The sequence below is a fragment of the Leucopleurus acutus genome (genome assembly GCF_964270905.1).
Source record: "Leucopleurus acutus genome assembly, chromosome: 5".
In the NCBI taxonomy this organism is placed as follows: Eukaryota; Metazoa; Chordata; class Mammalia; order Artiodactyla; family Delphinidae; genus Leucopleurus; species Leucopleurus acutus.
The window spans coordinates 20,227,306-20,299,394 of NC_139147.1; the positions used below are offsets into that span (position 1 = coordinate 20,227,306).

The following is a 72,089-nucleotide window of genomic DNA, read 5'->3' on the forward strand; positions in this document are numbered from 1 at the left end:
TGTAGATTTTTTCTAAATTAAAATGTTAACATTCATAACAGTTAAGCTTTATTGTTTTATTTGAAAGTGAATTTTAAAAATCCCCAAATATTGAAAAACAGCTATAATAAGAACCTAATTTATTTTTAAAATGTTTATTCAAAAATTTTTTTCTTCTATGCTAAATTCTCAAAAGCTAACCTAGCTATACAGCACAAGTAAGATCCTGGTAAATACTTTTCAATGAAATTAAGCCAGATAACTTTCAGGTTTTCACAAAATTAAACAAATGAATAATAGATGAAAATTCTGGTTTGGGATTTGCAAATTAGTCCCAAAAGATTTTGCCCAATGACACCTCCTCTACTGTGCACATGCTCTGTACCTAGTTCAAGACCCAAAGCTTACTTTTTCCTCATGTCGAATATGGACCATCTTTGTGGCTGCCTTGGACCGCTGGACCGTATTACAAGTGAAAATTTGGGATTTCTGAGCTCAGGCACTGAGAGTGTAGCAAGCTTCATTCCTGCCATGTGGAATCAAGTTGCCATGCTGTACGAAGCCCACATAGCGATAGTGGAGAAACCACCTAGCGAAGAACTGAGCAGATGTTGAGAAAGGTTCCGGAAATATGGCCTAAATCAAAGCATTCCATCTAGACTCAAGGCCTTCCAGTCACCCAATCTAATACACTAGGCACATGAGGGAAGTCATATTGAATGTTGTAGCCAAGCAGACACTTGGCTACAAGAGGTGAGCTGTCACCACTGGACCCACAGAATTGTAAGACATAATAAAATGGTGGTGTTCTAAGCTACTGAATTTTGGAGTAGCTTATTCTGAAGCAATTGACAACTGAAGAGTGAAACACCAACAATTGCAGCCTTATCCAAAGATTAAGCTTTTATACTCTACTTTTCTTGTGTGTGATATAAGTGAGGAACTTGTAAACCTTGGAAAGCATTGACTGAAATCAATCCCCTTTCTCCAAAATGAAACTTTCAGCAAATAACTTATTAGCATCTACCAACATACACTGCAATCTAGTAAGAGAGATGAGAAAGAATTTGAATAACTTCTGTTTATCCTGCCCCAATGGTTGCCTGAAAGCTACGAGTTTTAATAAATTATCATGAACACCTGGGAGATGTAGAGCACTGAATAGTACTTGAATAATAAACTTGAGAGATGTAAAGTTATTTTTGCTTAACTTTGTTTCAGCAGGAAATAGTCATATTTACTAAACCGAGAAGAATATATTTTTTAATAATTTAATAAGTAAATCATCAATCATTTAAAATATTATATTTATACAATCAATGTTATTTCCATTCTACTAACATTTCTTATGTGGAGACCACATTTGTTTCATTTCTATTATGTCACCATGTAAAAACTACAGATACAACCACTGCTAACATGGTTGGATAAAACAGACTTCATCTGTTTTTTTTTTTTTTCTTGTAATAGTTTAGTCTTTATTTGCCCTTATATGTCATTCAAAATATTGCATTAGTTGGTCGCATATGAAGTATCAGACATGAATTACTTAGCCTTATAAACAACAGCACAAGAAATTTACATAAGCTAAACGCAATAAGTAACATTTTATGACACCTTTCATAAAGCGATATTAGAATTGTGTTTCATCAATATAACTAGGGAGAGGAGCTTCAAGATGGCAGAAGAGCAAGACGTGGAGATCACCTTCCTTCCCACAAATACACCAGAAATACATCTACATGTGGAAAAATTTCTACAGAACACCTACTGAACACTGGCAGAAGACCTCAGATTTCCCTAAAGGCAAGAAACTCCCCCACATACCTGGGTAAGGCAAAAGAAAAAAGAAAAAAAAAGAGACAAAGAATAGGGACGGGACCTGCACCTCTGGGAGGGAGCTGTGAAAGAGGAAAGGTTTCCACACACTAGAAGCCCCTTCGTGGGCGGAGACTGCTAGTGGCGGAGGGGGGAGCTTCGGGACCACGGAGGAGAGCGCAGCCACAGGGGTGTGGAGGGCAAAGCAGATCGATTCCTGCACAGGGGATCGGTGCCAACCAGCACTCACCAGCCCGAGAGGCTTGTCTGCTCACCCGCCGGGGCGGGCGGGGGCTGGGAGCTGAGGCTCGGGCTTCGGAGGTCGGATCCCAGGGAGAGGACTGGGGTTGGCGGTGTGAACACGGCCTGAAGGGGGCTAGGGCGCCATGGCTAGCCGGGAAGGAGTCCGGGAAAAGTCTGGAACTGCCTAAGAGACAACAGACTTTTTCTTGCCTCTTTGTTTCCTGGTGCGCAAGGAGAGGGGATTCAGAGCGCTGCTTAAAGGAGCTCCAGAGACGGGCACGAGCCGCGGCTAACAGCATGGACCCTAGAGACGGGCATAAAACGCTAAGGCTGCTGCTGCCGCCACCAAGAAGCCTGTGTGCAAGCACATGTCACTATCCACACACCCTGCTTCCGGGGAGCCTGTGCAGCCCACCACAGCTAGGGTCCTGTGATCCAGAGACTTTCCGAGGAAACACACTGCGCACCTCAGTCTTTTGCAATGTCACGCTGGCCTCTGCTGCCGCAGGCTCACCCCGCATCTGTACCCCTCCCTCCCCCCGGCCTGAGTGAGCCAGAGCCCCCAAATCAGCTGCGCCTTTAACCCCGTCCTGTCTGAGTGAAGAAAAGATGCCCTCAGGCGACCTACAGGCCGAGGCGTGTACAAATCCAAAGCTGAACCCCGGGAGCTGTGCGAACAAGGAAGAGAAAGGGAAATCTCTCCCAGCAGCCTCAGGAGCAGAGGATTAAATCTCCACAATCAACCTGATGTACCTGCATCTGTGGAATACCTGAATAGACAACAAATCATCCCAAATTGAGGATGTGGACTTTGGGAGCAATGATATATGGGGGTTTTTTTTTTCCCCTTTTTCTCTATTTGTGAGTATGTATGTGCATGCTTCTGTGTGTGATTTTGTCTGTATAGCTTTGCTTTAACCATTTGTCCTAGGGTTCTGTCTGTCCGTTTTTTTTTTGTTTGTTTGTTTTTGTTTCAGTTTTTTTTTAATTAAAAAATTTTGTTTTCTATACTTACCTGGCAGGGGAGATACCATGATCACAAAGGTGTTTTTCCAAGGGAGGGGCTTATCCATTGCACTCCAGATGTGCTGACCCCTGCGAATTCCCCAAATGTGGGAAACTCGACTGCATAATTTGTGGTAGTGGGGGACTGCGTTCACGCTTTCCCCTGAAAAAAGAAAAAAAATGTTTTCTTAATAACTATTATTTATGTTTTATTTTAGTAACTTTATTTTCTTTTATTTTACTTTATTTTATTTTATTCTATCTTCTTCTTTCTTTCTTTTTTTTTTTCCTCCTTTTTATTCTGAGCTTGTCTGTGTGGAGGACAGGCTGTTGGTGCTCCAGCCAGGCATCAGGGCTGTGCCACTGAGGTGGGAGAGCCAAGTTCAGGACACTGGTCCACAAGAAACCTCCCAACTCCACATAATATCAAATGGTGAAAATCTCCTAGAGATCTCCATCTCAACGGCAAGACCCAGCTCCACTCAACGACCAGCAAGCTACCGTGCAGGACACCGTATACCAAACAACTATCAAGACAGGAACACAACCCCATCCATTAGCACAGAGGCTGCCTAAAATCATAATAAGGCCACAGACACCCCAATACACACCACCAGACGTAGACCTGCCCACCATAAAGACAAGAAACAGCCTCATCCACCAGAACACAGGCACTAGTTCCCTCCACCAGGAGGCCTACACAACCCACTGAACAAACTTTTGCCACTGGGGACAGACACCAAAAACAATGGGAACTACGAACCTGCAGCCTGTGAAAAGGAGACTCCAAACACAGTAAGTTAAGCAAAATGAGAAGACAGGGAAACACACAGCAGATGAAGGAGCAAGGGAAAAACCCACCAGACCTAACAAATGAAGAGGAAATAGGCAGTCTACATGAAAAAGAATTCAGAATAATGATAGTAAAGATGAAATCTTGGGAATACAATGGAGAATATACAAGAAACATTTAACAAGGGCTTAGAAGAACTAAACAGCAAACAAACAGAGATGAACAACACAATAAATGAAATTAAAAATTCTCTAGAAGGGATCAATAACAGAATAACTGAGGCAGAAGAACGGATAAGTGACCTGGAGGATAAAATAGTGGAAATAACTACTGCCAAGCAGAATAAAGAAAAAAGAATGAAAATAATTGAGGACAGTCTCAGAGACTTCTGGGACAACATTAAACACACCAACATTAGAACTATAGGGGTCCCAGAAGAACAAGAGAAAAAGAAAGGGACTGAGAAAATATTTGAAGAGATTATAGTTGAAAATTTCCCTAACGTGGGAAAGGAAATAGTAAATCAAATCCAGGAAGCACAGAGAGTCCTATACAGGATAAATCCAAGGGGAAACATGCCAAGACACATATTAATCAAACTGTCAAAAATTAAATACAAAGAACAAATATTAAACACAGCAAGGGAAAAACAAAAAGTAACACATAAGTGAATCCCCATAAGGTTAACGGCTGATCTTTCATCAAAAACTCTGCAAGCCAGAAGGGAGTGGCAGGACATATTTAAAATGATGAAAGAGAAAAACCTACAACCAAGATTACTTTGCCCAGCAAGGATCTCATTCAGATTTGACAGATAAATTAAAAGCTTTACAGACAAGCAAAAGCTAAGAGAATTCAGCACCACCAAACCAGCTTTACAACAAATGCTAAAGGAACTTCTTTAGGCAGGAAACACAAGAGAAGGAAAAGACCTACAATAATAAACCCAAAACAATTAAGAAAATGGTAATAGGAACATACATATCCATAATTACCTTAAATGTAAATGGATTAAATGCTCCAACCAAAAGACATAGACTGGCTGAATGGATACAAAAACAAGACCTGTATACATGCAGTGTAGAAGAGACCCACTTCAGACCTAAGGACACATACAGACTGAAAGTAAGGGGATGGAAAAAGATATTCCATGCAAATGGAAATCAAAAGAAAGCTGGAGTAGCAATTCTCATATCAGACAATATAGACTTTAAAACAGACTATTACGAGAGACAAAGAAGGACACTACATAATGATCAAGGGATCAATCCAAGAAGAAGATATAACAATTGTAAATATTTATGCACCCAACAGAGGAGCACCTCAATACATAAGGCAAATGCTAACAACCATAAAAGTGGAAATCGACAGCAACACAATCATAGTAGGGGACTTTAACACCACACTTTTCACCAATGGACAGATCATCCAAAATGAAAATAAATAAGGAAACACAAGCTTTAAATGATACATTAAACAAGATGGACTTAATTGATATTTATAGGACATTCCATCCAAAAACAACAGAATACACTTTCTTCTCAAGTGCTTATGGAACATTCTCCAGGATAGAGCATATCTTGGGTCACAAATCAAGCCTTGGTAAATTTAAGAAAGTTGAAATTGTATCAAGTATCTTTTCCAACCACAACACTGTGAGACTAGATATCAATTACAGGAAAAACTGTGTAAGAAATACAAACACATGGAGGCTAAACAACACATTACTTAATAACCAAGAGATCACTGAAGAAATCAAAGAGGAAATCAAAAAATACCTTGAAACAAATGACAATGAAAACATAATGACCAAAAACCTATGGGATGCAGCAAAAGCAGTTCTAAGAGGGAAGTTTATAGCTATACAAGCCTACCTTAAGAAACCAGAAACATCTCAAATAAACAACCTAACCTTACACCAAATGTATCTCATTCTCTTTCTCCAGGATATTTTAGTTGGCACATCAATAACTGATAATTTGACAAAGAGTTAGTGGGTACATTTTGTAGCATCACCTTTCTAGGTCATATATTTGCTATTAAATTCTTGAATCTATCTCTAGTTAGAAAAGTGTAATAGATAAAAATAATTTGTGGTTTTTAATTGTTCTTCACCTGCATTTGCCACCAACAGTGAAAATAGAAAATGGATTGACTGTATTTCCTTTCCTACCACTTATTTACAATGTGCTAAATATCTAAGGCTATTAGATATAAACATAAGCAAATGCAATTATTTGACTATTATGAGCATATAATCTCTAAGTGATACCAGATATTGATTAGCTGTATACTTATTTAAAGCAAAGGATCCTTTAGTCTTAGAACAGTAGTGGCTAATACTTTCTAGAATGCTGTGTTCAACACTGTTCTAATGAATTAATATAATGAAACCTTCATTAGTTAAAACTAAGATACTTAGAATTATCCTATGAAGAGACTATTATACACCCATTTTAAAGATGAAGAAATGGAGACAAGGGGTTTAAAATAACTTTTCCAAAATCAAATCAGTGAAAAGTAAGTGGTATAGACAGGGTTCAAACCAAAAGTTGCCTTTGCACTATTTATAAGAAATTATGAAACGTAAATAGGAGATAATCATAAATCAGGAATTGCAATACTAAATCTCCCATGATTATCTATATGACTTTGGTGACTTTAGATGGGTGTGTTTTGAGAATATTTTTGAAAAGTTTTTGGGTTTCATAAATATTCTCAAAACACACCCATCTAAAGCCTCAAATTTCTACTCAATAGAGAATATTTGTCTACTCAAGATAGTTTTCTCAGTGGCCATTAGACATCATGTCTTCAAATATGTTATGGCTTTCATCCAAATAATAATAGTTGTCACAATCATTGTGAATGAATAACAAGTAATAAAGAATGCAAATTCAGCATAATTCTTTGCCAGAGTGAACCCTTAATAAATCATAACTAATATTACCACTACTACCTTTATCATTAATAGTCCCATCCCTAATACTATTATTGCTAGTATTCATAAAACTACAACTAAAATTAAACTCTGACATTTTAAAAGAGCAATTAATATTAAGATTTTGATAAAATATTGTATTGTGATTTAAAGATTAGTAGGGAACTTAAAATACCTAAAATTCTATAATCCTGAAAACAACATGGTTTATGCAAAGATACCAAAGAAGTGATGAGATAGCACCAAGAGGATGAGGTGAGTGTGTTACACTGTCTGGCTGTCATCCCCACAAATTTTCTCTCCACCTCATTTATTCAGCCAGTACTATTAACTTCTTTCATTTTATTTTACCCACTCCTACCCCCCAATGGTAAAATATCCCTCAGCCCAGGTGGAACATGAGGAAGTCTGGGAAATTAATTAGGTTATTAATTACATATCAAACTGGAAAAAAACAATTTGGAATTTTAAGAATTTCTTTATGCAACAAATTATATTGACTTCTAGAGAAGAATTAGAGAAAATAATCTTACCCAGGGTTATACATCAGGACTATATATTTTTTAATATCATAAAGTAAAGAATTGTGAATATTGCAGTAGTTATTAATGATTATTTATTACTAGTGTTATTTGTACATTTTACTTCTTTTTTAAAATAATAATGATGATAAGAAGAGTAAAAAAACAGTATTGGGATTTAGTACTTAGTTGAAATTTAATAATATTTCTGAAAAGAGCTTCAGTATTAATCCACATATTGTTTAGTTAGCTTTTAAATTGTTTCATTATTTTATAGAGGCAAATCAACAAGAAAATGGAAGGGAAGTCCTTAGAGTGCTAGCTTTTTACAAGTAAAACTCAAGTCTCTCATTCTTCATTGTGTTCTAGTCCTGGGCACCATGATTGACACATAATTGGTGCCTACCACATGCAGGTTGAATCAATTCAGGAGCATTTTATTTGAAATCACATAATGTTTGTTACATGTATTTAATGTCTATTTAAGTGCAGTTGATCTTTGAACAACATAAGTTTGAACTACACGGGTGCACTTACACTTGTTTTTTGTTTTGTTTTGTTTTGTTTTAAATACTACAGCACTACATGATCTGCAGTTGGTTGAATCCACAGATGTGGAACTGTGGGTTGCGAGGGCCAACTATGGGACTTGAGCATCCTAAAATTTTGGTATCTGAGGAGGGTCTTGGAACCAGTCCCCAGGGAATAGCAAACGACAACTCCATTTGCAATTAAATAAGTCACTTCAAATAAGTTAATTTGTGTTAATAATCAGTTTTCCTATAATTAATTCAAAATCAAATATTAAGGGAGATTTTCATTTTCCACAGACTCTTTAATGTAAGAGCTTTCTGATTTACTAGTTCATGAAATATTCACCATTAATAGCAAATTCAGAGACCATTCTAGAAGGTTAAACACTTCATTTGATTATTAGTAGCAGTCAGTACAGCAAGCATTAAGTTAAGCCTGGGTTCAACATCATTACTTTTATTTCCACAACATTAAAGAGTCAATTATTGAAAATACCTTGAAAATAATGTTACTTGTGGATAAAAATTCCTCATTGAATAGGCAAAGGACTTTGAAAGAGAAACTCTAAAAGCCAGGTATGCAACTATAATTTAAATTTAATTGAAAGAATATGCTAGTGCAGTCCTAGATGATATAGAATGTCTCATTATGTTTGAACCAAATATGAAACCCAGCTGGGGAAGAAAGTGAATGGGGGAAGTTAAAGTGTGAATCACCTACAAGCAGGCCTGATGTTTTTTTAGACAACCTGTATCTTTTCCTAGATATCCCTTCTATCTGCTGACAGGTTTCTGTCTTGCTAAATCTGAGACGTAAACTGGGTTTCCTATTAACAGAGTTTTTCCAAGACATTATTCTATCATGAAATAGTAATGAATATGGTGTTTAGGAAATCTATTAGTAGGACATGCAAATAGAGTAGATATTTTCTTGTTTATATAGCTAATAATTTAGGAAAGAAACTGAAATTTGTATACAAATTTCACCCTGTTATTTTCCTAATTCCCTACCTTGCTCTTTTACATTTGTAAAGAGCCAGTCAGTGAGTTGATTTGCAGTGTGATGGCATCGTAGTGTTCTCCTGTGTTTGAAGGTGGCAGTCTTGCATCAAGTTTGAAGCACACTTTGATCTCATTAGCGATAGGATTTTTGTAGCCTTGTTGGAAATATTAATAAAAACTGCACAGATTGCTTAAAGTTAATTGTTGAAACACTTCAAAATGCTGTGCCGTCTCTATAGAATGACTAGATCAAACTTGGAAAGCCAAAATTGGAACTTTCAATTCACTCTAACGGAGTCTAGCTATATATGTATTCTGACTTCAGAATTCATTGCAAACTGATTTTTCAAATGTCTTAAAAATACTGTCCAACTTAGGTCCCTTTTTGTTACCTCTTTATGTATATTTTCACCAAAAGCCTTGCAAATGCTTTCAAAAACTCACAGAAGTGCCTGGATAAAAAATAACTTTATTTTCAGCTCAGTTACTCATTTTTATTGGGCACATTTCCACTTCCAACTTATCTCTAAGCACTATCTACCTGAGGATTCAACTACTTCACCTCAGACAAAAAAACAAAAATACCCTTGATAAGAAACTAAAGCATACAAGAAAACTAATTCATTCAATCTAGCCAACAAATTTGCAATGAGAACCTGTCCTGTAATAGGCCCTGTATGTGAGCCAAGGATGCGGGAATGAACAGAGGAGAGAAATTACTTGCTCCTGCGGAGTTGTCTTGTTTTTTCAGTTCAATCATCTGAGTTGGAAGTGATCTCAATAGGGGCAGGTGTGAGAAACTGCTACCCATTAAAAAAAAAATCCATGGGGAAGATCCAATTTAAAAGATAAAATTGTTCATTTTTCCACTCTTCCTTTAATTTAAGTTCATATTACTTCTGTGAAATAATCCATTTTCATTAATTCAAAGAGTAACACAGAGATCATCTAATTAATATGAATTATTAATTGCATGTGATTTATATTTATATATGAATATATAATGTAAATATGTATGCTATGTAATATAAATATGCTTTTTACTATATATAATAAAATATATATTATGTACTATTTATATTTAATATTTATACAATATGTTTATAATATATTATGTAGTTATTATATATTTAATATATACTATTTACAATATAAATATATATGCATATTTATTTATATGTTTTATATTTAGACTCTGCTTTGCCTCAGGGGTCAAGCCAAGAAGACAATTAGACAAATGTTCTAAGATACAAATGCAACAATTTTTGAAATTTAGCTATTTCACAGATTCTTGAAACACAGGAAGTGAATACTTGTTCAAAACAAACATGTGGAACAAACTATCTACCATATTTAAAGTAGGATGGCTTGTAGATGACAACAAATAGGAAAAGATCAGCTTTGGGGCTAAACCTGCCAATTCAGATTCTTCTAGAGTTTGTAAAATGTATTTCCCTATAAGCATTGCCTGTTCTATCAAATACTCCAAAGATAGTGCTGTAATGATTAAAAATTAAAAAGCAATCTACCAACTTCAGTGTATTTATTCAAAAGAATTAAAGTCAGGATCTCGAAGAGGTATCTGCACTCCCATGTTCATTGCAGCATTATTTACAATAGCCAAAACGTGAAAACAATCCAGATGTCCATCAACAGATAAATGGATTTTTAAAAGGTGGTTATACATACAGTGGAATATTATTCAGTCTTAAAATAAAAAGAAAAAAATCCTGTGCTACATGACAACATGAATGAACCTAGAGGATACTACCCTAAGCGATATAAGCCAGTCACAGAAGAACAAACACTGCTAAGTGGAAGGTGGAATGGTGGTTGTCAGGGCCTGGAGGAATGGGGGATATGAGGACATGTTGTTCAATGGGTAAAAAAAATCCTGTAATGCAGGATGAATAAGTTCTAGAGACCAGCTAAACAACGTAGCGCCTGTAGTTAACAGTACTGTATTGTGAACTTACAAATTTAAGAGGATACATCTCATGCTGTACTCTTACCACTACATCAGTCAAAGGGTCACAAGGAAACTTTTAGAGGTGTTACCTCTGGCTATCACTTTGTAGTAATGGTTTTACTGGCATTTACTTGTTTATATGTCTAAACTCATCAAATGGTGAATATTAAATGTGCAGTTTTTAATATATCAATTATACCTCAATAAAGCTCTTCAAATTTTTAAAGGAAAAATAGGTAATCTTCACTAAGGTTTTAATAATGAATCACTTTACATATATTTGTAATGAACAACAAAGCAACACATCCTGTGCTCATTTTAATAGAGAGCATGAATATCAATTTATTAAAAAAAACAAAAATTCTGTTAGAAATGTCATGCTTATTTTAGCCTGAGACTAGGAACTCAACTCAATGTGAACAAATCTAGCTATAGACCCATGGCTGCTGTCAGCCAGCACAGCAGTGTTGTCTCTCCTTGACCCTGAGTAGCATAATCAGTCACCCACTCAAATGGACAAGCTCAAAAATCAACAGATGCTCTATCCAAAAAGTCAAGATCACACTAGGATTCAGCCTGTTGTTCTTCTTTTTTCTGATGCTTAGGGGAATTAAAAAAAAAAAAACAATGAAAAAGAAAACAAGAAAAGGAAAGAAAATCTAAGTGAACAGTATCTAGTACCATTTATTCTCTGCAATTTACTCAAGTTTGGAAACAACTGCAGGCTTCTAACTTTGTTAGTGTTAACTGTATTTCACAGTTTCACTACTCATTTATTGTCTACTTGCCCCTTTGGAATTAACAAATTTTCTACTTCCTTTAAAAAAGCCCAATGTATTATTGATGGGGTACTCTCTCTCTAATGTGGTAAAAAATACCCCAGACACAAAGATATATTTAACAGTATATTTACTCTCATGGGGAAGACAATTATTTTGATTTTGTATTCATTGCATACATTTTCCAACTAAATCTAAAAGGCTGTATAGCTTTTCTACACAAGCAGTATCTAAAGTTCTTCTAAAGCTACGTGTGTTTCAATGTTGAAACTTTTTTGCAGAATATTCACATTTCAAAGGGCAAATGTGAGTTCTATCCTATTAGGTTTAAATACTGGTAGTTGTGGTGGAGTCCCACTACACACTAGTTACTATGCTCTTGGGGTCAGGAATCTATAAAACTCTTCAATGCCACATGCAACTTGAATGATCTTAGGCAAGTCTTTAATTTATCTAAGCTTCAGTTATATAATGTATAAAATGATTTTAAATTCTTGGTGTTAGCTCGCTAAAGTTGCTGCCAGTAAAGTCTAAGCAAAGTGCCATATAATTAATAAACATTAGCTAACATTCTTTATTCACTGCTATTATTATTCCACTTTTTGTGGTGATAACTTGTTCTTTGGTTTGAAATAAAATTTAAATAGGATTGCTCCCTGGTGAATATGTAAATTTAACATTTTATTCTCCATTAAGGAAATAGCTAAGTAACTTCCTGCCTTCACATTTCTACAAATAAGTGGCAAAAGACGATATTGGAAGTTGGTGGTGTTCTTTTTGGTAACTGTAGATTTATGAGCAAAGATCTCTACTCTTTCTTTCTAGAAGCATCCCCTTCTGGTTCCCTCCATTCCTCCTCTCTATGTAGAGGTTGTCTAAGATCTTGGTCCTGACAGGCTTAGACACTTCTCATAGAGTCTCTGAAAGAAAATAAGATAAGCCTGTAAAAGCTGACCTAAGAAAAAACATACACTGACCTTCTCTTGATGTAGTTTGCTTTATTTCCTGCACATAAAAAAAATTGAAAAGAGCATTTGTAACTCATTGTGAATTAAAATTTTCTAATAGTTTCTGTGACATTGTTCAGTTTTTATATAGCAATTACATCATAACATGGCAATAAAATATTTAATGGTATATAATATGAAGAAAATATTTAATAAATGTTAAAAAGAGCAACATAGGACCTAATCTATTTAAGGGTAGTATAACAAAGGACTTTATAGAATAGTGAGGTTTCTGACACCACAATTACAAAACAAGATGTTTTGTTGTTGTTTCATGACTTAGTCAGAAATGACATTCAGATATCTGTCAGTGACTGAAAAGGATGAATGAAAATAAAATTTTAATTGTGTTTTTTTAAATTCTAATTTTTATTTTATTGTGGTAGGAACACTTGAGATGAGATCTCTACCCTCTTAACAAAGTTTTAAATGTACAAAGCAAGATTGTTAACTACAGGCCCAATGTTGTACAGCAGAGTTTCACATTTATCTTGCATTAAAGAAATTTATAACCAGTGAGCAACACCCTCCCCTTCCCCTAATTCCTGCTCCTGGCAACCACAGTTCTGCTCTCTGCTTCTAAAAACTTGACTATTTTAGATACCTTATATCAGTGAAATCAAACAGGATCTGTCCTTCTGTGACTGGCTTATTTCACTTAGGATAATGTCTTCCGGGTTCATCCATGTTGTCATATTTCACAGGATTTTCTTCTTTATATAAGCCTTAAAAATATTTCATTGTATGTATATACCACATTTTCTTTTCTTTTTTTTTTTTAAAGAAGATGTTGGAGGTAGGAGTTTATTAATTAATTTATTTATTTTTGCTGTGTTGAGTCTTCGTTTCTGTGCGAGGGCTTTCTCTAGTTGTGGCAAGCGGGAGCCACTCTTCATGGTGGTGCGCGGGCCTCTCACTATCGCGGCCTCTCTTGTTGCGGAGCACAGGCTCCAGACGCGCAGGCTCAGTAGTTGTGGCTCATGGGCCTAGTTGTTCCGCGGCATGTGGGATCCTCCCAGACCAGGGCTTGAACCCGTGTCCCCTGCATTATCAGGCAGATTCTCAACCACTATGCCACCAGGGAAGCTCTACCACCTTTTCTTTATCCCTTCATCTGTTGATGGACATTTTAGTTGTTTCCATGGCTTGGTTATTGTGAACAGTGCAGAAATAACCACAGAAGTGCAGATATTTCTTCAAGATCTTGATTTCAATTCTTCTGGACAAATACCCAGAAGCTAGATTGCTGGATCATATAATAGTTGTATTTGGAATTTACTGAGGAACTTCCATATTGTATTCTGTAGCAGGTGCACCATTTTGCATTCTGAACCAACAGTAAGCAAGGGTTCCAATTGCTCCACCTTGCCAGAAACTTGTTCTCTCTCTCTTTTTCTCTTTTTTTTATATATGGAGATTTTGTTAAAAACAAGAATTTCATATGAGACAGAGAGAGAGAGAAAGAAAGAAGGAAGGAAAGAAAAAGAAAGAAAGAAAGGAAGAAAGAAAGAAAGAGAAAGAAAGAAAAAAGAAAGAAAGAAAGAAAGAAAGAAAGAAAAAGAAAGAAAGAAAGAAAGAAAGAAAGAAAGAAAGAAAGAAAGAAGAAAAAAGGAAGAAAGAAATCCAAATTCAGTCTGTGGTGGTATACCTGGGGGCACTAAGTTAGAGTTCTGTCACCAAGTGATGAAAGGGGGTGAAGTCGTGAGTGACTTCTCCATCGCTACCACTTATTATTCTGTAAAAATAGCTTGAACATCTGAGTTTAACTGTAAAACAATAGCCTCCAAAATCCTAGTTGTTCAAGCAGACAAAAATGTTTTTAATTACACTTTATACCATTCCCCTTCAGACTTAATCAATATGCATTCTGACATAAATATGTTATTCTCCTTATATAAAGTAATATATTTTTATTAAATTAATATATTTTGTATACATTATACATGACGTTACGATGTCACTTGTGTATCACAAACCAGTGACAGAGCAATGAATGTTTCTGCTGAACACAACTCTGTAAAAGAGATAAAAACACAATAATCTTTCTGTATCAAGGCAAATTAGCACTGTTGAGGCAAAGAAAATTGGAGGAGGTAAATGAAAAGAAAAAGCAAATCCCATGGACCTGTGAGCTAATATTTTTATGTATATTTTCCTTCAGGGCCTTGGCTGATTCTAGACTCAGGACAAGTATCTGAGGATCAGGTCAGTGACGGAATAGTAAGAAACTACTAGTGAGATACCCAAACTCTGTCGGATTGCGTCAAGACATCTGCTGAATTCTGAACCTGCACAAGCCAGAAGGCTAATTATCCAAGCAATTAGGAGTTTTGGGCAACTGTATGCTACTGAGAAGATAAAGATTAAGATTTTGGAACAGCCAAGAGGAGAGGCCATGGTGAACACTTAAAACTCTGGTTGAGCATCCCTGCAGGACAGTGCCCTCAGAGCATAATGGTGGAACTGCAAACCAGCTGCTCTTCTGCCCCATTGCTAATTGGTTTTAAGTAATCAGGTCCCCCTCTATCAGTTTACTAAAGGAAAGTGTAAGTCTTCTGTGATAGTTCTCAATTGCTTCATAACAAATTACCACGCATTTACTGTTTTGAAACATTATCATAGTTCTGTTCTGTAGATCAAAAGTCTGAAATGGCATGGCTGGGCTCTCTGCTTGTGTCAAAAGCCTGAAGGCATAGTGTCAACCTGCCTGAGTTCTTTTCTGGAGGCTCATTCTTATTGGCAGAATTTAGTTCCTTACATTTTTAAGACCGAGATGTCAGTTTTCCAGTTTTCTTACTGGCTGACCACCAGGGTCCACTCTCATCTGCGAGAGGCCAGGTTCATGGTACTTGTCCCACTTCGTTCAAGTCAACAATGGTATATTTAGTCCTTCTTATGCTTTGAAAGTCTGACTTTCTTATCTGCAACCAGCCTGGTAAATTCTGTTTTTAAAGGGTTCATGTGATTATGTCAGACTTACCTAGAGAATCTCCCTGTCTTAAGGTCAATTATGCCATCTAACAAAATCTAATGAATGGAAGTAAAATCCATTATATCTATTGTTCCAAGGATTATGCAAGGCATGTACACCAGGAACATGGATCTTGAAGACATCTTAGAATTCTGCCTAACACAGGCCACATTCTGGCCTGCAATGATACTTGTCCCTCCCAAATGCAAAATACTTTTACCACAAAACCCCTTCCTATTATAACAATAGTTCAAAGTCCTAAATCTTTTCATCTCAACAGTCTAAAATTTCATCATCTAAATCACTTAAATCAGAGTACATCAGACTTCAGGGTAGAATCCATTGTGTATAACTCTTGGGACACAAGTCTTCTCCATCTATGTATCTATGAAACTAAACAGACAACTTATCTGTCCCCTGGCATCTTCTCTCTGAAGAGAAATCTCATGCAAAATTTTTCTATGCTTTTTGTACAGGGTTGCAACATTTCATCAAAAATAATCTGTTATGATAAGAAAAAGGATCATATGATCAAAAACCAGTCCTCAGATGATCAAATATGAGTTATCTGGCAAGAACTTTGAAATATTTATAATATATGTTATGTATAATGCATAATCATATATATGCCAAATGAGAGAAAATGGTTAAAATAAACAAAACATGGGAAATTTTCATCAGAGAATTGAAATATACTTGACAAATCAAATGAAATAATAGTAATGTAATGAATAAAATATTGGGAATTCAGATCTCAATAGATGAGTTTAACAATGAGCTAAAGTCATCACAACAGAGAATTTTTCGATTGGAAATAGCAATTGAAAATATTCAGATAGAATCACAAAGATCTGTGTATTTGAACAGTTTCTGCTTAGTGACTATTAGGAATGGTTCTGCACATGCTTTTTTGGAACTATGTGCACATCTCTGTTGACTACAGAGACGTTAGTGGAATTTCTCGATCAGGCTTAGAAAATATTGCCAACAGTTTTGCAAGGTAGTTGTACAAGTTGACACGCTCATTAGGAAGGTATGGAAGCTCCATTTACTCCATATCCTCTCCCTCACTTGACATTGTCAGGCTCTCCCCAGTCAGACACATGCCAATATTTTCTTTCTCTCTCTCTCTTTCTTCCTTCCTTTCTCTCTCTCTCTCTCTTTCTCTTTCTTTCTTTCTTTCTTTCTTTCTTTCTTTCTTTCTTTCTTTCTTTCTTTCTTTCTTTCTTTCTTTCTTTCTTTTTCTTTCTTTCATTTTGACAGTGGTGTGGCCTTGTACTTTTATCCCATTGTGAATTTAATTAGAATTTCTTTGATGAGTCATGACCTTACCTTTCACATAATTATGAAAATGTTCATTTCTTATAACTTTTTAAGAAATAGAATCCCTTTATCACATTGAGAAAGTTCTTTTCTCTTCGTATTTTACCTGTCTTTAAGCAACAGTGCTGTTAACTGTTAGTTTTTTCATCATAAAAATGATTTTCTCCTTTATTATGTGAATGCAGTGAATGACATTGACTTTTGAATGTCAAACCACCCTTACTTTCATGATATATTTTCTTAACTCCACATATATGTGTATTTGAAATATTATGTACATTATATATGTATATGATATCATATGTATACATGTATATCATATTTATATATGATGTAGGCACACACATATGTACGGGTTAGATTTGCTAATATTTTTAGGATTTTCATACCGAAGTTAAACACATTATTTAGATTTACGGAGGAAATTGTCAGAAGAACTACAGCCAGAAAGGGTTAAAATATCTTCTGGGCATGGCGGGATTGAAATGAGGGGAAGCTGCTAGTTTCCATGACAAATACTTATAAAGTCCTTTATAAAATAAATGTTAACACCTATTAGAAACATTTTTGAATAAGCTTTAATCAAATCACATATTTAAACTTTTGCCTGGATTCAAATGCACAGTTAGGTAATATCTTCTTGATTAACTAAGAGTCTTCTTGATTCTTAAACTGAAATTAAGAATGATCAGAGTTATAAGCTGCTTGGTTTTTACTGTGTAAAAGCCAATTATATAGTGCATTTTCTATTAAAATTTCTAATAAAATTAATACATTTTAAACCCAATGTTTTTGCTACAGAAAGAAAAAGAGTGTTTCCAAGAACAATAGACCTTCATGACTCCATGCTGTATTGGAAAGTATACTGGATTAATATTCTATGTCCCGAATCTGGTACTTATTATCTGTAAGTTGTTTTGGAAATAACAACATTCCAGATCCTCAGTCCACCTAAAAAATAAAACAGTAATGCTTTGCCTACTTATCTTTATAGTTCAGTTGACAATAAGTTAAACACAACATCTGGCATATAATATAGATTCAATAATTACTTATATTTGAAAACAATCAGTGAACGAAGAGGTGATTTAAATGAAAGTAACCAGGTTAACAGTAAAATGTTATAAAAGGTTAAGATATTTCTAATGTCAGCTATGAAGTAACAAAAGTTATTTACATATTAGTAAATGATCAGCCATATTTTTTTCTCAACAAATGGAATAAAAAGATAAATATATATAAATCCAACCTTCAATATTTTGAGACTAGAGCTAAAATGTATTCACATATAAAATTCAACCAACAAATATTTCTTTAAAATTTTGGTTACAGTGTTTCTAACTTTAGAAAAGAAAATCAAATCTGTTGTTTATTTATAAATGAGCTTTCATGCATAGATAAAAACAAATTCAATATTAAAATACTTGGGGAGAAAAAAATAGCATAAGTTAAGCTATGTATTTTCTAAATACTTCCATATACCTATAACTGGAATTTATTCTTATAACAGTCCCATGATATAAAGTCAGTGAATTATGTTTTAAATTTTATAATGGGTCAGGTGAGAAAATAAATGAAGTTATCTCACTAATTGGTACTGAGATCAGCTAGGCTGACTACTTCCTAAAGTGTGAAGGTGTAACAAAAAATAATAATAATAATTGACACCTTAGAGTGTTTTAGAGCTCCCAGTCTTTTTCAAGTGTGTTATTCCATTTATATAAATATAATGACTAGTTAATCTGCTGGGTTTTTTAGCAGAGAAATCATTTAACCATCAATTCTATATTGTGTAAAGGAAAAATTGGGTCAAAATAAACTCAGTGGGAAGTGGGTACTATTAGTCTAAATAAGTCCCCCATTAATGGATATGATTCTTATAAACTCTCACACACTGAGTAGTATCAATACATTATACCTTTCAAATTATTAAAGGAAACATGTTTAAAAAGTGTGTTACACTGTCATAAGCTCTCATGCTTAGAAACAAAGACAACATCTTGCATGAATGCCAGGCAAAACTCAGATAACCTAAGAAATTTTGATTTGAAAATAATCATATAGCCTAGGGGGAAAAATATTGAATGGGAGGAGGAAGTTGGGGAACTTCACCAGTCTCAGTTATGATAAACTCCCAGAATCAATTAAATTAACTTCTGTGACTTGTGATCTATTGACTTCTCTTGGAACAAATGTCATTAATTTCAAGTCATTTCTTTCAGGCTTGGAAATATAAACATTTTCTGTGTTGTTTTATGAAGGGCAGAGTATGTCTTTCCTATTTGGCAGAATTTTTTAAAATTTTCACAAAATAGCAAATTGTCGCAAAATAGCAAAATCATGAAGAAACAGGCCAAAAGAAACAAGTTTTGCATATGTAATGACAAAATTAAGAGGGCAGAAATATATTTGCCAAGACATTTCAATCAAGGCCTTTCAGACAATTTTTATTTAAAATATGCATGCATGCTTCATTTATGCATGTATGGCATGGAGAAATGACCATCTCTTGATTTTCTTTCATCATACTTAAGCCTTTTAAGAACTAAACAGATTCATAAATATTATGTTAAGTGAGAGAATGCTAAGAGTGAGCATGACTGCCAACTCTTTGTCACCAATGATGATAGATTTAATTTAGTTATGATCGGTAAGTTCTAGATCATTTTAGCATGATAGTTCCTTTCCTCTTACTGCTTGAAAATTCTTTTTCCTGTGTTTGAGCCAATTCCCTAGTTTTGAACAGAGTGAAGATATTTGCTAGAATCAGCCATGCTCATGGACTCTAATTGTACTACTTACTCATCAGTTACTAAAACCTTAATTTTGAATTGTTTAATGTCATCACCTGAAACTTGGATTTTCTGTTAAATTTTATGCTTTTGAAAAAACACTTTAAATACTTCAAGCTATGTTTGATTAATTACATTTTGATATGAAGAAATAAAAATTTTGTGCTTAATAAACTATATATTTTGGTTCATCAAGATCTGAAATCATCACCAATACTTCCTTTACTATTATCAGTTACAGATATGTAAACCACTGCTAATACAATGTGTGTATAGATTGCCATGTATATTCAACTTTGTGAAAAATGTGAATTAATAGCATTATTAATATATAAAATAATCCACTTAGTTAAAATTAATAATAAGATATTTCAGAGGCGAGTTCCAGGATTTAATAATATGATGTCTCTCTAGGAAAAAAATTACTCATTTTGTACATAAAAATAAGTGACTGAAATATATACATAACTAACAATATCTTTTTTAGTTGTATTAGGCTGAGTTTCCTTTTGTATCCAGTTTATTAGTTACCTCTCTCACAACACTGGTAACTACACTGAAGGAATTTGTAAGGATCTTAAAATTTCTCAGAGAAAGTTTCTCAGAATGATATGTTAGACACTGTCTAAAGGAAGGTAATTTATTAGTTCTTTCAGACTTAAAGCATTTATTATTATTGTCCTTTTTATCTGTAGTTAGTTTTTATCTATTATTCTAAATGAGTAGGGTTTCTTCCTATTTCTTTTTAATAATAGAACTGAAAATTGACTATATAATATGTTTAGCACTATCAGAATAAATGGCAGGATAAATGGAGAGCTATAGAGATGGATGGATGGATGGATTGATGGATGGATGGATGTAATAGGGACAGAGTAAAGGGACAAAGTAAGTGATTAAATAGATAATCCCACTAAGGGACTGTAAGTAAAGAAAAAAATATGGGAGACCACTGTAAGTTAATGATCACTCAAGAAAGCAAGTTTGCTTAACCACAAAACCAAGCAAGCTTGCTTACCAATAAAAGCATGCAATAGAAGCATGAGACATGATCCAAAACAATAAAAAAGAAATCATGGAACAAGACCCACATCCTGCCTTTTGAGTTCAGTAAGTTAATGATTCCTAGGACATGCTCCTCTGCACACACTAAAAATAAAAAATATATATATAGGGAAAAGATAATATTATACTAAGTTTACCATTTTTAGCATATGTTGCTGCCTTTTTGCTCGTTTCCATTGCACTATGAAAGTCCAGGCTTGACCATGTAGGGACAAGAAAACTCCTCCACCTGACATGGAGGAAGACGTGATAATGGAAGCTTGACATGTACTCAAGAATGAGGAAGAAGATGGTCTTCTCCTCCTCCCTATTTTTCCTTTGATTATAAAACTGTAGCCCACTAAGCACTCTCAGCATGGCATCCTCTCACCCACCTGTTTATAAACCTCACAAGCATCATATTCTAATAAATCACTTCTTATCTATCACCTTGCCTCTCGCTGCATTTTTTCTGTGCTGAGACAAAAAGAACCAGAGCTTCTTGGAGCCCCTCAAGATGCATTTCTGCAGTTTCAGATGGATGGAGGGAATGAGAAAGAGACCTTTCTAGGGAGGGAGAGAGAGATAGAGAAAGAAAGAATTAATAAAGGAGTTTCCATAATACCCATAATTTTCTCTTTTGCAGATTAAAGTGTATTTAATTATTTTTCCTCATAAAACCTCTGTTGTTTTGTAACTTTGGGAGATTCCCAGGTGAAATCTGAAACTGGCCCTCATAAGAAGACTACAGAAAGAGACCAAAGAAGGAGACAGACCACTCCAGATTGGTAGGTGGCAGTTTTACTAAGCAAGAGATTTCACACATGAGCCTTGTCTTGGGGGACTGCAAGAGGATTAGATCTCTGCACCCATCCTCTAAAATTAAAAAAAAAATTATAGAGACCTTTATGAGGATTATATTCTGCGCAGCCCAGATGGCCTCAACAACACCTTGCTCTCTCAAGGCTACACAACTTTGGAACCGCTCCGGCTACAGGAAGGTGGGCAAACATACACCCGAAGAACAGGGGAGTAGGTGAGGAGTCTCTGATTGCCCAGGTCAACTGGTGGTCATGATCATATACTCCCTGATGACCTCTTCCAACACCATCCTTATGGTATTTTTTTAAGATACTTTTGAAAACCTATTTGGAAATTGTGGCTAAAGTACAAGGGTAGAAATTATTTTTAAAAGGTTTTAAGCTAAGCAAAGTTACAAATGAAAGCTACAAACAAAGTCCCTTCTGTCTCTAGCAATGCCCAAATTTCCTATGCCAGGATGGACCTGAGGATAACAAATAAAATACCAATATCAGACAGCATCTCTTCAGGCCTTATTCCATGGAGAAGTTCTCGGGGGGCCTCAAAAATTATTGGGGTTTAATTTTAAATGTAGCCAGATCAGGCTACACTTAGCAGGATCTTCCACACTAGATGCAGTGCTGACCTCTGTATGGAGTGCAGTACTGCTGTTATTTCTCACTGTAACTTGACCCCATGGATCTCATTCTGTTTGATCATCTGAACTTTCTGAGCAACTCCATACCTGTCTCCACCGGATATGAACTCTGCCATAGCTAGACCTGGAATTTCCATTCTTTTCTTCTCTGGGTCTTAATCTGTTTACAGAAATCAGAGAGAAGAAGATATAAATAGAGGTAAAAAGGCACACACATAAAAAAATTTTAAGGGTAGAAGTGTTTCCAAACACAAGTCCATGTGCCTGACACACAGTGAGCTAAACCAAAGAAGAAACATTGGAGTTTGGAGCAGAGAAAGGGCCATGCACGGAGATATGGGTGGCTTGTGCTCAAAAAAAACAGAACTCCTTGAAGGGTTTCAGTAAAGTATTTTTAATGGTCAGGTGAGGGAGGAGGTCACAGGGTATGTGACCAGCTCCTGCATAATTCTCTGATTGGTTGATGGTGAGGTAACAGGGTGGTTAACATCTTAGGTGCCAGAAGTTCTGGGGGCTACATGTTCATGATCATCATGTAGTTAATTTCTTCCATTTGGTGGTGATTTTAGCACCTGAAAAACTCAGGAAATATGTATCAGATACTATTATCTCAGTATTTCAGAGAGGAGCTGCAGCAGGAAATATAAAGTGGCATCTGTCCCAGGAAGGCCCCATGGGGTCCTGCTCGGTTACAGGAGTAGTGTGTTCAAACATAAATCGGAGATGACATGGGATAAATTCAAGGTAAATAGCAATAGTATGGTAATTTGGATTAACAATTTCTTCAGAACTAGCAACCAATCCTTTTTCACTCTTTCCACTCCCATCAACAAATTTGTGTTCCTGAGAACAGCATGAATACTGAAATTCTAATGTTTTGGCCCCTGAATATTCACTGCTTCCTGGTTTACCAAACTCATCATGCTGCCCCTTCTGATTGCCCTTAAATCTGTGGCCACTTAAATAATAGTCTAGGTTTATGTCAGCGTTCAAGAGGCATGAACCATTTCTATGCTGTTTCATTAGGGAGTAGTGAAGCACACATATATATTTTAAACATTTTCTTATTTTAAGAGCATTCTTAAATCATGTCAAAACTTTATTGAATGCCTTATGTAAGTCAGACACTGTGAAAATCACTTTCACTTTTATTATCTTTCATTCCTTATAGGAAACCTCTTACAAAGGTTTATATTATCCTTGTTTTATGGATGGGGAAACAGAGAGGCATAGAATTTATTTAACACAGCAAGTATTTTACCTATGAACTCTGACTTTAAATACAATTCTTGAAGACATTCCAACCATAATATGTCAGTGACATTCAATCATAATTTTATAGTACATAAAGTTTGTAACCTGTATTAAGCAAAATGAAAATGCAGACTTTTAGTGTTTTATTAAATTATTTTCCTGAGTCCCATGAAAATAATTTAGTTTGCCTTAATTTTTAAATTTTTGGTGTTGAAGTTAATATAGCCATGTGATAAATAGATGAATAATTCAAATTCCAATGATGACGATTATCCATTAGACATTATCTTATCTGCATTGCTGTGGATACTTTTTATTATATACAATTACAAAATTTTTAAACCTTTCCAATTTCCTTTCAAATGCATGAAATTTGTCCTTGCTTCAAATTTCAGTTTTCATTTTCATCATTCCTATGACTAGAATTTTGATTATATTAACCTATTTGTAGTCTACAATTGAATGCAAACATTAAAATTAATGAGAAGAGTTTGAGAAAAATTAATGGTTATCAATGCGCCTGCCAACTAGCTTAAGAAATATAACATTTCCAATCCACTGAATATTTTCTATATGTTCTCTATATATTTTCTATATATTCTATATTCTTATACAACCCCAATTGCCTAAATAGCCACTCCTCTGAATTTATGTTAACCTTAAATTGCTTTTATTTATATTTTTCCATATATATACATATTTCCATGTATAAGAAAATATATATTATATTTATATTATATATAAATAATATATATGTACTACACACACATATACATGCATACATACACACACACACCAAGACAATATTGAAAGTTTTATTACTCATAATGAGGTTTTCTGAAGAGAATAAATAGGTCTGAAAATGACTTGAGGACACAAAGAGCAGGGAATGGTTTTAGCTATTATTATGGTTGGGGTGGAGCCAGGGTGAGACTTCCTGTTCAGACCAGCAGCTTACATGATTTGAACCTCTTATCAGTGCTGAAGGAGGAAGCAATTGGTCTTTATTTTGAGGTTGCCCAGAAATAAGAGGTTGAAAAGTAAAACAAATGTGTGCCTTGGTCATGACCAATGATATCTTGAACTCCAAAGCAGATAAGGGGTGTCTTGATGAAACCTTGTATTGTGGCTTTAGTGTAGGCAGAGATATGTATGATTGTGCTTTATATTTTGGGTATGTGTGAAATAAGATATTTCCAATGTTCTTTATTCCAGATGGGGCAACCCTGGATAAGGAATTGCTGTTTTGGCTATTGGCCAGATCAGATGGCCATACCATTGGAAATGGTCTAAGAGTCTGTAAAATTGTGCAGATGGGGCTGTTGTTGCTCAAGCCATCCATTACTAAGAATGGCTGTCCAAAGTCTGGCCAATTGTGCTGACCCATCTGTCTTGCTCTCAATCAGAAATACCATGGTTAATCAGAGGATGGGAGAAACTCCCCTTTTAGGGCCCTAGCACATGTAATGGTGGTGCTACCATTCATAAATTATATGAATTCCCTTTGCTGTTCTGTTAGTTAATCCCAAAGGACTCTCATGTAGCCAAGAGATTTGGTAGAAGAATGACTTCATCCAGCAACATGGCATCTAAAAGGGACTAAGGATGGGCAGGCCATCCCTCTTGCATAGCAGATATACTAAAGGGCTCAGTGTTGGTTCTATCCTATTAACACTGTTCTCATTTAGCAAGAGGCCAAGTTTATGGAGTGCTTCCTCCATGACCTAAGTTATAATGGACAGCTGCATATAGAAATTTCCATGTCTAGTGCCTGTGAAAACTTCTATTTCAATAATACCCACGTGTATGTCCAGCAATTATTGCCCTAAAGGCAGGTAACATGCAGCCAATAAGAGCAGTTTCTTGCATTAGGAAGCCCATGGATATTTTCTGGCCATAATAGGTGGCTCAAGTAGTCTAGGAGGTATACAAGGAACTTCCTATATGCTGTAGAGTGAAAGAGTCTCTGGGGGGGCACTGTTTGAAGTATCTATTATATTGTAATTTGGACAGACTCTAGAGTTTTTGTTGGAAGGAGGGCCATTCAAAGATGGTCAAATTATGAATAAGGGCATTTCTGGGCTTTAGCAAAATTTTAAATAAGGAATATGTTTCTTTTAAAACCCCAGAAGCCCTAAAAGATATTGAGTTCATTTTAATACTGTGGGTGCCAGTTCAGCAGTCATTTCTTAACAAGTCAGGATGAAATGTCTCATCAACTGACCAAATGATGTCACAAAATGTATTGAAGTAGTGGGGACCAGTACATTATGTGTGGCAGTAGCCTGTTCTTTTTTAGAGCTCCTTTGTGAGTATTTGGATGTCCTGACTTTGTATGTCAAATGAACATACTCACAGAAAAATGTTACTGCTGTGATGATATATCTGTGTTCCTGGAGAAAGTTGGATGCAGTTGAGCCTTTGTCTGCAAATATTGTGTGTGATGGAACAGCTATTACACCCCATGGGTTGACAGTTAAAGGTGTACCATGTCTTTTTGAAGGTGAAGGCACACTATACTTGAAAGGCATAGGTCCTGAATGGAATATAGCTGAATCTATGATGGCAAGGTATCCACCAGTTGCTGATTAAATGGTGTCAGTAATTGTTTTTTTTTTTTAACATCTTTATTGAAGTATAACTGCTTTAAAATGGTGTGTTAGTTTCTCCTGTATAACAAAGTGAATCAGCTATATGCATACATACATCCCCATATCTCATCCCTCTTGCATCTCCCTTCCATGCTCCCTATCCCACCCCTCTAGATGGTCACAAAGCACTGAGCTGATCTCCCTGAGCTATGCGGCTGCTTCCCAATAGCTATCTATTTTACATTTGGTAGTGTATATATGTCCGTGCCACTCTCTCAATTTGTCCCAGCTTAGCCTTCCCCCTCCCTGTGCCCTCAAGTCCATTCTGTGTGTCTGCATCTTGATTCCAGTCCTGCCCCTAGGTTCTTCAGAACAGTGTCTTTTTTTATTAGATTCCATATATATGTGTTAGCATACAGTATTTGTTTTTCTCTTTCTCACTTACTTCACTCTGTATGACAGTCTCTAGGTCCATCCACCTCACTACAAATAACTCCATTTCATTTATTTTATGGCGAGTAATATTCCATTGTATATATGTGCCACATCTTCTTTATCCATTCATCTGTTGATGGACATGTAGGTTGCTTCCATGTCCTGGATATTGTAAATAGTGCTGCAATGAACATTGTGGTACACGACTCTTTTTGAATTATGGTTTTCTCATGGTATATGCCCAGTTGTGGGAGTGCTGGGTCATATGGTAGCTCTATTTTTAGGTTTCTGAGGAACCTCCATACTGTTCTCCATAGTGGCTGTATCAATTTACATTCCCACCAACAGTGCAAGAGTGTTCCCTTTTCTCCACACCCTCTCCAGCACTTATAGTTTGTAGAGTTTTTGATGATGGACATTCTGACCAGTGTGAGGGGATACTTCATTATAGTTTTGATTTGCATTTCTGTAATGATTAGTGATGTTGAGCATCCTTGCATGTGTTTGTTGGCAATCTGTATATCTTCTTTGGAGAATACTCTGTTTAGGTCTTTTGCCCATTTTTGGATTGGGTGTTTTTTTTTTTTTTTTTTTTGATATTGAGCTGCATGAGCTGCTTATATATTTTGGAGATTAATCCTTTCTCAGTTGCTTCATTTGCAAATATTTTCTCCCATTCTGAAGCCTGTCTTTTTGTCTATTTTATAGTTTCCTTTGCTGTGCAAAAGATTTGAAGTTTCATTAGGTCCCATTAGTTTATTTTTGTTTTTATTTCCATTTCCCTAGGAGGTGGATGAAAAAGGATCTTGCTTTGATTTATGTCATGGAGTGTTGTGCCTATGCTTTCCTCTAAGAGTTTTATGGTGTGTGGCCTTACATCTAGGTCTTTAATCCATTTTGAGTTTATTTTTCTATATGGTGTTAGGGAGTGTTCTAGTTTCATTCTTCTATGTGTAGCTGTCCAGTTTTCCCAGCACCACTTATTTAAGAGGCTGTCTTTTCTCCACTGTATATTCTTGCCTCCTTTTTCAAAGATAAGGTGACCATATGTGCGTGGGTTTATCTCCAGGCTTTCTATCCTCTTCCATTGATCTATGTTTCTGTTTTTTGTGCCAGTACCATACTGTCTTGATTATTGTAGCTTTGTAGTATAGTCTGAAGTCAGGGAGCCTGATTCCTCCACCTCCGTTTTGTGTTCTCAAGATTGATTTTGCTATTCGGGGTCTTTTGTGTTTTCATACAAATTGTGAATTTTTTTTCTTGTAGTCCTGTGAAAAATGCCATTGGTAGTTTGATAGGGATTGCATTAAATCTGTAGATGGTTTTGGGTAGTATAATCATTTTCACAATGTTGATTCTTCCAATCCAAGAACAGTGTATATCTCTCTATCTCTTTGTATCATCTTTAATTTCTTCATCAGTGTCTTATAGTTTTCTGCATACAGGTCTTTTGTTTCCTTAGCTAGGTTATTCCTAGGTTTGTTTTTTTTTTTTTTCTTTTGGTTGCAATGGTAAATGGAAGTGTTTCCTTAATTTCTCTTTCAGATATTTCATCATTAGTGTGTAGGAATGCAAGAGATTTCTGAGCATTAATTTCGTATCCTGCTACTTTACCAAATTCACTGATTAGCTCTAGTAGTTTTCTGGTAGCATCTTTAGGATTCTCTATGTATAGTATCATGTCATCTGCAAACAGTGACAGTTTTACTTTTCTTTTCCAATTTGGACTCCTTTTATTTCTTTTTCTTTTCTGAATGCTGTGGCCAAAACTTCCAAAACTATGTTGAATAATAGTGGTGAGAGTGGGCAACCTTGTCTTGTTCCTTATCTTAGTGGAAATGGTTTCAATTTGTCACCATTGAGAATGATATTGTCTGTGGGTTTGTCATATATGGCCTTTGTAAAGTTGAGGTAAGTTCTCTCTATGCCTACTTTCTGGAAGGTTTTTATCATAAATGGGTGTTGAATTTTGTTGAAAGCTTTTTCTGCATCTATTGATATTATCATATTTTTTTGTCCTTCAATTTGTTAATATGGTTTATCACATTGATTGATTTGCATATTTTTAAGAACCCTTGCCTTCCTGGGATAAACCCCACTTAATCATGGTATATGATCCTTTTAATGTGCTGTTGGGTTCTGTTTGCTAGTATTTTGTTGAGCATTTTTTGCATCTACATTCATCAGTGATATTGGCCTGTAGTTTTCTTTCTTTGTGACATCTTTGTCTGGTTTTGGTATCAGGGTAATGGTGGCCTCATAGGGTTTGGGAGTGTTCCTCCCTCTGCTATATTTTGGAAAACTTTGAGAGAGATAGGTGTTAGCTTTTCTCTAAATGTTTGAGAGAATTCGCCTGTGAAGCCATCTGGTCCTGGACTTTTGTTTGTTGGAAGATTTTAAATCACAGTTTCAATTTCAGTGCTTGTGATTGGTCTGTTTATATTTTCTATGTTTTCCTGGTTCAGTCTCAGAAGGTTGTGTTTTTCTAAGAATTTGTCCATTTCTTCCAGGTTGTCCATTTTATTGGCATTTAGTTTCTTGTAGTAATCTCTCATGATCCTTTGCATTTCTACTGTGTCATTGTTACTTCTCCTTTTTCATTTCTAATTCTATTGATTTGAGTCTTCTCCCTTTTCTTCTTGATGAGTCTGGCTAATGGTTTATCAATTTTGTTTATCTTCTCAAAGAACGAGCTTTCAGTTTTATTGATTTTTGCTCTTGTTTCCTTCCTTTCTTTTTCATTTATTTCTGATCTGATCTTTATGATTTCTTACCTTCTGTTAACTTTGTTTTTTTTTTTTTTTTGTGCTTCTTTCTCTAATTGCTTTAATTTTAAGGTAATTCTTAATTCTAGTTTAATTTAATGTAATCTATTACTACTTAGTTACTCTTCATAACTGTTTGATTTAATTTTTTGCTTGGTGAGTCAGAGTGCCTTTGTCTATGACAGAATATTTTATGACTATGATGAATTTGGGCAAAACAAGAGTTCTCATGGTTAAGGTGGAGTATACCTGTTTTCCTCTATTTTACCTTTGGTAACTCCTCTCAGATTAAAGAGGAAACTTTGTTTAAAACCATTGGGATTCAGGGACTTCCCTGGTGGCACAGTGGTTAAGAATCTGCCTGCCAATGCAGGGGACATGGGTTCGATCCTTGGTCTGGGAAGATCTCACATGCCACGGAGCAACTAAGCCTGTGTGCCACACCTACTGAGCAACAAGAGAAGCCACCACAATCAGAAGCTGGCACACTGTAATGAAGACCCAATGCAGCCTAAATAAAGAAATTATTTATTTTTAAAATTTTTGAGATTCACAGAATAAACTATAATTTATGCCCTAATATTAATTAAGGCCATGAAGTTTTGCAACCTGGTAAATTTCAACACAATTTAAAATTAATTCACGGGCTTCTCTGGTGGCGCAGTGGTTGAGAGCCCGCCTGCCGATGCAGGGGATGAGGGTTCGTGCTCCAGTCCGGGAGGATCCCACATGCCATGGAGCGGCTGGGCCCATGAACCATGGCTGCTGAGCCTGCGCGTCCGGAGCCTGTGCTCCGCAACGGGAGAGACCGCAGCAGTGGGAGGCCCGCGTACCACAAAAAAAAAAAATTAATTCACAACCTATGTTTGTGAACTATGTTTTAGAGGCAGCAAAACCATCAGTGCCATTTTATTTTTCTTTTTATATAAATTCTTTTAGTAAATTTTGAATCTCGCATCGAAATTAGAAAATTGCAGACATATGACTCAGTTTTCTGTTTCTTCACCCTGCATCTAGTTGCTTTATATATATTTTTAATAGTTCTGTATATAATGCAGGGGGTTTAGATGAGTCCTCTTCACTCTGCTTATATGTATATCTTTCCTCCTCCAGAGAATCTCAAGTAATTATTATAAAATTTAAGAGCTTCTCCTATAGTAGTGGTAGCTTTACTGAGTTTAGGGACTTAGACTTAAGTCAAGTTTGAATTCATACTTTGGCTGTGCCAGGATGGTGTCTTGGATTTCTTTCTTGTAACCAGAAGGATCATGATCTTCTGGTAAAAGAGGAATAGGTAACACTGACAGAAAAGACATTTTTTAAATTTATTTATTTATTTTAGTGTCTTAGCAAGCCACCTGCTTTTAGAAATGTAAAAATTAGTACACCACATAGTGACTACCTTTCCTCCGTAGGAGTTGGCACCCAGTGGGTCTTGCAGGGTTGTCAGTCTTCCTGTGTGCTCTACAGGATGGAAGTCTTAACCTGGCTGGGACATCAATCCAACAGTCACATGGATAGAGTATTTCTCTGGAGCCTAGTTTCAGTCACTGCTTATGATGGAATTAAGAAATGTTTCAGTCTGAGATATTAATAAATCCACATTGAGGCACTTGCCCCAGGGTCAGTGTAAAGAGAGCCGTAATCCTTTAATGCTGTTCTCAAAAACTAGTATCAAGGGCTTCCCTGGTGGCACAGAGGTTGAGAGTCCGCCTGCCGATGCAGGGGACACGTGTTCATGCCCCGGTCCGGGAAGATCCCACATGCTGTGGAGTGGCTGGGCCCGTGAGCCATGGCCGCTGAGCCTGTGCGTCCAGAGCCTGTGCTCCACAATGGGAGAGGCCACAACAGAGAGGCCCGCGTACCACAAAAACAAAACAAAACAAAACGAAACTAGCACCAAGACTTCTGATTTAGATAAGCTACATCTGTAACGGAAGCTTGATGGACCTAAGTAAATTCAGCACAAAGCAGCATAGTTCAAAGTGCAAAACAACTCAAAAATAAAATACTCTAGACAGCAGGAAATACAGCCAGCTAGCAAACCAAAGTAAGAGAGACTCCCAGTGGTGGTGATCATCTATACATGGCTTTCTGAGGCAATTATCTTGTAGTTGTCACATGGAGGCAAGATGGAATCTCCCACCTAAAATCTAGTACAGATATTGAGATGCCACACTTGGACTAAGAGGTTTGAAAAGGTTTATATTCAAATAAGGTTTTCTGAAAGAGTAAGGCAGTTAACACACGGGTCCAGAAATATGTTGAAAGAACAAGGAGGGAGAACTGGCTTTGTCTGTTACTATGGTTAAAGGCTGGATTTGCCTGTATGAGGCAAATGAGTGTTTCCATGACTGATCTGGGGTTTGCAGGTTCTAGTACCATTTTCAATATTTGTGTCCCCCCTGCTCCCCTCCCAACCACCACCAAGAAATTCTCAGACACTATCTAGGGGCCCTACAATTCAACTCAATTCTGATACTATCTGCCCAGAGATAGCATCAAATTCCACAGATTGGGGGCTTAATCCCACAAGACAGCTCCCCCCCATTCAGAGCCCATCACAAGTTTAGTTTGTGACCTTTCTTCTGACCAATGAGCTGTAAGTCAGAGGTCCCCACCACCCCCTCCTTTGGTTTGATTCACTTACTAGTGTGCCTCACAGAATTCAGGAAGATGGTTTACTCATTAGATTCCTGATTCATTACAAAGGATATCAAAAGATGTGAATCAACAGCCAGATGAAGAGGTATATAAGGTGAGGTCCTGAACAGAGGAGCTTCTGTCTTCATGGAATTTGGGGCCTGGTATGGTAGCATGTGGAAGCAGTCTGCTTTTCCGACCTGGAAACTCTTTGAACCCCATTCTTTTCTGTTTTTACAGAGGCTTCATTACATAAGCATGATTGATTGAATCATAAGCCCTGGCAGTTGATTCAGACTCCAGACCCTCCTCTGTCCCCGGAGGTTAAGGGGATGAAATTAAAAGTTCAAATCCTCTAATCACATGATTGTTTCTCCTGGTAACAAGCCAAAATCTTTAATTGTGGTTCCAAGGTCATTTCATTAACATAACAAAAGACACCTTAATTATTCTCACCACTGGAGATTCCAAGGGTTTTAGGAGCTGTGTGCCATAAGACAAAATATATATTTCCTATTATAAATTACAGTATTACAAATCTGAACTTCCCACTGGCACCAAAGGAGGGAGAACCTGGGCTTTTTTATTGATTTGTTCAGATTTGGTCAAGAAGGGTGAGGGAGGAGCTGTCAGCACTCAAATGTCAAAAATGGAATCAGACTCCTTAATACCTTTTTAAAAATTATCAGGTTTAGGGCTTCCCTGGTGGTACAGTGGTTAAGGATCCGCCTGCCAAGGCAGAGGACACAGGTTCGAGCCCTGGTCCAGGAAGATCCCACATGCTGCAGAGCAGCTAGGCCTGTGTACCACAATTACTGAGCCTGTGCTCTACAGCCTGCACTCTAGAGCTTGTGATCCACAACTACTGAAGCCCTCGTGCCTAGAGCCCATGCTCTGCAACAAGAGAGGCCACCACAATGAGAAGTCTGCACACTACAATGAAGAGTAGCCCCTGCTCGCCGCAACTAGAGGAAGCCCACACGCATCAACGAAGACCCAACACAGCCAAAAATATACAAATAAAACAGATAAATTTATAAAAAAAGAATGATCATGTTTATTAATTTATTTTAATTGCCATATAACATTCTTTTGAACAAATGTAACATGATTTATCCATTCTATTATTGATATAAGTTAGAGTTGTTTCACTTTTCTTAAGAAAATCAGCTGCTGTAAGAATTTCTGAAATGCTGTTCCTCCAGCTCTCTAGGCAATCACGTTCCAGCAACTTTGCATATGCTCTTTCCTCTGCCTGGAATCCTGGTTCACAGACATGCATAACTGCCTCATTCACCTCATTCAGATCTTTTCTCAAACTGCCATTTCTAAAGAAAATGTCTCATCAATTTCCACTATTGAGGTACCCTTTTTTGCTTTATTTTTCTTATCAACATCAGAATTATTTTACTTACTCGGTTTAATATTTGTCTCTTCCCACTTGAATGTAGGCTCCATGAATGCAGGGAACTTTGTTTTGTTCACTGTTACATCTTCAATATCTTGATCAGTGCCTGGTGCAATGTAGAAATTCAAACAATTTTCAGGGAATGAAAATGCATTTTTGTGTAAATGAGCAAGAGTTTCTCAAGACATATACCTAACAAAGAAGTTTCTGGGTAGTAGTGTATAGTTATGTTTACCTTAATAGGTAATGCTAGTTTTAAAAAGTTGTACCAAATAAGAGCTCCGAACGCTCACAAATACAGGTTAATGACCATTTTTCCCCTTTTTTCTCCTCTTTATCTCCTCCTCCTCCTCTTCTTTCTTCTCACTCTTTCTTTCTCTTTTTCTTGTTATCATTTGTCAATCTGAAGATTGCAAAATTATATCTTTGTGGTTTTAATTTGTATTTTCCTAAAAATCAATATGGTTCCTTGCTAATAAAAGTATAGTTCATATGTTTTGCCTTTTTTTTCCAGATATTTTTCATCTCAGTGCAATATAATTGCTATATATTCTGGACATTAAATTTGTAGCTATCATTATTATTGGAAATATGTATTATACATTTTTTTAAGTCTTATAATTTTCACCTTAAAGATTTTAAACAACTTCAGATTTATTTCTAAATACATCACATTCTATCAATATTTTAAATGGAATATTTTTAAAAGGACATTTTAAATATTCATTGTTAATATATAATATGCACTTTTTTACACTGATTTTATATAAAACATTGATAAACATTTTTATTATAATAAATTAATATAACTATATTAGTATATTAACTTTGGATATGGCAGTCTGATTTTCTTCTTTGCAAAGCATATGTTCTATTCTTTAACTTTCTGATATTAATGCACTGGTTACTATCTCTGGTTCAGTGTTGGATAGAAGTCATAATAGTAGGCAACATACCACTGAGTATAATGTCTATTGTGCTTTTGGTTTATTATTTTTATTGTTCAACAGGTTTAGGAAATTCCTCTCTATTTCTGTTTCATAGGAACTTTAATCAGATGTGTCTAATTAGGTACATCAGATTATTTTTTCTACATGCATTTTTATGATCGTATAAGATTCAATAAAATAAATATAAAAATGTAAACCATAATAGAATATCATCAAATCTGAATCAGAAACTTTGTTGTCCATTTTTTCTTTTCTAATAATCTTCCCTCTTCAACAACCCTTCATGACATGTGTTCATCAGGACTCCTGGCTTCATTGAGAAATACTGATACCTTCTTGGGAGCATTAAACCTTCTTTTGTTAGCTTATTACATCTGACTTTCCTTGATGTAATGATGATTGTCTTTGGTTATTTAGTTTTCTATTACTTGTTTTTCAAGACCCTCTGTGCCTTCTGTGACAGTGTGAAAGGTTGTTTGGATTAATCTAGTATTTTTAGAGTATTTCTGTAGGTAATACTTGAGACATATTGTAATAGTAGTGTACACATCTATATTTGTGTCTATGTGAAAACTTTCTATGAAATATTTTTCCCAAACAATATTATATTATTGACAACAAGGAAAACATGATGAGTGAATGATTATTAAATCCTTTACTTCACTGTATTCTTAATAGAGGAGTTTTCTGAAATATAATTACTGATAGGCAGAGTCTGTTCACTGAATGTGTGGAATGTGCTAACAGACAATCTGATAATTATGTCTTCAATCATTTGTCTCCCTCCATGGTCTTTACACATATTTTATCAGAATTCCCTTTTCCATCCCTTGTCTATAGATCTCACACATTACATGGTTTCATAGTTTTCTAGTACCTTTTAGCTTAAGTTCAATGTCATTTTCAGGTATGTGAAAGACAGTCCAATCTAAACTGATGCTTTAATCTTGTATTCAATTTTAAGTTTCTTCCATCCTCTAGGTTAAGCCTGGCCCATGACCTGTATGGGGAGGTCATCAAGGAGATGTGGTCACTGCTCATCTTTGGTTTACCCTCTCTCCTTCCTATCCTGCTACTCTGGATACTCAAGGCTTGAGGAAAGGAAAGGGATTGGTAGAGAAAAGTAACAGTGTCCTTTACTTGGTTGTAGGTTCTCTGATCTGTCAGAGGACTCCCTCAGAGAATAGGCTCAAATTTGAATCCTTTGTTATGAGCTCTTTGGAGAAGAAGGTGAAAAGTAGACACTAGTCTCTACTTTCCCTGAATTCCTGAAGACTCATGATGGTTTCCCAAAGTTTTTGAGTACCCTGCTAAATGCCTGGGTTCATATAACCGACAGACAACACATGTCGTGTTTAACTCAGCAACTTCCAGATAGGGAAAGAGAGAGATGCTTTTCCCATTTTCTTGTAAAAATCTGCAAACATGTCTCCTCAAGGACTAAAAATGGGAGGATTCTTCACAAAATCTTCCATTGTAATGAACGTTTACCTTTCTTTTTGTAAAGGCTAAACATAAGTGACTAATGTGGTCACTTCTTAATAAGACCTTAATTGTAGTTCTGGGTTTTTTTGTTTGTTTGTTTGTTTTTCTGTTTTGTTTTTGTTTTTGTTTTTTTGTGGTACGCGGGCCTCTCACTGTTGTGGCTTGTCCCGTTGTGGAGCCCAAGCTCCGGACGTGCAGGATCAGCGGCCATGGCTCACGGGCGCAGCCGCTCCACGGTGTGTGGGATCTTCCTGGACCGGGACACGAACCCGTGTCCCCTGCATCGGCAGGTGGACTCTCAATCACTGCGCCACCAGGGAAGCCCTGTTTTTTTTTTTTAAATAATATGGGAGTTACTTGTTTCCTTTCTTCTCTGCTTTAGGATTTAGGCAAAATCCTGGAAGACCAAAAAGCAACACAAAACAAAACAGCAACAACAGATTTCTATTCCAAATTCTGTTTTATAGCTATGGAGGGTGTGTGTAGACTAGTTTTGCTGGGTATTTAATTTCTTTAGTAATTCAAGTGTCTGCCTCAAGGGAAAAAAAAAAACTTTCCTTTTCCAGGTGTGGGTACAAATGAAAAAGAAAGGTAAGATAAACAAAGTTCATGAAAATTTCATTTTTACTATCCCAAACATATAGTGAAAATTATAACTTATAAAGAGTAAAGCACTGTGAGAAATATTGCATCTGTATTGCTTATTTTTTAACCTGATGGCCAAAAATAAAATGCTAGGATTTGTTTCCACAAGAAAATAGTAACCTTACCAAAATGAACTGTACTATAAGTTATGGAAATACTGAGATATAGAGGCAAACAAATAGATATAATTTTATATTGCAAAGATGAGTGTGGTCATATTATACTTGTGTTGTACAACTGGGGAGTTTTTGGAACTCCAGAGAAAAAACTTTGATTGTTATTGATCATTCCTATTATCCTCCAGCCATTATTGGAAAATTTTAACTATTAAGTGCTGGGGCCATAAAGTTAGTTATCACTAAGCTCGAAAGTGTTATGTTTTATATTTGTGAGTTATTTTCTCAAATTAGGACAAAAACTCTGCAACAGATTTCATGAACACATGCTCTTTTCCCCTTCCTTCTTCTAGCATCAATGTTTCTGTGTTGCAGTTAATTTAATTAGTGCTTTAGTGAATTGCTCTCCATGTCAACTTGGACAGTTTCTTCCCTATATGTTTTTATTTCTAAATGTAATTTGGCTTAGACTTTATAGACATTATATGGAAATTTCCAGCTAACTACATGACACCATGTTTTTTGGGGAAGGAAGAAAACAACAAATGAAAGAAAAAAATCATTAATCCCTGTAGATAATTTACTTTATATAAAAGTTTTTTTAAATGGTTTTCCCACTGCCTATGTGTGAAACTAGCATCATTACATCAGTCTGTTTCAATCATTGTGTCTGTGTCTGTGAATCAATAATTATTCAATTACTTTAAATAATTTTGAAAGAATCTCTCATTTGGGATTTTCAGGAAGCTAATTTTATAGAAATTGAACTGACAAAATATTTTGTCCCTTCCTACCTGATGTATAAGTAAAAAAAAAAATCAATAACAATAAATTGAAATGTGTTTTCAATTCAAACAGTCATATTATTATTCCAACTGCTGCAGTACAGAAGATTATTTTACATAGAAGCAACTGTGCCTGTATGTGTGTTTGTATACTGCATCCATATGTAAATAGGAAGGAAACAATGACTAACACAGATCCTACAAGCTGATGATGTCTTTCCTCCATAAGCTCTTTGGTTGCAAATACTATTTATCATTTTGTTTTACAAGAATCAAGGAATATTTGGAAATCTTAAAATGAATAGTAAAGTTGGATTTAACAGATTTGCAACATATGTAATGTATGCACATCTACCATCACCCATATAACATTGACTAAGAAGTTAATGGGCAATACTGACCAAACCTAATGCTTCAGGGAGAACTTTTTAAAGTTTAACAGACATTGTCATGACACTTCACACAAGGAGATATATTTCCAGCTCTGTCTTTAGTTAGGAAGTTACACTTCCTGCTCAAGAAATTTAGAATATCTTTACCATCACCTCATCCTATAGAGTGAAGACACATACAGAGCCTTCTTGCATGCAACAACCATCCCCAAGTTTAATGAACAAAGACTGAGCATCATTTGTAACTGAGCAGAGCAGACTGCTTTATGTGACAACCTGGCCAAGTCAGAATATATACTTACCCACAAGTTAAAACGTATCAGGTTTCATTTAATAAAAAGGACCTGGGACATTAATTAGAGCTCATCGGTGTTTTGTAGTTCTGAGGACCCAGTTGTGAAGATCACATAATGGATCTGAAGTCACACTGACTAGATAAGGATATGATAGTCAAGATGGAAACAGAGGGGCAAAGGAATAGGAGGAGAAGAGGAATTGACATATGATTACAGAGATCCCAATTTTATTTTTATTTCAAGGATTAATACATTATGAAAAATAACTAATGAAAAAAAAATAAGGTCATGATTGAGCTGTTGTGATTCATGGCAAAACAATCATGACAATCTAAAAGTAGAAGAAATATCATTGGTAATAATATATTATTATTATATTACTATAGTAAGAAGTACATGGTAAAATGAAAAATCTTAGCATAGTTGGAGAATAGATACCAACAAGCAATTATTTCCTAGGGTATTTGGTCATTAACAGAAAGGGGATGTGATTAAGCTAATAAACACATATCATTGAAAAAAAAAGTCAAAGTCTCTCTCTCTTTTTTTTTTTTAGTTTAATGAATTTTACTAAAATTTCATGATTTGGCAGGTGAGAAAAATCCAAACTCACCATTAAGGGCCTACTGAAAAACACACCTGCCTCATCCTTTCAGCAAAGGTGCATCATTATCACATGGCTCCTATGCAAATTTTGAACCTGGAGAGGGGTAATAACCTTATTAGTATATCAAAATCTTGAAGCCATTCAAAGTTCTGTAATTAGAGACAAAGGAAATACTAAATAAGTTTTTTAATACTTTTTTTACATGCACTATAAAATAGAAAATACATGACAGAATATCCTGGATAGACAGAAAAGTCTGTTTTATCTGAAAATTCAACAACATAAACATTCTGTAAAACATGAAAATAATATGAATTTGGTTTTTTATCTCTTGATTTATCCTGAGTTAATTGTAATCAACAAGTATTGTACTTTACATAATTACAAATAAACATTTTGTCTTCCTCTTCCTAAGAAAGATTGGAAGACTGTTTCAGTTCCTTAGTGGAAAAAGCATACAGACATTGCAGGCCGGTGTATGTTGATGTGCCTATGAAAGACATGGGATGACTTGTTCAGTCTTTTCATACATACAAGTTATACTACCTCTATTAGGCTTTAGATAGAGAATTTATGTACAAATATATGGCATATACATAATGCATATAATCATATCTATGTATTAAAATAAATGCAGATCTTACTACATATGAAACACTAGGATTAGTGTTTTAAATACTATATTAAAAAGTCTAATCTGCATAGCAATCTAAGCAGTCTAAGATGAATGATATTATACTACTGGTTTATGTTTTTCAAAATGTCTCTCGAAGTTTGGACATGGTAGAAAATATCACAGGCATCAGAACATAAACTTAATGGGAATCAAACCCGGCAATTTATGAGTTCAATTTTATATTTTCCCTAGTATTATTTAGAATATCTATAGGTGTTATTGTTCTTTCTCATTGTCAATATCCTTAAGTGTTAAAATATGATTTTATCAGTTTATGAATAACATATAATTATAACCCCACTGTTTTAGATATTTAATGTAAAATCTGGCATTGAACAATTCATTCCGTCATTTGCTAAGAGGATATTGTATTTCAGGATTACAGCAAAAGAAAAATGTATGCATGTGTTCATATGTAATATATAATAAATATACATTATATAAAGATAAAGCCAAAAGTTAAGTCAAAAATTGTCTAGACCAATAGTAAAATGCATGTAATCAATAAAATTACTACATGTATGACTTACATATAATGTGTCTCTCTATATATATGTATCTATCTATCTATCTATATATATATGTCTTTAATATTTTTTTAAGAAAAATATTGTTTAGCAGTTATAGAAAAAATTTGCTTGTCTGGAAATATATTTTGGGGGAATACCTTTGATGTTCTTTCAAAGTAGACCCTCAAAAAATTGACAACATACTATAAAAATTCTGAGCTGTAAAGTTCATTTTACAATACTTTGAAATGTATCACCACTTATCTTCATGCCAAGTGACCATTTAGAAATTACAAGTTTCATTCTTTTTCTCCAAAATAAATAAATAGAATTATAGAACATTACATAGAATTATTCTACTTATTCAGATAAGTAGAGATTCATCAGAGTGGGAACTAAGATTTTAAATTTATATACATAATTATTCTACTGGGCTTACTGACATTGTCAATAACTTTAAAAAATCCATTGAAAAACTAGTGTTCAGTAGAAATATTGACGACAAAGAATACTTTTTTAAAAATTTTATTTATTTATTTTTGGTTGCGCTGGATCTTCATTGCTGCGCGTGGACTTTCTTTAATTGTGGCGAGCCGGGGCTACTCTTTGTTGCGGTGCGCAGGCTTCTTATTGCAGTGGCTTCTCTTGTTGTGGAGCACAGGCTCTAGGTGTGCGGGCTTCAGTAGTTGTGGCTTGCAGGCTCAGTAGTTGTGGCTCGTGGGCTCTAGAGCACAGGCTCAGTAGTTGTGGCACACAGGCTTAGTTGCTCTGTGGCATGTGGGATCTTCCCGGACCAGGGCTTGAACCCATGTCCCCTGTACTGGCATGTGGATTCCTAACCACTGTTCCACCAACGGAGTCCCAAGAATAATTATTTTAAAGAGTACATTCATGAACATTTTGAATGTTATGAAACAAGATAGAGAACTAAATAATGTAAAAGCACTTCTGAAAGTCATTAAAATGAAGAGGTTTCCTAGTGAAATTTGTTGGAACCAAGATTGAGTAAAATTCTTAATGTAATTTATTTTCATTTTATTATTACAAAATATTAACTTGTTTTTTGTCTACTAAAAATAATATTGGTCTCTAAACTACTGTTAAGAGATGGTCTCTTAACAGTAGGCTGATTAAGAGATAAAGGCTGAAGCTTCATTAAAGCTCTGAAATTTCATAATTTAGAGAAAGAGATATTTTTGTTGGGGTGAATAGGGTATGACTATATTTTTCCAAAACCTTTATAATACTGTTAATCTCAATGAAAAAAGTAATACTATATATTTCATTTTAAAACATTTTGCATTAAAGTTAAATTTAGTACTAGTCACAAGAAGAATCAAATATTTATACTAAAGAGAATTTAATATGGTAAAATAAATTGAATTTTAAATTGTATCCAGTTATAATATGGAACATTATTCATTTTTAGAGATTCTTATAAAAATCAATTAAGAAATGAAAATATAAAATGCTAATGCACTTAGATGTAATATCTCAATTCAACTCAAATATTTGACTCTGTGAATATTGTATACATACACACAAAATTTGTGTTTTCATTTTTCTGAGGGTATTGCAATTATGAAATTATATATATATATATTACACACACACAAATACACATATCCTTGTGTGTATTTTTAATATAAATATGTGTGTATAAATGTAACCACAGAAAAATTATCTTAAGTATATTATATACAGAATAGATGTGAGGATGAAATCCACATATAATTCTTAAATATTTTTATCTGTTGCTTTAAATTTTCTCTGCAAGTAAATTTTTAAAAACTTATTTTATCTTTAATAATTACCACCATTTTATTACAGTATGAACTTGTTTGAATAAGACATCTCAATACCCTTTCTTGAATGTGTGTATTCCTATGAGCAGACAGCCACTTTTACATCACCCCCAATAAGTTTCTGCTCATGTGGAATATTCAGACATCTCTCCAATTTTTTTATGAGTTCCCAAATGGCAACTACTATAATCATATTCCCCCAGATCCAGTTGTCACCTGCCATATTTTTTTTCTCTGCCTCAAGACTCCCCTTAGTCAATGCATCACTTGTAAAACTATGCAAAGGAACCTCACCATTGCTAAGGCCAGTAGACAATTTTCCCTGACACATCTGATTTGAAATCACTAAGAACTTTCTTTCAAAACCCTGCAAGCAAAAACTGGATAACTTGATATAAACATTAGAAAAATCACCACAACAGATCATGTATGGACAGCCTCAGTGCCTACTATTTATGGGTCGCTCATAAAATTCACTGGAATACCAGATGGCATTGACAGACATTTGATCTGTAAACCAGGAAATTTATCAGATTGCCACTACTATCCTCAGTCCACCACTGAAAGATGCTTAGAGTCCAATATCTAAAAATTTTCTAGACTGACTGCCATGTGAACTAAAAACTGAGTTTTCTACAACCATGAATTTTAATTTTTTCTTTTGTTTCCATAGAAATGGCCCTCATTAAATGCCTGATTGGTAGCACCATAAAAAGGACTAATTTAGATACCCTCACCCTACTTTCATTTACAGCACTGCCCCTTGAAATAAGACACTACTGTTTAACTCAACTGACCTATTCTCAAGACTAAGACTGTTTCAGTGAGGTTTGGAACAATCTATCAACTCTGTTTCTGGATGGCAAAATTTCTTGGGGAAATTTCAAAAGTGGAGTGGGGGGCAGGAATGAAGGATAGCAGAGTATGCCACCCTCAGAAATGCTACTTTGGTATGAAGATTATTTTGAGCTAAAGGTACATGAAAAGCAGCAGATAAAAGAAGAATGTTTTGACCTCCCCTTTCCCTTCTGAAAACAGAAGACAAAACTCCCATGTGAAAGAAATCTTCCCTATACCAGGAGGAAAGAAACATCCGTAGTATCAGAGATGGAACTCAAATCCCAGAGAATTTTTCTGGTGAATTAGAAGCTAAGATGAGCATAGGATAATCTGATATTATCATCTTCTGTACCATAGGAAACTGTGAGCCTGATTATTGAAGTAGTTTATGAACTTCCATATGAAACATCCTTACAGTATCGATTTATTTACCTCTCTCCTGTTCTCTCTCTCTGTTACTATTTAAAAAAAAAATAACTTATCTTAAGTTATCCATGTCAGTGTTGCATGCTGAGATCATCAGTGGGAAATACCCAGAAGTTTCTCAGTTTCCCAGCACCATCTAGTAGAGTTTTTAAGGCTCATCCCTTCAGTGCTACAATCTAAAAACATCTTTTTGTCTGTAGGATCCTTGCTTCACTAATGACTGTGTGTCCCTCTCTTTTCCTCTATTAAAGCCTTTCATACTACAACAAATAGGAGTTCTATTTTCTTGTCTAATCCCTAATAAATGCCCAAGGCTATTCAATTGTTTCAGTAAGAAATAAATGGCAGCTGAATGTATGGAAGTGATGCTAACTAAAATATAACAGCATAAATTTGAAGACAGAAAATTGAATTGACAAGAATTGCTGGTTTATTTCTATAACCAGACCACTTTCTCTGGGCCTATGCTTGGTTTACCCATTTTTCTTCTTATGTGTTTAATGCATAACAAAGCAGAGTTAATGGGACTATTTTTCTGCATTTTTTAAAAATATGCTCAGAGGTTTAACAGTTTTTTAAACTTACTGTCTCCTTTGACAATGTTCTAGTCATTCAAACTAATTGCTTTTAGTCTCTATGAACATTTTGACAATTGAATCAAACATGGAGTGGAGTTTGCCACTGAGAATTTCTTGGGTTTCCATTATCTACACTTTTTTTTCCTTCTTCTCCTCTACTTCTTCTACACCAACCTCAAAAGAAAACTAAGCTAAAAAAAAAATGTAAACAAAGAAAACAACACAACCCCCCCCCAAAAAAAACACACACACCAAAAAAATCAAAGGGATAACTCTCATGAATACTTAAATATTATTTACAGGGATAAGGATGTGGCTTAGTCCATCCAGGCTGCTATAACATAATATCACAGACTGGGAATCTTATAAACAGCAGAAATTTATTTCTCCCAGTTCTGGAGACTGGAATTCCAAGAGTAGGATTCCAGCACGGTCTGGGGAGGGCCCCTGTCCAGGTTGCAAATTTCTTGTTGTATTTTCACGTGGTAAAAAGTCTAGGGAGCTCCCTCAGGCCTTTTGTAATCTCATTTATGAGGGCAGGGTCCTCATGACCTAATCACTTTCCAGAAGTTTCACCTCCTAATGTCATTACACTGGGCATTAGGATTTCAGCATGTGAATTTGAGACAAACATTCAGACCATAGTAGAACTAATCCTTGAACATCAGTGCTCTAAAGGAAAGTATGTGAATTGGGAAGAAAAGATAATCTATTTGGCACAGCAAAGATGCAGTTTTAGCAGATACAACAATAATGGCAATGGGGAATGTCTGAAACCATTCTTGCTTGTCATCACTGGGGCTATGAAGGTGCTACTGGTATCTAGTGGGTAGAGGTCAAGGCTACTGCTAAACATTCTACAGTACACAGGACAGCTTCCACAACAACAAAAACAGCAAAATTCTATTGTCCAAGATGTTGACTATAAATGTTGAGAAAGATTAGATCACTCCCTAACACCATACACACAAAAAGCTCAAAATGGAGTAAAGACCTAAATGTAAGGCCACAAACTATCAAACACCTAGAGGAAAACACAGGCAGAACACTCTATGACATAAATCACAGCAAGATCCTTTTTGACCCACCTCCTAGAGAAATGGAAATAAAAACAAAAATAAACAAATGGGACCTAATGAAACTTCAAACCTTTTGCACAGCAAAGGAAACCATAAACAAGACCAAAAGACAACCCTCAGAATGGGAGAAAATATTTGCAAATGAAGCAACTGGCAAAGGATTAATCTCCAAAATTTACAAGCAGCTCATGCAGCTCAATATCAAAAAAACAAACAACCCAATCCAAAAATGGGCAGAAGACCTAAATAGACATTTATCCCAAGAAGATATACAGACTGCCAACAAACACATGAAAGAATGCTCAACATCATTAATCACTAGAGAAATGTAAATCAAAACTACGATGAGCTATCATCTCACACTAGTCAGAATGGCCATCATCAAAAAATCTAGAAACAATAAATGCTGGAGAGGGTGTGGAGAAAAGGGAACACTCTTGCACTGCTGGTGGGAATGTGAATTGGTACAGCCACTATGGATAACAGTATGGAGGTTCCTTAAAAAACTACAAATAGAACTACCATATGACCCAGCAGTCCCACTAGTGGGCATATACCCTGAGAAAACCAGAATTCAAAAAGAGTCATGTACCAAAATGTTCATTGAAGCTCTATTTACAATAGCCCGGAGATCGAAACAACCTAAGTGTCCATCATTGGATGAATGGATAAAGAAGATGTGGCACATATATACAATGGAATATTACTCAGCCATAAAAAGAAACGAAATTGAGCAATTGTAGTGAGGTGGATAGACCTAGAGTCTATCATACAGAGTGAAGTAAGTCAGAAAGAGAAAGACAAATACCATATGCTAACACATATGTATGGAATTTAAGAAAAATAAAAATGTCATGAGGAACCTAGGGGTAAGACAGGAATAAAGACACAGACCTACTAGAGAATGGACTTGAGGATACAGGGAGAGGGAAGGGTGAGCTGTGACAAAGCAAGAGAGAGGCATGGACATATATACACTACCAATCATAAGGTAGATAGCTAGTGGGAAGCAGCCGCATAGCACAGGACAATCAGCTGGGTGCTTTGTGACCTCCTGGAGAGGTGGGATAAGGAGGGTGGAAGGGAGGGAGATGCAACAGGGAAGAGATATGGGAACATATGTATATGTATAACTGATTAACTTTGTTATAAAGCAGAAACTAACACACCACTGTAAAGCAATCATACCCTAATAAAGATGTTAAAAAAATAAATAAATAAAAATTTAAAAAAAAAAAGCGAATAATAGAGGATGATCTATTTTGTTTGGGGAGCACTTCTACTATGGAGAAAGTAGCTTTCTCATTGAGAGTTCCCTTATTTATAAAATAAAATGGAGAATTCTAACCCTTGGGTTAGAATAAGAAAAATACCTGTCTATGAAATCATACGTTCCTTAACTGGACCAAGGAAAGTAAAATAATCTCCTTGGATAAAGTGATTTTTTTTTTCTTAAGTTTTCAAGCCAATACACCTCACAAAAACCTCTAAAACAGTATTAGAAACAGGCTTAATGACATGCAGACTATAAATCTGATAGGTGGATTTAAGAGATTTTTCCGTCTAGAGGAAAAGTTGTTTTATATGTTAAGGCATTTCTAGTGCTCTGAAAACCATATAAAGAGGCACCTCTGGGGACCTTCTCTACCCTTTCAGCTGACAGTAATAATTATGTATGTGCTGAATGCTTAGTCACCAATGGCTTGATATTAATGACTGGAGTGCAGGTTTATTTGTGGCCTTAACCATTACAGTGTGTATTCCCCTCCTCATTCTAATCATCAAACACCAAAATGCACTAAGCTTAATGGGGAAAAGACAAATTACCAGATCTTAAGAATTTAAATGATTTTGCATTCCTGGTATGCTATTAAGTCAGTTAATTGTGCTTAGAGATACTACATAGAATTCTTGCTCATTGGTTTCTTGTTATTATGGTGGGAAGTTCCACTGATATGACCAGAATCAGTGTTATTATGGACAATGAATTTAAATTCTACACTTAAATGGAGACAATGGTATATAACATAGAAAAGCGAAAGAAAAAAAAATAAAATATATTTATAGGAAGCAAAATGATTTTTAATATATATGTGCAAAAGTCAAAATGTGAAACGGATTTGGGGCAACCAAGAAGAATTTAATTGTTCATATGAGGTAACAAAGAGAAAAACCTTCTGTGAGCTGATCATTATAAATCCATTGTAAGTTAAAAGAGTAGAAAAGATTAACTTAGGGATTTGGGGGCCATTTCTCAAATAAAATTAGGAGAAAAGAAGGAAACTTTAATTTTAGTGTTGAATGAAACCAATAAATCCTTTAAAGAGTGTGTGTGTGTGTGTGTGTGTGTGTGTGTGTGTGTGTGTGTGTGTACATATATAATTCCCCCCCTGAGAAACAGCGCTATGGTTTCATGCTTCACCAAAACAACAAATTTGAATATATATATATATATATATGTGTGTGTATATATATATATATATATATATATATATATATATATATATATATTTGAATTTTAAACAGGTCAGGTACCAGATTACTTTCCAATAATACATAGTATCCAATTAAATGTTATGTCCCCTTTCAGTGCACTCCACTCTCACCATCCTCTTGGCATAACACTAGTCTATTCCTTGCTTATTAAAATGTACCATATCAAACTCACAGAATATGAAGTTCAAGAAAAATTACAGTAGCAAATGTAACATATAAAATAAAAGAAAGCACCATTCCATGGCAATGTGAGAAAGAAGTCCAATTATTTTTCTGTTATCTTGTAGAGTTTAGATGTCTACATAGTGTTGCTGATAGAGAGAACAGTAGCAGAGTAACTAATATTAGCCATACTTTTTTTAGCCTCAAAATCTTCTTAAAGATGTGCTTCTAAGGATGGCTAGAGAACTGAGAAAAGTGGTGTCATTTCTGATAGGAATTATTGGAATGGTCAAGTTATGTAAAATTCATCAAATCAGCCACATTCTCATTCTATTTCATCAATATAAAGAGAAGAACATAAATTGTTTTTAACCTGGAGTTTTTCATATAGCAATATCCCCATAATAATAGTAAAAAACTCTAAAAGTTAAAATTAGAATGCATAATAAAGTGATCTTTGCCTTGGCAAATTTGAAAATAAAAAGGTTATAGGTCAACATAATTCAAAATGGTCAACATGATGATATCCTTATGACACCTCAGCAGAATCTTGATACATCATCAAAGCCATAGTCTTTTCAAAGATGGTTTATCAGTTATCTCTTTATTCTTGTCCTGTAAACATTCACATGCTCAACAGACCTTGCGTTGCTGCTATAAAGTCTGCAAATTTTTTTAAAGGTTAAAAAACATAAAAATGGTGCCAAAGGAAAAGCATCAGATTGAAAAAAAAGAAAAGATGAGTTAAAAAAAAAGTCATACCACTATATGAAAATAAATCCTGAGTGTATGCATTTAAAACACTTGTACCCACAGCAAATATACAAGGTTAATAAAGCTATTCACTTACTTAAGAAATTTCAAATTCTGGACTCTATTAATCCAAAGCAAGGTGTTTATCTTGATTTGACACTGGATACAGTACATGAGGAAAAGAAAAAAGTGGAGTCATTTGCCAGTGTTCTTTGTTTTCCATATCCATTGGTTTCAGAAACCAATAAAGTTGCTATATTTACAAGGAATGCATCAAAGATTAAAATAGCAGAAGAAAATGCAGCTGCATTTGCAGAAGGAACTAATCTGATTCAAAAGATTTTGAATTATAAAATTCATGCAGATTTTTAAGTGGCTGTTCCTGAAGGAATGCCTGAGACTATTCCATTAAAGAAGAAACTGAAAAAAAAGATTTTCCAAGCTTATTCAAAATTCCATTGGCCATTACATCCCCCAAATTTGAGTTACTTAAAAATGGGCATAAAATTAAGGTAGATGAAGAAAGAGAGAACTTTCCGGAGACCATAATAGCAACATTGGATCAAATGACCAGATAGCGGCAGTGTGCAAACAATTATCAGTGAAGTTTGTAGGACAGACCTCTGAGTTGCGGATCCTCTGTGGTGCATGCTTTACTTCATAGTCCAAGTGAAGACTTTTACTAAAGATGGAGTCTTTGATGTCTAAACAAGCAAAAATCAACGAAAGAAAAATAAATGTTGCCTAGAAGTGTTGGTTTATGAAATTACTTTCAGTAGATTAAGGAGCAAGAGAGAAAATAATAAAACTATGAAATTTCTATATTTGGTGCCTTGTTATTTCTTGCTGTGCACAGTTGAAAGTGAATTTTAACACCAAAAAAGGAAGTCTTATAATTGCAAAAATAAGAAAATAAAAATTTCTGTGTCCAAACCTTAATGAAAAGAAGTCAGGATATTGAAAAGGACCCAAATGTCAACACTTATTTTGTTGATGTTTTGAAATTGTGAGAAAAATCATTATACAATACATGCAGCCCCTGGGGAATCCATATGTATTTAAATTTTAATTCCCATTTTTTATTGAGAATCTATAAACTATGTCCTGCAACATAACAACGTAATCCCTCCAACAACTGCCCAGCTCAGACTTTGTCCTACTCTCACAGGTCACCATGAACCTTTGTGTATAATTTAGCATGCATAACATTTCACACTTATATTATCAATGTTTGGCAAGCAGTGATTTTGCCTTGTCATTTTTAGTCCCCAGCAAATAATTTTGAGGAAATGGATTAATTTGTCCCCAAATAAGTTCTAGGAGTCAGTAGGTTTCAACACAGCTTTTTATTGTTAACATCACATATTTCTGAGAAATTTTAGCATCACTTGTCATTTGGTATATTCTATTTGTATTGGAATTTAAACTACATCCTTTTTAGAAACAGTATCTTCATTTTATATGTCTCTGCACCACAGCTGATAAAGTAAAAATGTTTTGTTAATATCTTGCATCTTAGTCTGCTCTGGCTGCCATAACAAAATACCATAGACTAGGTAGCTTAAATGACAGAAATTTATTTTCTAACAGTTTTGGAGGCTGGTAATCTGATATCAGGGCGTCAGCATGACTGGGTTCTGGTGAAAGCACTCTTTCTGGCTTTCAGGTGGCCACTTTCTAGGTGTTTGCTAGAAGAAAGAAAAAGATATCTCTCTCTTTCTCTTCTTATAAGACTACCAACCATATTAGAATAGGACCCTGCCCTTGCAATCTCATTTAACCTTATATACCTCTTAGAAGCCCTATCTCAAAAAAATAGTCACATTGGGGATTAAGGATTCAACATACGAGTTTGGGGGGGAAACATAATTCAGTCCATAGCATCTTCACAAAAGAAAAAAAAATATTTTGCAAGATCATAGAGATTCCAATTTTGTTTAATTTTACAGGTCCCAAAAGATACCTCATTTACTTTATACTGTCGACTGAAACAAATGCACAACCTAAAACTGCAGAATTATGTTTTATTTGGCAGACAAAAGTGAGGACTTAAGCTTAGGACGCAGTCTCTCAGCTCTGAGAGACTGCTCTGAAGAGGTTAGGGGGAAGCCAGGATATATAGGAGTTTTTGCAACAAAGACCAGCTAGCCAGAACTTCAAAAATTTACTGTTAAAAAATTAAAGAAAAACAGATATTTCAAGTTGATGAATTTAACACTTTTCTATGTATGGGAAGATGTGAAAGTCTGGGCTCACTGAAATCATTCCTTTGATATGTACCTTAGCTATCTAGGACCAGTATCCTGTTCTTTCCCATCCTGAATCCCCTCAGGGTGTACAGTTGCCAGTGGCTACAGTGGTTGAGGGCTTTGCAGTAGGCAGCGCGTTTGTCTGTCCTAAGTTCTCCCAGGGCTCACCTGCCTGGTGTCTTTAGTGGCTTGATGGCTGTAACATCCTTTGTTTACTGATATGGTATGCAGCATTTTTTCATCCACAATACCTAGTTTATTTATTTAATTTTGTATGTATCTATTTATTTTTTCAGTTTTATCTAGAGGTTAGCTAGGACAAGAAATTGTTATAAAATAGTATCTAAGAAATTCTCCCTTTAAAATCTACATGACAATTTTCTCAGGAAAAGACAATAGCATTAAGCATATTGATTCAAATAGTTTATCATTCTTTTATCTCACTTACCTTGATCATTAAGAAAATAAGACTGAAATCTTTAGTAGATAAGTTTGACTCGTCCTTTTTTAAAATTTTATTTATCTGTGAAGTTCTTTGTGAATAGAATTAAAAGGCAAAAGGAAAAAAGCACATTTGAAAAATAACAAAATAAATATAGAATTCTTGAAATAAAGAATTCTGCTGTCATAGCAGGTCTTATCAATAAAATCACTAGATTGAAGGGAGGCAAGAAAAAATGCCTTGTTCCAAAAATCTTATTTTGTGAAATCTCGATGAGATCAGACCATCACTATCTCAGACAACATCAGTTATAGTAAAGAAAATAATAATATTGTATGAAATCAAGTGTAATTACTCTCTCTGGAATGAGGATCAACAGAAGCAAAACAATGCTTGCTGCCAATTACCTTTCAGCAACAATTGCCCAACCAGAGTTCTGACATTCTATTAGCATTTTGCAGTTTGCAGTAAGGGACCTGAGCTCCTCGTCATTTTTATCTAATCCTACCCACATGTCTTAGTGGCAAACACAGATTTACCAGCCAAAATGTACATTGAACCCAGGGTTATAGTAAAAATTAGATTATTTTGCTTCTTAGTTCATGCAGTTGTTATTTCTGAACAAATTCTTATCATTCTCTTAATAATTTATACACAATTATTGTAGAAATAATTTAAATTGTGCAATAATTAGGAAAATAAAGAAACAAAACCCCTATCATAAGAAAATAAACATTTTATTATTCTCTTAATCTGGTCTTTTTCTAAGCACATATCTATTTTTTCTATGGCCAGATTTTATGTTGAAATTTGAATACTAAGTTTTCATTATATTTCAATATAATTTGTAATGTTTTTTGAATTTTCATCTATCTGTGCATTATCATATTAACACTTGTTTAATATTAAACAATTCATTAATTAAACCTCAGTCAGTTGTGGCAGATTAATCTTTTAGTTTATTGCTTAATTTAGTTAAGATTTTAAATCTACTAATATAAGAGAACTTACTACTTTTCTTTTTTTTTTTTTGTGATTTGTGGAGCTTTTGTGAGGCTTTAAAATCTAACATATAATAGCTCCTTAAACAAATCTGATGGCTTTTCAACCCTTTAAAAATTACTTTAAACAATTTATATGTCAACGGATCTATCTGCTTAAAAAAAAAAAGAACTCTTCCATGTTATTTTTAAGTAAATTTAGGTCAGATTCCATAATATTTGTTATATGTTTTTCTCAACTATACAGTTTTATACTGTATCTGTCCAACACATGGCATGAAATGCACCAAAATACTATTAATAATACTACTATGAATATCACTCTGTAATCACGGGTCCTTGGAGTTTTGAGGGCAGTTTGCCAGCTCTATTTATTAATAACAGTAAGACTGATGACTTACACAGTCAAATGCAAAACAAACCCAGGCTTAGATAGAGAGACTGTAGTCAAAAGGAAAGTTTCTAGAGGGAGAAGAGGTCTATTGTAATAAGGCAATGTGGACAATTAGAATAAAGGGAACACTCAGATCAGAAGGTCTGCAAGCCTCTCAATGGTCAGGCAGAAAGGAATTTTCTCTCTTAAAGAGGAGAAACCAGGTCTAGAAAGCATCAGACATGGAGGAGTGTTCTGTGCCACTGCATAATCAGACAATTAAGCATGAAAGTTTAGTGTGTTTTTTTCCCCCTTTTCTAGAATTTAGGTCAGTAGATTCTAGAGAAGGGTCTTTCTGGAGGGATTGTTCTTCAATCCAATGCTTGCTTAAAGGGTAGTCAAAGTTCAGGGGGCTGTTGAGGAAGCAGAGAAGCTTAACTAAAGTCAAATAAGTCAAGTTTGCAGGTATGTTGCCCAGATTGGTCAGTGAGTACAAACATTTCAGCAAATCATTCTGAGAGAAAAAAAAAATGGAATTTGGAGTGTCCATGCATGGCCTTGTCATAGATAAACTAAGCATCACCCACAAGTCTTATCTTAAGTCATATAGGGAAAGATAGGTCTTTGCAATAGCCATTTCCTGGAACACAAAAGGATAGGGGATACTCTAACCTTGGTTGTTTTCCAGGAGCACAGGGCTCAGGGAAAGTTTAACATTATTAGCATGAGTTTTCCATAAGACTCTCAGAGGCCTGTGGCTTTCAGGCTAGTTACATAGCAAGAAACATGCCTACATGGCCCACAGTGTGAGAAATTCTTGTTGAGACTCCATTCTAAGCTCTTGATTCTAAAGTGTTCTGTGCATATCTCAGGGGTTCATTATTCAAGAGATAAAATGCATCCTGGTACAGACCTTATAATGGACCTGGTTCAGGCCTTTCTGAACCCCTTTACTGTGACAGCTTTTGGCTTTGATGTGTATTCTTATTTTAATACTTTTCCTGTATTCTTGTACTGTAAGAAACCATAGATTAGTAAGCACTGACATTTTAGATCCTGTGAGTTTTCTGTAGCAATTGAACTTTGTCCATCTGTCACTGTGACTACAATCCCTTGGTTCTTGGAGGTTTTGTCTTTTTCACAACTGTGACTAGGTATCATAGGAACAAATCTATTTTTTCTCTGCTTGCAACGTGAACTTAATACAGCAATAATGTTTTCTTTTTCACAAAAACTCTTCTTGATATGCCAGTGCTTTCTCTTCAAGATTACTTATTCTTGCCATATAGAGGCAACAGAGGAAAAATTTAAAAAGCATCTGAAGGCCAGAAATTCAGAACTTCTGTGGTGAAGGGAGATGGAGTGCTAATAAGATCTGTGGGAGCCACCATAGCAAATTGTTCTGTTGAATGGAGCTTACCAGTGTCTCTGGTCATTGTCCTTAGAATCTGGCTTTACCTTTTTTCAGTCCTTTGTGTGGAGTGGCCACTTGCAAAAGAGCAAATGCAAGACTTACTATATGCCACTGCATATATTTAAATGCCATCTATTCATGAGCTGGAGTGAAAATACTTATTAGTTTCTCACTCACCTCTCTGCTCAGGGTTATGGCCTATCTGCCTGTCAGGCCATTTCATCTAACAAAGTGTCATTGGAAGAGTTTGTGGGAGAAATATCAGGGCTCCTTCCTGTACAGACACTGCCTCATGTGTACCTGTTAATGGAGCGGAAGGATGAGTCAAAGAAGACCTTACGTTTGTTTGCTAAGGCTGCCATAATAAAATAGCACAGACTGGGTGGCTGAGATCACAGAAATTTATTTTCTCACAGTTCTGGGGGCTGGAAGTCCAAGATCAAGTGCCAGTAGGGTTGATTTCCTCTGAGGCTTCTCTCCTTGGCTTGCAGATGGCTGCCCTCTTGCTGCCTCTTCACATGTTGGTCCCTTCGTGTTATGTGCATCCCTGGTATTCTCCTACTGTCTGTTTTTTTAATGTTTATCCCATTATTTTATTATTATTATTTATTGAATTTATTCTTAACTGAAGTATAGTTGACTTACAATGTTGTGTTACTTTCTGGTGTACAGCAAAGTGACTCAGTTATATATATATATATATATATATATATATATATATATATATACACATATATATATATAATTTCAGATTATTTTCTATTATAGATTATTACAAGATATTGAATACAGCTCCCTGTGCTATACATTAGGACCTTGTTGTTTATCTATTTTATATAAAGAAGTATGTATCTATTAATCCCAATCTCCAGGTTTGTCCTTCCCCTCATTTCCCTTCTTTTAATCTCTCCCTTTCTTATAAGGGTAGCAGTCAGCCTGGATTAAGCCCCTCTGCCCAGTAGCATCATTTTACTTAATTACCTCTTTAAAGTACCTAGCTCCAAATACAGTCACATTCTGAGGTACTGGTAGTAAGGACTTCAACCTAAAAATTGGAAGGAATACAATTCAGCCCATAATTGCCCCCAATGTCTCTCCAATTTATTTCCACCTGAAAGAGGCAAAAGCATCTCACATCTTCCAGCTTTGGAAAATTATCTCTTTTTATTTTTTCAAGTATTGTTTTCTCATAATTAATATATTCTGATGACTATTTATCAGAATATAACAGTAGGACTATTGTTACTTGATGATCAATAGTCATTAGCCTGGTGTCAAGGGCACAGTTGGGGCTTCCCTGTCACCCTGATTGAATCTCAATCTTAAGCAGGGACTATTTTCTGGAGTCTTGGGTGTACAGCATTACCATGATCCTGCTCTGCTCCCAACTATAGGTCAAGGTCCAGGACTTATTCCTGCTCTCTCATGCATGTAGAAGGTTTTGCTTTGTTTTGTTTTGTTTTTGTTTTCTGTTCTTTTCCTCCAGTTGCAATAGAATTTTACCAGTAACCTAAAGGTGACAGTGGTACTTGCCCTTCATCCAGCATTTTAAGGTTTTTCTTCCATAATAGAGTTAGAAGGGAAGGATCCAGGGATCCAGGGTTGACTTCTGTCTTCCTTGTTGCTGCATCTCCCCTAAGCCAGCACCACCTCTTGCCCTGGCTCTAATCCTTTTTGAAAGCACTGATGAAGCCAATGGTAAAGAATCTGTGAATGAGTGCAAATTCCCCTCGTATATCCAGCCCCCAGAGGTTCATATATTCTTGCTACTCCACATTTAATTTTAGCAATTTATTTAAAAATTCAGCTAAACTCTTTTTATCAATGCTCAGTGACATCTTTCACAGGTAAGCAAATGCTCCTCTCTTATTTATTTTAGAGTGACTTGTCTTATATTCAGGGTTAACTGCCTGCCCTGCAACTTCAGCTTTCTGATGGATTCAAGAACAGTTATGAATATGCATATTCCCCTTGCTTTCCTTGTTGTTGTTGTTGTTTTGTAAGGGGGAGATTCTTTCCAAGTCTCCACATCCTCAAAGTCCAATTCATATATTCTTTTCTTTTTTCTTTAATGAATAGACAGATTATGTTTAGAGCAGTTTATGTTTACAGAAAATTTGAAGGAAATGTACAAAGAGCTCCTATATACCACACACCCACCCATCACACACTGTTTTCCTTATTATTAAAAGTTTGCATTAGTATGGTGTGTTTGTTAAAATTGATCAATCAATATTGAAACATTATTATTAAATATAGTCCATAGTTTACCTAAGGATACATTCTGTGTTGTATGTTCTATGGATTTTAACAGATCCATATTGACACATACCCATTATTATAGTATCATACGGAAGAGTTTCACTGCCCTAATAATCTCCTGTATGCCATCTGTTCTTCCCTCCCTCCCTCTCATTGAACTCTGGCAACAACTGATTATTTTACTGTCTTCATAGTTTTGCCTTTTCCAGAAGGTCATAGAGTTGGAATTATACAGTATGTAGCCTTTTCAGATTGGCTTCTTTCACTTAACATTATGTACTTAGGGTTCTTCCATGTCTTTTCATGGTTCCTCCATGTTTTTTAATGATTTGTTTCTTTTTTTTTCTGCTGAATTATACTCCATTACCACTCACCTATTTATCCACTCACTTATAGAAGGGCATCTTGGTTGCTTCCAAGTTTTGGGAATTATCAATAAAGCTGCTGTAAACATCCATGTGCAGATTTTTGTGTGGACATAAGTTTTCAACTCCTTTGAGTAAATACCAAGGAGCACAATTGCTGGATCATATAAGAAGCACATGCTTAGTTTTGTAAAAAAAATCTGCTAAATTGTCTTCCAAAGTATCTGAATTATTTTACATTTCCATAAGCAATTAATGGGAGTTTTGTTTGCTCTACATCCTCTCTAGTATTCCCTGTTCTCACTATTTTGGAATTTAGCCATCCTCAAATGTATGCGGTAGTGTATTATTATTATTATTTGAAATTCTCTAGTGACATATGTTGTTGAGCATCTCTTCATATGTTTGTTTGTCATCTTGTATCTATTCTTTGGGGAATTTTTTTGTTCAGATCTTTTATCATTTTTTATTTGGGTTATTTGTTTTCTTATTGTTGAATTTTAACTGTTCTTTGTATAGTTGGATATTAGTTATTCAGCATATGTTTTGCTAATAATTTCTTACAGTCTGTGGTTTGTCTTTTTATTTTCTTAATAATGTCTTTCCTAGAGCAGAATTTTTTTTTAATGAGGTCCAAATTATTTCTTCTTTCATTGACTGTGCTTCTGGTGTTGTATCTAAAAGCTATCACCAAACCCAAAGTTACCTAGATTTTCTCCTAAGTTATCTTTTAGGACTTTTATAGTTTTTCATTTTACACTTAGGTCTATAAGCCTTTTTGAGTTAATTTTTGTGAAAGGTATAAGATCTGGGTATAGATTCATTTTTTTGTGTGTAGATGTCCAGTTTTTCCAGTAGATTAGTTGACTATATTTATGTGACTCTATTTCTGGGGTCTCTATTCTTTTATATTGATCTACTTGTCTGTTCTTTCACTAATACTACACTGTCTTGATTACTATAGCTTTATACTAAGAAGTCTTGAGGTCAGCTTGTGTCAGTCCTCTGACTTGATCTTTTCCTTGAATGTTGTGTTGGCTATTCTGAGTTTTTGCCTCTCCATATACATTATAGAATCATTTTGTTGACATCCACAAAATAAGTTACTGAAATTTTTATTAGGATTGCCTTGAACTTATAGATCAAGTTGGGGAAAACTCTGGAATATCTCTTTATTTAGTTAGTTATTGATTTGTTTCATCAGAGTTTTGTAGTTTTCCTAATACAGATTTTTTTTCTGATTTTTACCTATGTATTTTATTTTTTGTGTATGAATGTGTATGGTATTGCACTCTTAACTTCAGATTCCAATTTTTCATTGCTGATATATAAGAAAGTGATTGACCTTTATACATTAGCTTTGCATGCTGAAAACTTTCTGTAATCACTTATAAGTTCTGGGACTTATTTTGTTGATTCTTTGTAATTTTCTGCAAAACAATCATGTCATGTGTAAACAAAGACAGTTTTATTTCTTCCTTTCAGATATGTATACCTTTTATTTCCTTTTCTTCACCTATTCTTTTTAAGTCTCTATGATACCTCTTCTCTATCAGGTAGTTTCTTATTCCTTCCTTTTTTCTCGCTAAATCCTGTGGCACATCTAACATGATGTTGAAGTTACCTGTGTATTACCTTTCACTTTCTCTCTACAATAGCATGTGCATTTTCTTCTTATGAACTGAATCTCTCATTATATCAAGTCTCTCAAAATCCAGAAATATGTATTACTATATGTCCCTCCCTACTACCTAGACAAATGACCTGTTACAATGCAGACAGACAGAAATTGTTAGGTGAATGAAGAAAGAAGTGAAGCCTCACTTGAATAAGCAAATTTAAGGCAGAGGAGAGTAGAAAATTTCCTTCTAGAGTCTGTCATACAGAGTGAAGTAAGTCAGAAAGAGAAAAACAAATACCATATGCTAACACATATATACAGAATCTTTAAAAAAAAAGGTACTGATGAAACTAGTTGCAAGGCAGGAATAAAGAGGTAGACATAGAGAATGGACTTGAGGACATGGGGTGGGAGGGGGAAGCTGGGGCTAAGTGAGAGTAGCATCGACATATATATACTACCAAATGTAAAATAGTTGGCCAGTGGGAAGCAGCAGCATAACACAGGGAGATGGGCTTGTGCTTTGCCATGACCTAGAGGGGTGGGATGGGGAGGATAAGAGGGAAGTTCAAGAGGAAGGGGTTATGGGGACATGTGTATGCATATGGTTGATTCGCTTTGCTGTACAACAGAAACTAACACAGTTTTGTGAAGCAATTATGCTCCAATAAAGATCTATTAAAATAAAAATAAATAAAATAATTAGAAACAAATCAAGTCTTTAACTATATTTACTAAATTTCTTTAATCTTGATTTTTGCCTCAGGTTTATTAAGCAAAGATTAGGAGAGAATATACAAACAAATGTGTAAGACATTTTAAGATCTCATTTGCAGTTTAATATACATAATAAATTGAAACTAAGTTAAACATTCAACCAAATCTAAAGACTGCAAACTTTGGTGTCACATAGGCATTCCTTTCATATTTTGGATAATATGATATAAATAGTATATTTAAACCATATAAATTAGCATAGAGTTAACTAGTTAGAAAAGCATATATGTTATTAAGCTTATATTTTGATAAATAAGAGAAAATTTCACAGTAAATTACTCAAACATATGACCTGACCTGTGTAGTTAATAAGGCTATTTATCAAAGACAAGCATTTGTACTTAAGTTCTGGGTTGTATCCACAAGTGAAATCAGTTGTAAGAGTTTATGATTCTGTTCAATATGGTAGCTACAAAGTAAAATATAGCAGTGATTGCTTGTGACTACCAGCAAGGAAAATTAGTACTGATATCAAATCTCTGAACTATATATAGTCATACCTTGGAGATATTGAGGGTTTTGTTTCAGACCACTGTAATATAGTTAATATCACAATAAAGCAAATCGCACGAATTCTTTGGTTTCCCAGTTAATATAAAAGTTATGTTTGTACTATACTACAGTCTATTACGTGTGTAATAGCATTGTGTCTAAAAAAAGTTTACATACCTTAATTTAAAAATATTTTATTGCAAGAAAATGCTAACCATCATCTGAGCCTTCAGTGAGTCATAATCTTTTTGTTGTGGGAGGGTTAGAAATACTGTAAGAATTACCAAAATGTCAAACAGAGACAAAAAGTGAGTGAATGCTATTGAAAATATGGTGCCAATAGATTTGCTCAACACGTGGTTGCCACAAACCTTCAATTTGTAAAAACAATGCAATAACTGTGAATCACAATTAAATGAGGTATGCTTGTATCCAGTTTCCACAGATTAAATACTTTTTGTTTCTTCTTTTAAAGCTTATTTCAAGATCTCTGATGTATGTTTCAATTGCTAGAATTAATAAACTTGAACTACCACTATCAGTGTAAAAACACGAACAATGTTATGCTATAGTTGAGATAGAGCTCCCTTGGAGACAATCTAAATCCACATGAAGATATTACAGTCCCTGGCACTGTACTCATGTTGTACTATGGACTGGATATTTTTACCCATGTTCTACTATGGACTGGATGATTTTACCCTCCCAAAATTCTTATGTTGAAACTTAACCCAAATGAAATTGTATTAGGAGGTGTGGCTATTGGGAGGTGATTAGGTTATGAGGTGGGAGCTCTAAAGAGTGGGATCAGTGTCCTCATAAAAGAGGGTCAAGACAGCTTCCTTGCCCCTTCCACCACTTGAAGTTAGAGAGAAAATGGCTATAGATGAACCAGGTAGCCAATTCTCACCAGACACCAATTCTGCTTGTACCTTGTTCTTAAACTTCCCAGACTTCAGAGCCATGAAAAAAAAATGAATATTTGTTTTTTAAGCCATTCAGTCCATGGTAGTTTGATATAGAACTCCTAAAAGGCTAAGACATATTGCTTAGTGTTGAGATGTTGCTTTAATAATAAGGTTCATGAGAATTCCTTGTAAATAAGCCCTCTAGGGCAGGTTAAAGGCAGATCCCATTTATAGGAAATCCAACAAGTTTGGATTTTTTTTCAGTTAAGGTGCTTTGCTATTATAGTTAGATTACTTTATGAGTTACAAAAATATTAATTACTACATATATTAAATATATAGTTCAAATATTTTGGAGTGTTCCTAGTTCTGTTAAGCAAGGGAAAAAAGTATAAATTTTTTAAGAGGGATACATGGTATTAATACTCTTCCTAGAAATTGTCTATATCTAACTCTAAGTCTATAATGTCAAATTACAGTTTATTAACACATACTCATTGAAATAAATACTCTGATGTAACACTAGGTATCTTGCCCATCTAGTCCTTAGCAAAGTGATTTTATTATTGTTTCTATTGCTTAATATGCTCTTCCATCCTCTCTCTTTTAAAAATTATAATACACATGTAATATGTCTCCATAATAATAAATTAGAGATCAATAATAAAAGGGATAGATAGAATAAAAAGAGATAATGCAGGTCTTCATTCAAATACTAAATTCATTCAAATACTAACAGCCATAAAAGGGGAAATTGACAGTAAAACATTCATAGTAGGGGACTTTAACACCCCACTTTCACCAATGGACAGATCATCCAGAGTGAAAATAAATAAGGAAACACACGCTTTAAATGATATATTAAACAAGATGGACTTAATTGATATTTATAGGACATTCCATCCAAAAACAACAGAATACACATTTTTCTCAAGTGCTCATGGAACACTCTCCAGGATAGATCATATCTTGGGTCACAAATCAAGCCTTGCTAAATTTAAGAAAATTGAAATTGTGTCAAGTATCTTTTCTGACCACAATACTATGAGACTAGATATCAATTACAGGAAAAGAGCTGTAAAAAAGACAAACACATGTAGGCTAAACAATACACTACTTAATAACAAAGTGATCACTGAAGAAATCAAAGAGGAAATTAAAAAAAATACTTAGAAACAAATGACAATGGAGATATGACCACCCAAAACCTATGGGATGCAGCAAAAGCAGTTCTAAGAGGGAAGTTTATAACAATACAATCCTACCTTAAGAAACAGGAAACATCTCGAATAAACAAACTAACCTTGCACTTAAAGCAATTAGAGAAAGAAGAACGAAAACACAAAAACCCAAAGTTAGCAGAAGGAAAGAAATTATAAAAAAAATCAGAAATGAATGAAAAAGAAACGAAGGAAATGATAGCAAAGATCAATAAAAATAAAAGCTGGTTCTTTGAGAAAATAAACAAAATTGATAAACCATTAGCAAGACTCATCAAGAAAAAAAGAGAGAAGACTCAAATCAATAGAATTAGAAATGAAAAAGGAGAAGTAACAACTGACACTGCAGACATACAAAAGATCATGAGAGATTACTACAAGCAACTCTATGCGAATAAAATGGGCAACCTGGAAGAAATGGACAAATTCGTAGAAATGCACAACTTGCCAAGACTGAATCAGAAAGAAATAGAAAATATGAACAGACCAATCACAAGCACTGAAATTGAAACTGTGATTAAAAATCATCAAAGAAACAAAAGCCCAGGACCAGATGGCTTCACAGGCGAATTCTGTCAAACATTTAGAGAAGAGCTAACACCTGTCCTCCTCATACTCTTCCAAAATATAGAAGAGGGAGGAACACTCCCAAACTCATTCTACAAGGCCACCATCACCTTGATACAAAAACTAGACAAGGATGTCACAAAGAAAGAAAACTACAATCCAATATCACTGATGAACATAGATGCAAAAATCCTTAACAAAATACTAGCAAACAGAATCCAACAGCACATTAAAATGATCATAAATCATGATCAAGTGGGGTTTATTCCAGGAATGCAAAGATTCTTCAATATACACAAATCAATAAACGTGATACACCATATTAACAAACTGAAGGAGAAAAAACATATGATCATCTCAATAGATGCAGAGAAAGCTTTCGACAAAATTCAACACGCATTTATGATAAAAACCCTGCAGAAAGTAGGCATAGAGGGAACTTTCCTCAACATAATAAAGGGCATATATGACAAACCCCCAGCCAACATCGTCCTGAATGGTGAAAAACTGAAAGCATTTCCACTAAGAACAGGAACAAACAAACTTGCCCACTCTCACCACTCTTATTCAACATAGTTTTGGAAGTTTTAGCCACAGCAATCAGAGAAGAAAAGGAAATTAAAGGAATCCAAATTGGAAAAGAAGAAGTAAAGCTGTCACTGTTTGCAGATGACATGATACTATACATGGAGAATCCTAAAGATGCTACCAGAAAACTACTAGGGCTAATCAATGAATTTGGTAAAGTAGCAGGATACAAAATTAATGCACAGAAATCTCAGGCATTCCTATGCACTAATGATGAAGAATCTGAAAGTGAAATCAAGAAAACACTCCCTTTTACCATTGCAACAAAAAGAATAAAATATCTAGGAATAAACTTACCTAAGAAGACAAAAGACCTGTATGCAGAAAATTATAAGACACTGATGAAAGTTAAAGATGATACAAATAGATGTAGAGATATACAATGTTCTTGGATTGGACGAATCAACATTGTGAAAATGACTCTACTACCCGAAGCAATCTACATATGCAAGGCAATCCCTATTAAATTACAACTGGCATTTTCACAGAACTAGAACAAAAGCATTCACAATTTGTACGAAAACACAAAATATCCTGAATAGCCAAAGCAATCTTGAGAACGCAAAACAGAGCTGGAGGAATCAGGCTCCCTGACTTCAGACTATACTAGAAACCTACAGTAATCAAGGCAGTATGGTGCTGGCACAAAAATAGAAAGATTGATCAATGGAACAGGATAGAAAGCCCAGCTATAAACCCATGCACATATGGTCCCCTTATCTTTGATAAAGGGGGCAGGAATGTACAGTGGAGAAAGGACAGCCTCTTCAATAAGTGGTGCTGGGAAAACTGGACAGGTACATGTAAAAATATGAGATTAGATCACTCCCTAACACCATATACAAAAATAAGCTCAAAATGGATTAAAGACCTACATGTAAGTCCAGAAACTATCAAACTCTTAGAGGAGAACATAGGCAGAACACTCTATGACATAAATCACAGCAAGGTCCTTTTTGACCCACCCGCTAGAGAAATGGAAATAAAAACAAAAATAAACAAATGGGACCTAATGAAACTTCAAACCTTTTGCACTGCAAAGGAAACCATAAACAAGACCAAAAGACAACCCTCAGAATGAGCGAAAATATTTGCAAATGAAGCAACTGACAAAGGATTAATCTCCAAAATTTATAAACAGATCTTGCAGCTCAATAACAAAAAACAAGCAACCCAATCCAAAAATGGGCAGAAGACCTAAATAGACATTTCTCCAAAGAAGATATACAGACTGCCAACAAACACATGAAAGAGTGCTCAACATCATTAATCATGAGAGAAATGCAAATCAAAACTACAATGAGATATCATCTCACACCAGTCAGAATGGCCATCATCAAAAAAATCTAGAAATAATAAATGCTGGAGAGGGTGTGGAGAAAAGGGAACACTCTTGCACTGCTGGTGGGAATGTGAATTGGTACAGCCACTATGGAGAACAGTATGGAGGTTCCTTAAAAAAACTTCTAAAGAACGACCATATGACCCAGCAATCCCACTAGTGAGCATATACCCTGAGAAAACCATAATTCAAAAAGAGTCATGTACCAAAATGTTCATTGCAGCTCTATTTACAATAGCCCAGAGATCGAAACAACCTAAGTGTCCATCATCGGATGAATGGATAAAGAAGATGTAGCACATATATACAATGCAATATTACTCATCCATAAAAAGAAACTAAATTGGGCTATTTGTAATGAGGTGGATAGACCTAGAGTCTGTCATACAGAGTAAAGTAAGTCAGAAAGAGAAAGACAAATACTGTATGCTAACACATATATATGGAATTTAAGGAAAAACATGTCAAGAAGAACCTAGGGGTAAGACAGGAATAAAGACACAGACCTACCAGAGAATGGACTGGAGGATATGGGAAGGGGGGAAGGGTAAGCTCTGACAAAGTGAGAGAGATGCATGGATATATATACACTACAAAACGTAAGGTAGATAGCTAGTGGGAAGCAGCCGCATAGCACAGTGGGATCAGCTCTGTGCTTTGTGACCGCCTGGAGGGGTGGTATAGGGAGGGTAGGAGGGAGGGAGACGCAAGAGGGAAGATATATGGGAACGTATGTATATGTATAACTGATTCATTTTGTTATAAAGCAGAAACTAACACACCATTGTAAATCAATTATACTCCAAAAAAGATGTAAAAAGAAAGTATTTAATATGACACTATGAAATCAGAAAATAAGGATTAGTTGCATGTAAAGAAAATAAGTTTTATAAATAGATTTTCTTTTTAATACTGTCACATTTTTCTTTAACTTCTCTTGGGAAGTTTTAAATCCCTATTATGCTCAGATAGAGCAAGAATATTATGCCAGGAAGGGTCAGATACTCTCACCACACTTACTAGAAAGAAAGGTCCCCATGCTGCATGCAAGTTATCGCTAGATATGCTGTCTGTCAGCAAGTGCTCAACGAAATGAAAATTTTCCCTGAACTCATGTTGTGCCTATTTTCTCTACTCCCCAGTGCCTTTCCTCCTCTGAGAATTATAGGAATAAGAATCTCTCCCTTTTATAATAAACACTTTAGAGCTCACAGGAAGAGCACATCATCTGCCCTCTCTCTGGGGAGTCATTTATCTCCTCTGAAGCTTATGTTTATATTTTGTTGTAAAGAGCAAGGTTTGGGTGCATGTAACCCATTCAGTTATCGGGGCAGAAGCAATTGTTTTCTTATCCATTAGTGCATGTCTTTCCCACATGATGAGTGCCTTATAAATGCTGCATTCTGTGTTTTATGACTTTACTACCTATCCATTTAGAGAAAACTGTTATTAATGCAAATGCACACTGCAAACCTTGTAGAAATCCACTGAAAATTATTTTTACTGACAATGCTTCAATTACCTGAAATGGAAAGAAGGGAAATTGGGTGGTCCATGCAGTTCTTGAAACCTCATTTTCCCAGCATTGAAAAGAAAGTTGCCCTGGGTATCACCAACATTAAGGGATGGAGAAGAATCCCACTTGGTGATACACTCATGTCACTGGAACAGACTGTAGTCCAAGAGCAATTCTTAAAATCTATAACAGTCCTCTCATGCTGGGCAAAGCTTCTTCCTTAAAAAAGAAAGACGTGCCATAACCATGCTGGAAGAGCCCAAGACACCTCCTGGGCTCTCTCTCCTGTTTATCCTTCAGAACTTGTTTGTTCAGACCCAGCACTTTTTTCTGTCCTTATATTGTTAGTGTCTCTCTTTCTCTTCTCTCTCTCTTTCACCCCCATCTCTTCCTGTCTTTCTGCTTAGTACCATTATATTGGTGATTCTGTTGGACTTCTGGAATATTCTGGATCTGCCACTGGACAGTATCCTTGAGATCATCCTCTTGCAAATGCTCTCTGATCTTGCAAATTTGTATTATGTATTTATTATGTATAACTTCTTACACTAAAGCTGAAAATGGAATGAAAACCCAGATATGACTGGACCTATCAGACACCATGTTATTTTAAGCCTTTACACAGCAAGTAATTTTCTTTTTACTAATATACTTAGAATTGTTACTTAATTATTTTAACTGATAAAAAAATCAAGATTTTTAGGCAAACAAGTCTATCAAGTTTTGCACTTTGTTAAAAAATAATACAGGTAGAATTTTTTAAATCACTATCTTATTTATTACACCACTGAGAAATTGAGTTGGAGACTGGATGGTGACACAGTCCAATCTGAAACCAACTTCTCAGTTGCCTGGAAAAAAGAAAAATTAATCAAAGATAATCTCAAAGATAATTCAAGTCTCAGGAATGCATTTACTTGCTTTCTAAATATGTGGCATTCCATCTCTGTGGGTTTCTTTACCACTTTGTAGGACTTAACCTTGTTTGTTATGGGATGTCCACAGATATCAGTTCATTTCCTGTTCTATGCTAAACAAATACCTTGGTGAGAAACTGAAGTAGAATTGACACCACAGCATTTATGGTCTTTGGATCTGTGAGGTATCACATAGTTGTTTTTCTCTGACGGTAGAGAGGCCCACCCTTATGTGTGTCATTATCTCTGATCCCACTGTCAAGTAAACTTGTTTTCACACCTTTTACTTTTTTCTTAGTATTCCAAGTCAAAAATTAATAATTTAGATGATTGAATTCTTCTTCAAAACATTTTCTACATGTTTACAAGAACATGGCACTCTAGTGTCAAGTCAAAGAATTGCTTGTTGGTTACAGTTCTTCTCTATAAGCTTCTTCTAAATTTCTTTATGTCATGTTGATATTTCAAAATATGTAGAATGTTGGTGAGACTTTTCTAATTTTACTCTAGATGAAAATTTGATCTCTTTCTTTCTTTTTTTTAATTTAGGTACATTACAAAGGAAGAGTTCTAAATATATGAAATAACTCTTCACCTTCTGAGATGATATCCCAGTGCATTACATTTCTATTATAGACTAATGCCAATGGATTGTAACTTCTTTTGTCTTATAATATAAACTTTCTAGCAATGTTAAGATTTTAGGTACAATTGGGAGATATTTAACTTGATATTCCACTGAAATGGAAACTTTTCTTTGGGGTTAGTTCTCTTTGACAGCAGAGAAGTATACAAATTATGCTGGAAAATATGGGAAGATTTTTCCCTCAGGACTGAATGAAATGAGACGGCTGTTGCAGAAAAGTACAATCCTGCTACAAACCTAGAAGGCTTTAGAGGCACACATTTGATTTTCCCATCTTGCTAAGTAGTCTTCAAGTAATATATTAGTTTTCCCTGTCACTTATAATGAAGAAGAATGATGCTCAAGATGACCTGAAGAAGTAAACTGACTCTGATGTTATATAAAAGGAATGTATATAAAACAACTGTTCATAGAGAAGCATCTGTTCTGGCAGATGAGACCTAGAGGAAACATTACCTTCTGTGCTGCTCTGAGAAGATAAATCGTGAACCAGCATTGTCAGGAGAATTTCCAGTTGCTTCTTTTGAAACAAACACATCAACCCAGAAGTGGCTTCCCAACTCACACCTTTGCTGGCCATACAGCCTCACTTCCCTTCCTCCTTTGTGTTGTCATTTTCCCAAGTAACCCTCTACTTTTGCTGGGTTTTTCTTTCCCTTCACTGTATGCCTTCAGTAGAACAGGTAATAGGAACAGGACTGAAACCCAACTTTTAGAGATGCTTTTATTGAAAACATAATTGTCTTCCTTAGCTATGTGTCATATAAAATATATCCTAACTCTAAAATAATTGTCAGAAACCTCAACCTTTCTATTAAGTGATATTTTCACAAAAATATCAGATATCAATTTAAAAATAGTTTGACCTTTCTGCATGTACTTAGGTCACCCACTGAATAACTAATCATTGATTGTGAATATTTTTTTTCCTGCTCTGACCCTATGGCTAAAGTGCCAGCTATCACCTCTCCCCTTGGAAATATGGACCTTCCCATGAAAAATACACAGCTGTCCAATCAAGAAATGCCATGTGCCTTGTGAAGAGAACTTTAGCTTTTTCCATATCTCTGTGTGTTTACGTGTGTGTGTATATGTAAAAATGGATTTATTATTACTCATTATAGAGGTAAAAGTTGTAAAGATTTAAACATTTTTACATAAATTGAATTCATGTTTATGTGAGATTTTGAAATTGAAGGAACATATAAAGAAAAAATCATAAAAAATCCTAAGTAAAAATAACTCTTTGGATATTTTCTCACCTATTTACCCATTCTGTCTGTGTTCTCTCTAGTCTCACTTCTGTTCATGTCGAATTTATATTAAACATAAACATCTTATGTATTGAATATTCTTCTCAAATTTAATTTAAAGACTACACATTCTGTACGGAATAACAAACAACTAAATTTTTTCAAGCCCTCAGTTTTAGACATTTTAAGGTTATTTTCATTGTAAAAAAATTTTTTTGAAGACAAATGACTAACAGTCACTCTGAATATGAGCATAATCATTTTATGAGTGCATGAACTCAGTATGTAGGAATCCAACTCCTCTCTGGTTGATACAAAATGTTAACCAAAATAATTCCAATTAAGTATTTAAATAAAAATCGGATTAAATATATCAGATTAAATAGGTAAATTTAAATATGTAACATAACAATGCTAAATCTTATGCTAGTACTCTTTAGACAAGATATGCTAGGAAAATTAAAGTGCCACAAGAAGGAATTATTTTCAATACTTCATGGAACATAATTCAATTTGAGAGTACTATTTTTATAATGAAAGTTAAGTAATCTACTGCAAATCTTGCATTTCAATGAATTCGAAGGTAACCTACTTTAGTGAGACAAATGCAAATTTTGTATCGTGCCAGCAATGATCATGAGTTTCAGTACTGTACTTTCCTTTGGATAATTTGATCAAATTTCTTTGATTCTCTAAGAATCAGTTTCCTCATATGGATATCTAACTGAATACTTTTTATGAGAATAAAATTCAAAACAATTCTGAATACTTAAAAAAGGCTTTCTTCATTGACTGTATATTTGGTTTATTTACTCAAAGAAGATGATTCATGACACACAAGAAAACAAAACAACTCTAGTTCTTGTACCCTGTATTCATAGATATTTCAGATAATATAACTCTTTCTTATTGAATTATCCAGTTCAATCTCACAAGACTTCCTTTCGGATTTATGTATGTATGCTAATCTTTGTAGATGTATACCTTTGAAAACATTTTATCATATTTGTTGATTCAAGAACTAATCAGTGTCATGAATAACACATGCATTTGCCATATTTTCCACTTGGATAAGTACATTTACTTTTCATGTGGCCTCAGATAGTGTTCTGCTTGTCTACCCCTGGGGAAATATTAGTGCCCGCTGCTTCTGTCTAAGAAAGGACAAGATATTGATAAATGGAAAGAAATAGAGTTCATAGTAAGTAGTTTTCATGTACCATATTTTAGGAATTGATTTCTACTGGTGTTTTTTAGTTATAATATCAACAATAGTTTATGTATTTTAAATGTAATGCTAAATATAATTTTTAGAATAAATTAGTTTTTCTATTACAACTGTTGACTGGTGGGGTGGTTATTTACACACTTAGACATAGGGAAAAAAACATTTCCAGTATTATAGTGATCTAAAGGTGCTGAAACTGATCTTACTAACATTGTGTTTCTGCCCTCTGTTGTGCCATAAACTGAACATGAGTATATAAAATATAGACACCCTTGGGCCTCTGGACAACTAAAGAAGTCATCTATATATATATATATATATATATACACACACACATGTATATATGGTCTCTTTTGATTATTTGTGGTAGCAATGTTCTGTAGAGTCTTTATGAATACTGAATTAGTGAATTGCTATTAATGGTAAACTTAAACATGTCAATATCTTACAATCCAGAAATGTTTCTCCTTAGTATTTCACTCAAGAACTCTTTCATATTTATATACATTCATTTATATAAAGTCTATAAACAAACAACATATATATATATATATACATATATGTTTTATGTATATATATACATATACATTTCTTTAGGGAACACATACATCAGTGTCAAAAGTTCAAAAAAGAGAAGAATAATGCTTAATAGATAATTCAGATTCAGAATAGCATTTATCCTTGGGGGTACAAGAGTGGAGAAGGAAAAAGAAAGAACTGCTAGCATAGAATTAGTTCTAAATGGGGCTTGAACTGTTATATATTTAATGTAAGTCAGTCTAGTTTAGTGGTTAGAAGGATTATCTGTGTTTCTGTCTTAGTCTGATTGGGCTGCTATAACAAAATACAATAGACTGGTGGCTCATAAACAAAGAAATCTATTTCTCGCAGTTCTAGACACTGGAAGATTAAGGCCCCAGCATGGATATTCTTGGTTTGCAACTGGCACCTTCTCTGTGTCCTTCATAGTGCATGGGGTTAGGTATTTTTCTGTAGTCTCTTTTATAAGGTGCTAATCCCACACATAAGGGCTCCACACTCATGGCTTAAGAACTTCCCGAAGTCCTCACCTACTAATTCCATTACATCAGGCATTAGAATTTCAATATAGGAATTTTGAAGGACACAAACATTCAGACCATAGTAGTTTATATTTCAGCTTTGGTTCAATAAATGTCGGTTGTCAGAGTGATTAATATGTTATAGGTGTGAATCCAATATATATCCTTGGAATGTATCTAATTTACAATCTTTTCCAATGTAAACATCTTGAAATGATAAGACAGATATTGATGAAATTAAGAGAATTTCAGCATATGCTTTGTCAATAATTTTAGAGTGAGGGTGAAGTTTGTGACTTTTTTTTCCTTAAAAAAATACTTAGGAGCAGATAAACTGCAGATTTTCTTTGCCGTTCTTTAGCTTCTATTGGAAACTCATTTAATGTAAGCTTGGAAAAAGAAAATGCAGTTAAAGGAAGAGTACTTGGGTATCATTTTGGCTTCAGAATATTTTTTAATACTTAAATCAATCTTTTATTTATTTCCACACATGGTGAAATTTCTGACGTCCCATTTTCACAGACACGGAGGCATGGCTCACAGTGTTTTTAAGAGCCTTACATTTTACTTATAGATACTACATCAAAATAGACAAAGAAATTGCTTACACCTGTGTTGATAAGCATATTATTTCAGTTTTAAAAATAAATTTTAAATGTATTTATTACAATAAAAATGACATAGCAATCATTAATTGAAAGATTGCTCAAAAATCTTAATTTTTATAGAGTATTTCTATCTGCTCTGATAGAAATTTAACAATATCTAGCTCAAGGAAAGGACATTCAAATTCAAAAAGATAGACTAATATAAGCTATATTAGTCTTTAGCTTTATTTGTTTGTTTTTAATTTTTATTAAGGACTATGAAAAGATTCATTTGGCATGGTAGAAAAAATATATATCATATCTTTCCTGAAGAAAGCTTAACACTTAATAAAACATTGTTTTTACTTTGAGAAAGAAAGCATACCTCATGCAATGTTAGCTCTTCTCGAATTCATCCTTTTTCTGTGACGTTTTGGATATATTATCTTTTTTGGTGGTTTCTATCAAAATTTATACATAAATCCATGGTGATCCTTAAATTCTTATTCATAACTATATTATATGCTGTTCAGTGTTTTACTCCTTAAAATTTAGAATTGTAAAATCAAGTTTAAAAAAAATGTAAAATTCTAAAATGTAAGATCTTGTTATTTAAAGCTTTGTCCCTGGGAGGTTCATATTGTATTGGATAAAATTGGATTCTCCTCTAATTCCTCTAATTCCTCATTCTTTGCATCAGAACTTTGTGATCAATGTCATGCTTTTCCTTCATCTCTTAAATTGAATTCACCAACCATTGCTGTGGTTGTTTTCTACTTTTCAGATATTTTTTTTTTCCTACGGTAGCATCAAGTAAAGCATGCACTTAAAAAATTAGACACATTCATAGATCTGGATCTCAGTTCTTATAACTATTCCCTTACCTCATAACTCACCTACAGGACCTGAGCATCAGAGCCGCTAAAGAAACATCTGCTGAAATAATGAGTTTGCTCTAAGCTCCTTTCGATCATCTTTAGATTGAGGCTTTTTGATTAACAACACTGTGTAATATTTTCCAGGAATAATTTCAGATAATGGGCTCCAGCCTTTGATGTTTTTACCCTTTTCAACTCTATCGTCCCTGCCTTGCTGGGTTGAGCTCAGTGTATCTGCCATCCATCCTAGAATTTGGTTTGAGGCATTAGAAAAATAGTTACATCTCCTCCCAAATTATACACAAATATGTTTTTTTAACAAACTGTCCACCTAAAACATATCACTTTACTTTTTGAAAACCTTTAAGTCCTTATACCAATATTTAGCAGTAGAGAAATGTTTTAGGCATAGCTTTTCCAGTATTGATTTTTGTTTCAAAACATATTATTTTGTGAAAAAGATGGTCAAGAAATAGATTCGCTTTTAATCAGGTGATATTCAATTGA

At 34.9% G+C, this 72,089-nt stretch overlaps 1 pseudogene across 1 annotated transcript; it reads left to right on the forward strand.

Moving 5' to 3' along the window:
- Window positions 1–22,902: 22,902 nt before the first annotated feature.
- On the forward strand, window positions 22,903–48,623 carry LOC309962567 (large ribosomal subunit protein uL1m-like; annotated as a pseudogene). Its single transcript has 2 exons — window positions 22,903–22,923; window positions 47,804–48,623. The product of its transcript is annotated as a large ribosomal subunit protein uL1m-like (transcript).
- The last annotated feature ends 23,466 nt before the right edge of the window (window positions 48,624–72,089 follow it).